This window comes from Podarcis vaucheri, assembly GCF_965113315.1.
Source record: "Podarcis vaucheri genome assembly, chromosome: 6".
NCBI classification, from domain to species: domain Eukaryota; kingdom Metazoa; phylum Chordata; class Lepidosauria; order Squamata; family Lacertidae; genus Podarcis; species Podarcis vaucheri.
In genome coordinates, this window is record NC_138764.1 from 106,988,054 (window position 1) to 107,054,822 (window position 66,769).

The 66,769-nt window shown below is 54.6% G+C and overlaps 4 protein-coding genes and 1 pseudogene across 8 annotated transcripts in view; 2 read left to right on the forward strand and 3 right to left on the reverse strand.

Moving 5' to 3' along the window:
• PLTP (phospholipid transfer protein) overlaps nt 1–1,584 on the reverse strand; it is a 15,146-nt gene extending 13,562 nt beyond the window's left edge. The window contains 3 exon segments of the mRNA XM_082226052.1: nt 146–241; nt 243–296; nt 1,307–1,584. Of these exon segments, the coding sequence (XP_082082178.1) occupies nt 146–241; nt 243–296; nt 1,307–1,569 (413 nt within the window). The 5' untranslated portion in view covers nt 1,570–1,584.
• Nucleotides 1–27,134, forward strand: part of PCIF1 (phosphorylated CTD interacting factor 1) — a 144,664-nt gene extending 117,530 nt beyond the window's left edge. The window contains exons 1-16 of one of the 2 annotated variants that reach the window (XM_082226008.1): nt 15,466–15,484; nt 18,231–18,369; nt 19,620–19,744; nt 19,897–20,082; nt 21,025–21,152; nt 21,286–21,440; nt 21,544–21,691; nt 22,089–22,172; nt 22,551–22,650; nt 22,752–22,914; nt 23,323–23,495; nt 23,614–23,700; nt 23,917–24,101; nt 24,319–24,412; nt 24,543–24,718; nt 26,074–27,134. In XM_082226008.1, coding sequence (XP_082082134.1) covers nt 18,246–18,369; nt 19,620–19,744; nt 19,897–20,082; nt 21,025–21,152; nt 21,286–21,440; nt 21,544–21,691; nt 22,089–22,172; nt 22,551–22,650; nt 22,752–22,914; nt 23,323–23,495; nt 23,614–23,700; nt 23,917–24,101; nt 24,319–24,412; nt 24,543–24,718; nt 26,074–26,317 — 2,172 coding nt within the window. In that variant the 5' untranslated portion in view covers nt 15,466–15,484; nt 18,231–18,245 and the 3' untranslated portion in view covers nt 26,318–27,134. Of the gene's footprint in view, nt 1–15,465; nt 15,485–18,230; nt 18,370–19,619; nt 19,745–19,896; nt 20,083–21,024; nt 21,153–21,285; nt 21,441–21,543; nt 21,692–22,088; nt 22,173–22,550; nt 22,651–22,751; nt 22,915–23,322; nt 23,496–23,613; nt 23,701–23,916; nt 24,102–24,318; nt 24,413–24,542; nt 24,719–26,073 lie in introns of those variants that run through there. The other variant, XM_082226009.1, reaches the window with a different exon arrangement.
• Nucleotides 27,135–32,966: 5,832 nt separating this feature from the next.
• LOC309535472 (E3 ubiquitin-protein ligase RNF182 pseudogene) lies at nt 32,967–38,139 on the forward strand (annotated as a pseudogene). Of its 2 annotated transcripts, none has more exons than XR_014224724.1 (2): nt 32,967–33,086; nt 35,944–38,139. The product of XR_014224724.1 is annotated as an E3 ubiquitin-protein ligase RNF182 pseudogene (transcript). The 2 variants fall into 2 exon arrangements; XR_014224726.1 differs by lacking the exon at nt 32,967–33,086 and adding an exon at nt 33,768–33,884.
• Nucleotides 38,140–48,337: 10,198 nt separating this feature from the next.
• On the reverse strand, nt 48,338–60,655 carry LOC309535040 (ankyrin repeat domain-containing protein SOWAHC-like). 2 transcript variants are annotated; one of them, XM_082227694.1, is made up of 9 exons: nt 59,443–60,655; nt 57,456–57,629; nt 55,507–55,575; nt 55,175–55,276; nt 54,363–54,380; nt 51,134–51,220; nt 50,309–50,381; nt 50,100–50,189; nt 48,338–49,012 (listed from the first exon to the last, which is right to left on the reverse strand). In XM_082227694.1, exons 2-9 carry the CDS (start codon nt 57,501–57,503, stop codon nt 48,810–48,812), a joined length of 690 nt encoding a protein of 229 aa, XP_082083820.1. In that variant the 5' UTR covers nt 57,504–57,629; nt 59,443–60,655; the 3' UTR covers nt 48,338–48,809. The 2 variants fall into 2 exon arrangements, with proteins under 2 accessions (XP_082083820.1, XP_082083819.1); XM_082227693.1 differs by having other exon boundaries at nt 48,338–49,022; nt 50,098–50,189; nt 59,443–60,649.
• Nucleotides 60,656–63,535: 2,880 nt separating this feature from the next.
• ZNF335 (zinc finger protein 335) overlaps nt 63,536–66,769 on the reverse strand; it is a 10,922-nt gene continuing 7,688 nt past the window's right edge. Inside the window, exons 9-14 of the mRNA XM_082227012.1 lie at nt 66,417–66,709; nt 66,221–66,301; nt 64,824–64,907; nt 64,626–64,691; nt 64,393–64,474; nt 63,536–64,029 (exon numbers count right to left, since the gene is read on the reverse strand). Coding sequence (XP_082083138.1) covers nt 63,911–64,029; nt 64,393–64,474; nt 64,626–64,691; nt 64,824–64,907; nt 66,221–66,301; nt 66,417–66,709 — 725 coding nt within the window. The 3' untranslated portion in view covers nt 63,536–63,910. The remainder of the gene's footprint in view (nt 64,030–64,392; nt 64,475–64,625; nt 64,692–64,823; nt 64,908–66,220; nt 66,302–66,416; nt 66,710–66,769) is intronic.

Below are 66,769 nucleotides of genomic sequence, written 5' to 3' on the forward strand. Positions count from 1 at the left end.
CCTCAGCCGGAGCTTCTAAGCGCAGCTTTCTCTTCCGAGGAAAAGGGGGGCTCCTCCTCCAGCAGCTGCCACCCGGAGCGCTCAGCAGAGCCTCCACCTTCAGAGGCAGTTATCCACTAAGTTCCAGAGGACGGCCAATACGCACCAGGGACGCAAACGTCTGGCCAACGGGGCTGTGGAGATCTGGCCGCTGGCCGAGAGGGCTCTGCGAGGGAGGGGGGAGTCCAGCCTGCAGACTCTTTCTTATGCTCGTCCTTTGTGTGTGTGGCGGGGGGGGGGGCGGATCTGGCGAGCTGCTGGAAGATCAGGAGTTTGAGGTCAGGCTGGGGCCAAAGTTTTCCAGCGGCTCCCTTCGGGCTCGCTTCTCCTCCACTTGGGCGCAGCATCGCCCACTGCGCGGGAGCGGGACTGGGGGTGATACAGCCCCCCAAGAAAGAGGAGCTCCACCAGGCAGTCCCGGGGATGAGGGGCAGCTCTCTCCAGCAGCCCCCTGAGCTTCCGCCACCCCACCTCGGGCTGCCTGGTCCCTGAGCCGGAGCACCCCCCCTCTCCAAGCCAGACCCAGACCCGGGGGCGGAGACGAGCCTGGCCCTTGCCCCCTACCCAGCCCCTCGCAACTGCCCCCGTCCCCGAGACCCCGGGGCGCTGCGGGTGGGGTGCCAGGCTCCCGCACCCCTCGACGCCCCCCCTCTCCATGCCCCCTCCTCCTTCCCCCCATCGCGGGCAGGTCTGGGCCGCTCGTGCCCGCTGCAGACGCCCGGAGGCCCCTCGCCAGACGCGCATCACGAGCCCCGGCTCCGCGCTTCCCCTTTTCAGCAGCTTGGCGGGCGACGCCGCGCTTTGTCTCTTCCTCGCGGGGAAGGGAAGGCTCTCCCTCGCACACGCGAGTTGCCCGCGACCGTGTGAAGGCGGCGGCGGGGACCCAACGCTCCTTTCTCCCCCGCCCCCTCCCGCTGCAGAGATCTCGTGACTTGCGGACGAAGCCCGCTAACTCCCCTCCGTCGCCCCGAAGCCCTGGCCAAGCCAGCAGCCTCCCGGCGCATCACCGCGCGCGCGCGATGGAGAGAGGGGAGATGGGGGTGGTCGCTTCCCAGTCGATGCTTCCACCCCCCCCCCCCCGCCACCGGAGCGTGCTTGCAGGGCCAGCTGGAGTTGGGGGGTCCTCGCCTGCCCCCCACCCAAGGAGGGGTTCCCCGGGAGGCTGGTGAAGGAGGGTCCTGCAAGCGGGAGAAGCGGCCCCCCTCTCCAGCTCTTCTCTGCCACCGGGAGAGAGACACCTCCGCCCCGCGCGGCGCCGCGCACTTGCCGGCTGCGCTGGTCCCTCGGCGGCGTCTGCTCCGACCTCTCCTCGCCCGGCGTCCCGGCTTGCCCGCCTGCGCGCCCGCCCGGCGCCTTTATACTCCCTCCTGGCGCTTCCTCGCCCGCCCCAGCGGAGGAGGGGACAGCCCGGGCGGGAGAGGCGAGGCCACTCGGGGCCGGGCGGGCAGGCAGGCAGGCGAGGGAACGGGGCGCAGTTGCTCCGGGGTTGGCGCCCCGGGATGTGCAGAACAGGAGCCTCGCTGCGCGCATCCCTCGCCGCGCCCTGAGAAGCTGGCCTGGAGGCTCTCCGGACCGCGCCTGGCTTGCCCCACCGGCGCCTGCTTCGCCCCGGAATGAGCGCTGGGAGGCCAGCGTTGTCAGCTCTGGCCGGCAGCAGCTCTCAGTCCCAGAAGGGCCTCCTTTCCACCGCCTGGCCCTCCTGCCTGCTGGAGCTGAGCAATCACCTTCTTGCCCCTTCCCTTCCCCAAGCGCCTTGGGGGTCTCTCCCACTGGGTTATCTTCACAACAACCCTGTAGGCTGGGTCAGCCTGAACCAACGTCGTCCACGGAGCAGGGAACAGACCCTTGCTCTGCCCCCCCCCCAGGCTCCATCAGGAAATAAATAAACCAGATTTGCTGTGTGAAAAATGAGTTGCTTCTTGCATTCCTATCCCAACTTTTTCTTCCAGGCAGTCTACATGATTCTTCTTCCCCTCCTCATTCAGTCCTCACAACAGCCCTGTGAGGGAGGCTAGGCTGAGAGGCAGTGGCTGGCCAGTGAGCTTCATGGCCGAGGGAGGATTTGAACCCAGGTCTCTTCCAGGACCTAATCCGGGTCTCACTTTTGATGCCGGGAGAAGCAGAGCCCAAAGAGGCACCAATTTAGAGCACAGGAAGTCACATGGCAGAGAATCAGGCCCCCACCCACAGGGGAATTGAGGCAGGGGTCTTTCTCTTGCTCTCCCAATCTGGAGGTGCTTGAGATTTAATCCGGAGCCTCTTGCGGGGTCAACCAGTGAGCTTCTCCAGTTCAGCTTGCACCATTTGGACACCAATTCCCGCCTTCGTTTTTCCCCTCCCTCCCCTCCAATTGCACCTTCTGAATCGGGTTGCAAGGCTGCCCTGGCTGTTTTTCCTTTTGTGGGCTGGAGTGGCCTAGCTGCTCGGACATTGGGACATCAGTGTGACTCAGCCATCCTGATGGGGTCCATAGCCTTCTCTGGGTTCAGAGAAAGCAGCAGACTCCTCTCCTGGCCCCATCTTCCCAGGGCGCTCAGCTCCCCAGGTGACCTGGCCGACCCACAGAGGAAGGCCTTGAAGGGTCCCTGGAGCCCTGGGGAGTTCCAGACACAAGGTGGGGGAGGGTGTTACTTAGGAGTAGCCGGACTACAGCATGGGAAGGGCATGAGAGAGGACAGTGAAGGGCCGGGGTCCTCGTGGGTTGAGTCCCTGTGCTTCCTGCCCACCCACCCCTTTTCCTGCTTCCAAGCTGGGTCCCACAGGTTTTGCTCCTGGGGGAGGAGGGGGACCTCAGCAGTGCCCCCTCGACCCTGCCGCTAGCTGGGCTTGGCCCTCCTGCGCTTTGATGAAGGCCACATTGAAGGGGGGGGGAGCCCTGTGTGTTTCCACAGCAGGTTGCTTCCCTCCTGCCATTGAAACCACTTATCAAAGCAGCTTCCTGAAGGAGCCCGGCCTTCCTTCCTGCCGCCTCCCAGGCTTCTGATGCGACTGCAAGCACGTCTCCCGGCATGGAAGAAGAAGCCGCAAAGGGCCGGCTCTCTGCCTTCCAGCGGCAAGTCAGCACATAAGGCTGGATCAGGCCAGTGGCCCATCTACTTCTAGAAACCAGCATGGCGTCGTGGTTAGAGTGTCAGGCTAGGGCTCAGGTCAGCAGAGACTAGAGTTCAAATTCCCACTTGGCCACGAAGCTCACTGGGGCCTGTCATTGCCCCTCAGCCTAGCCTCCCTCAGAAGGTTGTTGTGGGGACTAAATGCGGAGAGGAGGAACCACGTACACCATACAAAGTTCCATGGAGATAAAGGTGCAAACAGCCAAGGAGTTGCCATTGACAGACAAATTCATGGAGGCCAAGGCTGTCTCTTTTCCTAGGTGCAAAACTTGTTTCGCTTTTAAAAATAAGTTTCTCTTCCGTGCTGCCAGTGCCCATGATATGTTTGGGCTGGTATTCGTCTCGTGAAGTTAGCCAAAGCAAAGGGAGCAGGAGAGTTTGAACAGAGACTTTGCTGGTTCCATTATGGCAGTGGCGTGTGGTCAGTGGACTGGGGGACTAGGCCAGCCCCCTAAATGTTCCCAGTAAATTAGAGTGCAGTGGTACCTCGGGTTACATGAGCTTCAGGTTACAGACTCCGCTAACCCAGAAATAGTGCTTCAGGTTAAGAACTTTGCTTCAGGATAAGAACAGAAATCGGGCTCCGGCGGTGCAGTGGCAGCAGGAGGCCCCATTAGCTAAAGTGGTGCTTCAGGTTAAGAACAGTTTCAGTTTAAGTACAGACCTCCGGAACGAATTAAGTACTTAACCTGAGGTACCACTGTATCAAAGTATTAAAGCCTGGCGCCGCCTTCCCAATGCCCGGGAAGCTTCTGGCTGGCTTAGAGAGGGAGGAGTGAGGCTCACGCGTGCAACGTCACAGGCACGACATCACCGCCCCCATTGCCCTCGCAAGCTGGCGCCTCTGGCCCTAACTGATCCCGCATACCACTGCATGATAGTCCACCTGAAAGGGAGGGGGGAGATGTCATGGGGGCACCCTGGGCTGGGAAACATGAAGGGCATCTTTCTGGCTCCAGACCATCTCCGAATCACACCCAGCGGGAAACGAAGGAGAGCAAGAAAGCAGGCCAGCTCCCCAGGCACTGGAAAGAGCATTCTCCCTGTTCTGCTTCTTCCTCATTTTGCTGCTAACCTTAAGAGACAACCCATCATCCCTCCCAGACTGGAGGTTGGGGCGAAAGGCGTCACGGTGCGGCTCTGCATTCCAGAGATACCACTTCGGAGTTTTCTGTGCTGAACATACGGTGCCTCTGAAATGCTCCCGGGCTCAGCCTCCGATGCCCGCCTCTCTGCTTGGCACCCAAATGCCAGCGCAGGCCCTTGCAGGAGCGACACACCTTTCCTATGATTCACTGCGGAGGAGGCAGTGGGGTGGGAAATCAGCAGGGCTTATCTTATCCCTCCTTTCTTTCTTTTTTTGCAGCCGGGGACAAAATAAGAAAGAACAGAGCCTCCTTTGAGGGCTCTTGTAGGTCATCATTATTCCCATTTTACACCTGGGGGTAATTAAAATGCCTATCTGCCAGATCCAATCATGGAGTTGGAAGGGAACCCCAAGAGACATCTGTGTCCAGGGCAGCTGTCTCCCAGCTCCATCTGGTACGCAGGCTGAGACCCTCTCTGCCTGCGGACTGCCTCACCAGAGTGGTGCATGCTCTGGTTATCTCCCGCTTGGACTACTGCAATGCGCTCTACGTGGGGCTACCTTTGAAGGTGACCCGGAAACTACAACTAATCCAGAATGCGGCAGCTAGACTGGTGACTGGGAGTGGCCGCTGGGACCACATAACACCGGTCCTGAAAGATCTGCATTGGCTCCCTGTACGTTTCTGGGCACAATTCAGATTGTTGGTGCTGACCTTGAAAGCCCTAAATGGCCTCGGTCCAGTATCCCTGAAGGAGCGTCTCCACCCCCATTGTTCAGCCGGAACACTGAGGTCCAGCGCCGAGGGCCTTCTGGCATTTCCCTCATTGTGAGAAGCAAAGCTACAGGGAACCAGGCAGAGGGCCTTCTCAGTGGTGGCACCTGCCCTGTGGAACACCGTCCCTTCAGATGTCAAAGAGATAAACAACCACCTGACATTTAGAAGACATCTGAAGGCAGCCCTGTTCAGGGAAGTTTTTAATGTGAGACATTTTGATGTACTTTTAATCTTTGTTGGAAGCCGCCCAGAGTGGCTGGGGAAACCCAGCTAGATGGGCGGGGTACAAATAATAATAAATATTAATAATATTAATAATTATTATCTAGCCCACCCCCTGCAATGCAGGGATCACCATTCCTGGTCCCAGATTCATCCTGCCCTCATGGCCTTATGGCTCTGCCTTTGTCCCCTGCCCCATCCCTCAGTGACTCTTCCAATTAGCCTGGGGGGGGGGGAGAACGTGAAGAAGGTTTAATGCTGGGAATCCCTTTCTTAGCATGTTTGGGACTGTGGCTCCGTGGCAGCAGGAAAGCAGCTTGGCCTGGCCGGGCAATTGCCCCTTCTTCCTCTCTGTGCCTCTGACCACCAGCAGCAGCTCCCTCCGCAACTAATCAGCTAATCTCTGCTAGTACTTTAAGCAACCCTGGAATTTGTTCTTGCAAGGGCTGTTATGCAATGCTTCAGCCGCAAAGTGTGTGGGGTTTGCAGGCAGGTGGTCCAGGCATCTCCAGTGGGGGCCTGAAACTTGGGAGAGGAGCAGGCAATACTGAAATAGCTGGACCACTGCTCCCACTCAGCCAGCGCAAGGCAGTTTCCTGGGCCTCCCGTGCTCTTGAACGGTGTCTTGTTCTGAAGGGAGAGAAATGGGTTTGGCGGTTTATAAGGTCCCCCTCTCTGCCACTTTACTTCTCCAGCTCCTTTCACTACGTTTTGAAGAGAAATGGGAGGCAGGGATGCCTGCTAACTTGGATGACTTTAAAAGAGGGTTGGACAAAACAATGGAGTAGGAGAGGGGGCCCATGCTCCTGTCTCCACAGTCAGAGGCAGCGATGTGTCTGAATCCCAGTTGCGGGAAACCGCAGGAGGGGAGAGTTGCTCTGGTGCTCAGGTCTTGTGTGCTTTTCCCATGTGGGAATCTGCCGGCCCCTGTGAGATTCAGCCATCACCTTCTGTGGCAACTTTTAAATGCTTGCTGAAAACTCCTATTAAGGGCAATATGTATTAAAATGTAAAACACAACCAAGGTAACTAATTGTATCTGTAAATGAATATAGACAAACAAGAAGATGTGTATATACAAAAAGATTTATTTGTATATAGACACTGTACGGATAAAGTTGAAAGAAGAACAACAATATACAAAATTGATAAAGACAATGCAAAAAACTTAGAGACGACATAAAAAAGCCAGAAGGAAGGAGGGAAGTCAACTCTTAGGAGTAAATGTAAATGTAATGTGTATATGTATAGTATGTAATCATAAGATCAATAAAGATTATCTTCAAAAAAAGGAAAGAAAACTCCTATTTCTCCAGGTCTGTGTAGGTGACTAAGAGCACATCTCCCACAATTGGTTTATTGATGCTTTTAACCACTTTGCTTCCTAAAATTCTTTTTAATACTTTTATTGTATGGTTTTTCCATCTTTAATGTTGTAAACCACTTTGATACGTTTTGTGATTGAGCGGTATATACTTTTATAAAAGAATAATAGGTAACAGACTGGTCTCATCCAACAGGTTCTTCTGAAGCAACTCACTAAGCATTAGCAAAAAAAAGGCTAGTGCTATTCTAGGCTGCATCCTTGGCAGTCGTCCCCCCCCCCCGTCCCCCCGCATTGCCGCACTGCTGGTCTCCTCCTTCCTCTAGGGAAGACCCACAGGATTGAATTGATTCCACACCTTGTTCCCAACGTGGATCATCTTCCCTGCTGGGTGTGGGAATGTGCCATTTTGTGGTTAACCTCCAGTGCCAAAATGTCTTGGGGAGGCCCTGCCTCGGATGGGGCTTGTGAGATCAGAGTAAAAATCGGGGTGGGGGGATGGGGTGGGACATGCCTCCCAAACTTTTGACGACAGCCCTACCACAGGTGAGAAGCCAGATGATTCTCCAGCAATTTTATGGGTCTGCCAACGTGTTAAGAATAATGCAGATAAACGAGATGTAGGAGGCTGACAAATGTTTGCTTCCTTTTTGTTTGTTTTTTTATAAGATTTTTATTGGTTTTACAAAGTTTTTTTTAGACAAACACACACATAAAAAGACATACAAACACGTATAGTTTCATAACAATTTTTTCATAAACCTCTCTTCTCAGACTTCCCCATACCTCCCCTTTCTGCATCCCAATGTCCATAGTTTTTTAACAACTTCTAAATATTTCTTTCCAACCTCTGTCATGTTAATCTTTTCTTTAATCTAATCTTATATCACTGTAACCCTTTCTTTCTGAAAACCTCGACATTCTAGCATTCATCAAGTTTATAGTAGTCCTTAAGATAAATTTTAAATTTCTTCCATTCTTCTTCCGCCGTCTCCTTTCCCTGATCACGGATTCTGCCAGTCATCTCAGCCAATGTCATGTAGTCCATCACTTTGATCTGCCATTCTTCCAGGGTGGGTAGATCTTGTGTCTTCCAATACTTTGCGATAAGTATTCTTGCTGCTGTTGTAGCATACATAAAGAAAGTTCTATCTTTCTTTGACACCAATTGGCCGACAATGCCCAAGAGAAAGGCCTCTGGTTTCTTAGGGAAAGTACATTTAAGTACCTTTTTCATTTCATTATATATCATTTCCCAGAAAGCCTTAATCTTCGGGCATGTCCACCAAAGATGATAGAAAGTACCTTCAGTTTCTTTACATTTCCAACACTTATTATCAGGCAAATGGTAAATTTTTGCTAGCTTGACTGGGGTCATGTACCACCTGTAAATCATTTTCATAATATTTTCCTTTAAGGCATTACATGCCGTAAATTTAATGCCGGTGTTCCACAACCATTCCCAGTTAGCAGACATGATGTCATGACCAATATCCTGTGCCCACTTAATCATAGCCGATTTAACTGTTTCATCTTGTGTATTCCATTTCAGCAGCAAATTATACATTCTTGACAAGTTCTTAGTATTGGGTTCTAACAATTCAGTTTCTATTTTTGATTTCTCCACCTGGAAGCCAATTTTCCTGTCTTGTTTGTAAATCTCCATTATTTGATAATAATGGAGCCAATCTCGTACTATCGGTTTCAGTTTCTCATGACTCTGTAATTTCAATTTATCTCCATCTTGTTCCAAAATTTCCCAATACTTTGGCCATCTGGCCTCCATATTGAGCTTTTTCACTGCCTTAGCCTCCAAGGGTGACAGCCATCTAGGGGTTTTGTTTTCCAACAGATCTTTGTATCTTATCCAAACATTATATAAAGCTTTCCTAACAATATGGTTCAAATGTTTGCTTCCTTTTTGTACAAAGCTGAAATGGGACGTTAAAAAATGTCAAAGTGGAAAGTGGCCTCCCCCAGCAGTTTTGGGCTCTGATCAGCCTCAGCCAGCAGAGCTTGCAGGGGCTGCTCAGGTGTTCTTGGCTTTGAGCAAGGCCTGTGTGCTTGCTTCTGTGCATCCAAACTGTCTGCTCAACTCATTCAAGGATTCCCAAACTTTATCTGGCCTCACCCCCTTGGTTAAACTCATCCCTAGTGCCCCCTACCCTATTAAAAACATTATTCAGAATAGTGGTTTGCATGACCCACCAGGGAAGACAATAACATTCAAAACAATAACAAGTAATTGCACGTTAATTCAAAATCCAGTGAAAGGGATTTAATTAATTCAAGAAAATTGATGGGCTTGAGTTTTGCCAAGTCTGATAGGCTTCCCTGCCACTTAGCTCCCCCCCCCGCCCCCCAGGTAATCCCTCCACCAACCAGCGGCACAACTGCCCACCTTGGAAAGCACTGCTGCTAATTCATTACAAGCAAAAATACACCATCACCACCAACGGCTTATTGCAGACAGTAAAAATCCCCAGCACTGTGTTTTCACCGAAGCAAAACTCCTCCTTGTCCCCTCCAACTTTTCAGTGGCCTTTCCGCCTCGGGGCTTTTGCTCAGCCAGTGGCAGATTTAGCCCAGGAGGTCTACGGTTTGGACACGGCTGAGCGTGCCAGAGGCCCCCGCCCTGGAAAGGACTGGCCAAGGCTGGAGCGTTTTCTTGAGGGCCGCCCTTTTCCTGCAAGACGGCCTCCAGCTGGAAGAGATGCAGGAGGCAAAGGCTCAGAGCCCAAGGCAAACCGGCTGCGGGTGCAGGGGGGACCACAGCAGGGCAGAGAGATGAAAGGCTCTGCAAACCAAAATAGCTGTGGACAAAATGACTCACTCTGGGAGGGCCAGTGGGGGAACAGCCCAGTCTCACCAGCCTTGCTCTGACCACGAGAGCCAGATTTGGTGCAGGTGGGTCCCCGTGGGCCTCAATTTCTTCATTTGGATGTAGCAACAGGGAGGGAGGAACCGCTGTGGATGAGGCTGAGCCAAGAGCAAAAGAGTGGGGAATTAATAGAAGCCATTTCCCCCATCAAAATCCCCACCAGCTTATTTCCACCCCATGGAGGTGGTGGAAGAGATACTGGACTCCTATTATTATTATTAATGCTCGGGTTGCGAACGTGATCCATGCGGGATGCACGTTCGCAACCTGCAGCGGCACGTCTGCGCACGGGCAGGTTGCAATTTGGCGCTTCTGCTCAAAGCATGATTTAGCGCTTCTGCGCATGCGTGACCTCTGAAACCCGGAAGTAACCTGTTCCGGTACTTCCGGGTTTGGGAGTGTCCGTAACCTGAAAAAACACAACCTGAAGTGTCTGTAAGCCGAGGTATGACTATTATTACTATAACAATTTGGGGTTGTAGCTTTTAAGCAGAGGGCCAAGCAGATTCTCTGCCTCATGGCTGCCCCAAGCAAATTTCATAATTTCAAATAATAATAATAATAATAATAATAGGGAGACATTTCTAAGTCACATCTAATGTAGTAGTTCCTGTTCTTGGAAACAGCTTTAGCAGATTGCAGAGCAGCGCACACAGTGGGAATGCAGCCCCAAAGTTGGATGCTTTCAAAATGCCCCCTTAAAGAAGGGCCCTCGCAGCTCAGGGGCAAAGCATCCGCTGCCAGCCGAAGGTCCTGGCCCACGGCATCTCCAGACAGGACTGGGCAAGAATTCCTGGAGAGCAACTGCCACTCCATGTAGACAATCCTGAGCTGGATGGGTCAATGGCTTTGACTCAGGCGAAGGCAGCGTCCGGCGTCCCTGAAGAGAAACAGCAGCAGCAGCATATTTTCTCCCTCTTCCTAAAGTAACTTAATTACTACTGGGGGATGACCATTGATTCATTAATCTGCTTCTAAACTCCCATCTCTCAAGGCAGTTTGCATTCATCAAAAACCAGTCAAAACCCCTTTTGCTTTTAAATTGTTTTATTTTTTCATGCTTTTATTTTTTGTAACGGTGTAAACTGCTTTGACATGCTTTGTGATTGAGTGATTGTATATAAACGCCTTTATAAATAAAGTAAGATGCAAACAATAAATAGGCTTCTAACAAGACTAACACCCTGGCCAGAGGACCCACGTATCAGTCAGGGAAACCTTTTGGAACAAAAATGTCTTCAATTGTTTCCCGAAACTGCAGGCTGTGGATGCCGGAGGCTCCACAGAACAGGGGCAGCTACACTACAAGCCCTGCTAAGGACTGGGCTTCTGACATCTTTGGCAGGGAAGCCTCTCCTGCCGACCGACTGCAGTGATTGACTGGGTGTATAAGGGACAAGGCAGTATCTCTCTCTCTCTCTCTCTCTCTCTCTCTCTCTCCCCCCCCCCCCAGCAATCAGGTCCTGAGCTGCATAGGCACTTGACAAGTAGAGTGCATTGACAGCCATTGCAAATCCCGCAAGTAGGGAGTTATATGCCTCAAAAGATTCCATCAACGGTGTCTCCGAAAAATTTTACACATCACTTGGGAAGACAGGTGAACTAATGCCAGTGTACTGGAAGAAGCAAAGATCACCAGTGTGGAAACAATGATTCTTCAACATCAACTTGGTTGGACCGGTCATGTTGTGCAGATGCCTGATGATCGTCTTCCAAAGCAACTGCTCTATTCCAAACTTAAAAATGGAAAGCGTAATGCTGGTGGTCAACAAAGGAGGTTTAAAGACTGTCTCAAGGCAAATCTTTAAAAATGTAGTATAAACACCAACAACTGGAAAACAGTTGCCTGCGAGCGCTCCAGTTGGAGAACAGCCTTGACCAAAGGTGTCACGGGCTTTGAAGACACTCCAACTCAGGACGCAAGGGAGAGACGTGCTAAGAGGAAGGCACGCTTGGCAAATCCACACTGTGATCAACTCCCACCCGGAAACCTATGCCCCCACTGTGGAAGGACGTGTGGATCCAGAATTGGCCTCCTCAGTCACTAACGGACTCACTGTTAAGACCATGTTCATGGAAGACTATCTTACTCGGCTATGAGGGATCGCCAAAGGAGAATATGCTGGCGGTAATCCCCCCCCCCAACATGCTAGCTGTTGCGTTCTGCATCAGCTGCAGCCTCCGAATCGAGCCCAAGGGTAGCCCCACAAGGAGCACAGTGCAGGAATTCAGCCATGAGGTTACCAACGCAGGACAAGGTCAAACTATCGTAAGGCTACCAGATGTCCCCGTTTCCCGGGGACAGTCCCTGGATTTACAAATCAGTCCCCTGGCAAAATCTATCTATTTAGTAGGAAGTTGAAAAGTGTCCCTGGATTCACTGAAAAAAATCTGGTAACCTGAAGCCATGGGTTGACAACCTAAGGCCTGGGGGCCGGATGCTGCTCAATGGCGTTCTCAATCCGGCCCGCAGACAGTCCGGGAATCAGCGTGTTTTTACATGAGTAGAATGTGTCCTTTTATTTAAAATGCATCTCTGGGTTATTTGTGGGGCACAGGAATTCATTCCCCCCCCCACAAAAATATAGTCCGGCTCCCCACAAGGTCTGGGGGACTGTGGACCGGCCCCCTGCTGAAGAAGTTTGCTGACCCCTGCCTTAAGCTATCGTGACAACGGACGGGGTACTGGGAAGGCTTTGTGTGATACCCACGCCCACATCTCGTATCTCGATTTCTTTTCGTCAATAAACGGAAACCAAGAGCTCAGTGACTCCTGGTCTGTTTACTGGCCCAAATATAAACAGACTGTGGAAGCTCCGCTTTTTCTGCCAACTTGCAGTCCGCCTGCAACTGTTCTTTCCTCGAGGACGACCAGGGTTGCAACATTTAAAAGCCACCCAGACTTTTGCTCCGGTTAGCAAGTTCCAAATCCGTTTTTTCTAAGGGACTGCCCTGCCTCTGAGGGAGGAGGAGGAAAAACAGTTCACCCTCCTGGGTATCAGGACCAGCTTCTTCAAAGGGTTCCGTAAAAATGCCCTATTGCCCTCCATTTCCTTTTGCACAGCAAATGTTTATGGCCCCATCTGAACACTGAAGGAGTTGCAGCATATAAAAATAAGGTGTTCTTTTTTAAAATCAACAGGGGCCCCCAATGAAATGAAACTGCCATTTTGAGGCAGGAAAAAGCTCAGCCATCTTCATCTATTTATTATTTCATAAAATGTATACACCTCTTTGATTGTAAAAAAAGCCCCCTCAAAGCAGTTTATTGGGGGGACCCATAAAATGATCCCTGAAAAAAGCAAAACAAAAAAAACCCCACCATTCCATAAATTCCGGTAACACTAGGAAAAAGCTCAGCTATATTCATCTATTTATTATTTCTTCAACTTTATGCACCTCTTGTTTATAAAAGCCCCCCTCAATGCAGTTTATAATAAAAAAAACCCATAAAATGATCCCTGAAAAACCAACAACATTAATGTAAGGCTTAAAGGTAAAGGTAAAGGTACCCCTGCCCGAACGGGCCAGTCTTGACAGACTCTGGGGTTTGTGCGCCCATCTCACATCTATTGGCCGGGGGCCAGCGCTGTCCGAAGACACTTCCGGGTCACGTGGCCAGCGTGACAACGCTGCGGCAAGCCCTAGGCGCTGAGGCTTTAGCCCACAGCGCCACCCGCGTCCCTTAATGTAAGGCTTACTAAAAGTTAAAATAACACTGGACTAAAACAGATTTTCCTGCTTGGCAGGGGGTTGGACTCAATGGCCCTTGTGGTCTCTTCCAACTCTATGATTCTAAGATTAAAACTCACATTAGCTTTGTAAACAAAAATGCTTTTCGCAGACCTCAAAGGGAGTGCGGTTGAGTGTCTTGTGTCATGAGCCAGGGAGTTCCAAAGTGGAGTTGCTTCTGCTCTTTAGGGGTAAATTACAATAAATTACTATTATTATTATTATTATTATTATTAATGAAAGGTTGAGTTCTTGCCCAGGCGTAAGGGGAATTAAGGAGCCCCTTCTGCAGAAGGAGGCACTCAAGGGACCGGCGGTGGGTCAGGCCCCCTTGCGGGTAAACTGCTCTGAGCTTCAGCTACTGGACCAGGTGTGCAGCCTGGGAGTCATTTTGGACTCACAGCTGTCCATGGAGGTACAGGTCAATTCTGTGTCCAGGGCAGCTGTCCACCAGCTCCACCTGGTACGCAGGATGAGACCCTCCCTGCCCGCAGACTGTCTGGCCAGAGTGGTGCATGCTCTGGTTATCTCCCGCTTGGACTACTGCCATGCGCTCTCCGTGGGGCTACCTTTGAAGGTGACCCAGAAACTACAACTAATTCAGAATGCGGCAGCCAGACTGGTGACTGGGAGCGGCCGCCGAGACCATATAACACCGGTCTTGAAAGACCTACACTGGCTCCCAGTACGTTTCCAAGCACAATTCAAAGTGTTGGTGTTGACCTTTAGAGTCCTAAACAGCCTCAGCCCAGTAGACCTGAAGGAGCGTCTCCACCCTCATCGTTCAGCCCGGACGCTGAGGTCCAGCTCCGAGGGCCTTCTGGCAGTTCCCTCGCTGGAAGAAGCCAAGCTACAGGGAACCAGGCAGAGGGCCTTCTCGGTGGTGGCACCCGCCCTGTGGAACGCCTCCCACCAGATGTCAAAGAGGAAAAAAACTACCAGACTTTTAGAAGGCATCTGAAGGCAGCCCTGTATCAGGAGGTTTGAAGTTTTATTCTGTTCTTAATATTCTGTTGGCAGCCACCCAGAGTATCTGGGAAAACCCAGCCAGATGGGCGGGGTATAAATATATCATCATCATCATTGATAGGTTGAGTTCTTGCCCAGGTGTAAGGGGCATTAAGGAGCCCCTTCTGCAGAAGGAGGTGCTCAAGGGCCCCTCGCAGGTAACCCGCTCCGAGCTTCAGCTTCTAGTTGCAACACCTTGAACTTGACCCAGACTTGCATCAGCAGCTGATGCAACCGGCAGTGTTGTGGCCCTGTCAGCACCGCAGCTCCACGGGCGCACTCTTCGCGGGGGAGAGGGATCTCCAACCTCATTCTAGAATCAAATTATTTTCTGAGCTGCGCCACCCCGGCCGGGATTCGAACTCGCTACCCCCGGCGACCCCGAGCGCGTCTAGGGTGGCGCGTCTCTCTCTCTCTCCCCCCCCCCGGCAGCCCGGCAGTGCGCCTGCGCCGCGCCCCCCCCGAGCGGCGCCTGCGCAGTGCTCCCGTCGGGGTGTGTCCGGCGCCTGCGCGCCGCTGGCCGCGGGTCCCGAAGACAAGATGGCGGCTGCGGCTGCCCGGGCGAGGCGGCGGCGGGAGGGCGGCGGAGAGCGGAGAGGCCCCCAGCAGCCCGGCGCCCCGGCCCCAGGTGAGGGCGGCGCGGCGCGGGCCCGGGAGGCGGCGCGCGGGGCGGCGGGGGGCGGGAGCGCGCGCGCGAGGGGGCGGGGGCGCGGCGGCCAGGGAGGAGGGGCCGCCCAGGGCGACGCCGCCGCCATCTTGGAAGGAGGCGCGCGCGCGGCCGAGAGGGGCGGGGGCGCGCCTGTGCCTGTGTGCGGCTCCCCCTCCCTGCTTGGCCGGGGCCAGGAGCGGCAGCGCCCCCTGGCGGAGGCGCCCCGGCCGGAAGAGCGGCGCGGCTGCGGCTCCTCTCGCCTCCCGGGCCGGGAAGGGAGCGCCCAGGGGCCGCCTCGGCCGCCTCTCCGTCCGCGCCCGCCCTCCGTCCTGCCTCCGTCCTGCTCGCCTGCCTCTCTCTGGCTGCTGCGGCGCTGGCCGGGCTGCGCTGGGCGGCCCAGCCCCCGACCCACCCTCCGTGGCCGCCGAGCCAATGGCTTCTCCCCGCCCAGCCCCGCCCCTCCCTCCCTCGCTCACCGCCGCCTCCTTGCCTTGCAGCCCCGCAGCGCCCCGCCGCCGGCCCTCGGCCCCAAGGAGACCTGGCCCCGGCGCCCCGCCGCACCAGCCGCCGCTAGCCCAGCCCGGGACTCTCCGGCAGCAGCCCAGGATCGTCGCCCTCGCCGCAGCTTCTGGTTCCTGGCGGAGGCCGCCCCCCGTGGGTATCTCCTCCTCCTCCTGCTCTGCAGCCCGTGGAGCTTCCCGGTGTCTCCCATTGAATGGGGGCGCTGCTGTGCGCTGCCCCCTCCAGAAGCAACTCCGCTCTTCTGTTTTTCCGCCCTCGGCTGGTGTCGCAAGGAATGGAGGCTTAGATGCCCCCCAAGGGGCGGCTGAGCACCACAAGCAGCTCTCTCCCCACTTTGGGGGTCTCCCCGTAGAGTTCAAAGGCATTTGCTGCCCCCAACTAAAGCCTCTTACAGATTTCCCCCGGTGTACAGAGTCATAGACACACAAGTCAAGGTGCCTTTGCTGCTTCTCCCAAGGAATCCTGGGCGCTCCGGTTTGGGAAGGGTGCTGAGATCTCTGTGTTCAAGGCCCCAGCACCCTTTCCAAACAGCAGTTTTCTCAGATTCCAGGAGGAATCCTTCTGTATCCCAAATAATTCCTTGGACTGGTCGGGCTCCAAGCTGCCCATTTCCACACTCCAAATGGCTTCTCAACAGAGCAGAAAGCAGGAATGTTTCTCTGCCGTTGCTGCTTCTAAGCTGTAAGCTCCTCGGGGGCACAGCCTGGATTTTCAAAACATTTCAGACTCTTACCATACTATGGGCCATGTACAATACCAGGTAGCTGTGCCCTAGTGACAGTTCAGCCTTGTGAATAAGCCTTCAAAAGTTTCTAAATAAAGACATTCTGGCTTGCTGGGATGTAGCGGAGGGACGGAGACCTGCCTTTCTCTGCTGTGTTTCTGTGCAGGGGGCAGAGGGAGGCTTTCATCCATTAGCAGCCCCCGTGGTTCCTTTGCTGGGCACAATGGAGGACTGAGGGCTGGCCTTGCCCCTCTTCAATTGCCCCACACTCCTTTGCCCACATACAGTTCCTTTTCCCCTATGTCTGCCGGGCAAGTTCTTAAATACAGTTATGCTAATCCCTTAGGGGGCTAAAGGAGCAGGGGGTTCTGGGGGTTCATTGGCATAATTCCCTCTGTATCCGGGGGCCCAGGGGTATAACAGACTTGGGCACAAAGAGTCCTGGCTGGCGGAATATGCTTGGCGTTAGATATGTGATCAGACAAAACCTTATTATGTGCTTAGTAACCCAAGGGTGTCCTCTGGCCGCAGCTCCTGTCACTCCTGACCGTTGGCCTTGCTGCCTGAGGCTGCTGGGGGTTGGGGTCTGCAGCAGGTTCGCCACCTGGATTCAGCCCTTCATGCACAATGCTCTGTTCTGACTGTTAAACTTGGAGTGAGTCGATGGGAGGGGGCAAACAAGAGAGGATAAGGTCACCAATGGTGCAGATAGCCTGATGAAGCTGCCCACCCCCTCTCCCCGCCCAACGCGGGCTTGCCTGTGTCTTAAGTTGAATCATCACCTAACTGCCTGAGCAGGTGTCTTGCGCAACCAAGCAGAGCTATTGAGGTGGCCTTGAGATCTGTAGTGGAACTCCTGAGAGCCAGTGTGGTGTAGTGGTTGAGAGCGGTGGACTCGTAATCTGGGGAACCGGGTTCGCGTCTCCGCTCCTCCACCTGCAGCTGCTGGGTGACCTTGGGCCAGTCACACTTCTCTGAAGTCTCTCAGCCCCACTCACCTCACAGAGTGTTTGTTGTGGGGGAGGAAGGGAAAGGAGATGGTTAGCCACTCCTTAAAGGGAGTGGAAGGCGGGATATCAAATCCAAACTCTTCTTCTCTTCTTCCTCCTCTGTTCTGCTACAACCAGGCTTCAAGAGCAGGCAAGTTCAAGGGGAAGCCCAGCTGGCAGCCATGCTGAGTCTTTTGGATGCTGCTTGGACAGCAAAAGCGGCTCCCTGGGATGCCCCCTTGAGGGACTCCTGCTCCCTCTCGGACTGAGCCTAGTGTCACACAGGCAAGGCAGATGCAGACAGCCCACCCGCCTGCCCTCGTGCCCTACAGTGCGCACGCATGCCTTGCAGTGTGCGCACAGTCCGGCTGGTCTTCCTGGAGCGTGGCTTAAAACGATCAAAAGCTCTCCAGGCTTCCAAGAGAACTTTCCCCCTGTGCCTCCAGATTGGGTTGGCCCCAGCCCAGGACTCAGCAGAAAGGATTCTGTGGAGAAGATGGTATCTTGGTGATGCCTTAACAATAGGGAAAGGAGTCAGGGTTGGCGTGGCACGCAAGGCTCTGCATCTCCTGCTCCAGCAGAATTCGGCAGCAGAGAGCGAATGGGCAGGAGGCGCCTCCCCAAGGGAGATGGCCTGGGGAGGGCTGGTTGGCACCTCTCTTGATCTCCACCACTTCATTGCGTGGGGCTCTGTGCCCAACAGGCACCCTCTTGGTTGCTCATTCTGGCTTGGGCGCAAATAGCCAGCCTACAGGCAGGGGGGGTTTGCGGCCCAGAAGCTATAACTAGGGTGTCCCCTCCCCTTAGTGCTAGTTGCCCTATTGGCCATGAATGACTCTGCCGCCCTCCAGGTGTGCTTCCCATCATCTCTGGCCCACAGCCATCTTGGCTGGGGCTGATGGGAGCTGAAGTCCAGTGTCATCCAAAGGACCAGAGTTTAGCTAACTCAGCCTGCAGGGTCTGGGCAAATAAATGCTCTTGTGGGTTTTTTTTTGGTGTTCCCTGTCTTTGAGGCGCATGTGAGGTTTGCCTTTGGACCCCCCAAACTCAGGTGTGCCTGCCTGTTTTGCCCAAGAGGGCTGTGCATGCAAGAGCTCTTCCGGTCTGGACTAGTGGGTGTGCGAAGAGAGCATTTTGTGACAGCGCTTCCTTCTGTCTCCTCCAGTGCAAATGCTGAGAAATGGCCCATGAGAACCACGGCAGCTCTGGGGAAGAAGCTGCTCTGATGAGCCACTCTCCCAGCACCTCACACCAGAACCAGCCCAGCTCCCCCAAACCTGTCCGGCAGGTCCAGGATTTGCCAGGTACTTGTTTTGGTTTTGAATTTCCATTCGCTTTTTACAATACAACATTATAAAAAAAACACCAATTACATATCCATATAAAGAGATTCCTTCAAATCTTGGGACTTCCACCCTCCCCTTCCCTGGATTCTCATTCTGATCATATAACGCTGCATCTTCTCCAAACTCTCTTATATCAATCCATATTTTCCATGATGATTGCTACACTACAAGTGAAATCAGAATCCTGCCCATGTTTCCATCTGTTAACAGTGGTCTCTGATTTGCCAGGTTCTTGTTGGCTGTTAGGAGAGCCCCGCATGGCACAGGGTTGGGGGGGGGGCAGAAAGCAGGAAGGAAGCTGCATGTGGGCACCCACCCCCCGCTCCCCCAGCCAAGCCTTCCTGACCCATAGCTCTCGGGAGGCAGCCTGTGCTGGATGGGGTCGCACTCCCCATTGCGAGGACACAAGTTTGCCGCTTGGGCCGGCTCCAGGATTGAGCGCTCAGGTTTGTGTTGAGGCCAGGAGTGCATGTGCACAGGGGAAGCCAGGCTCCCTTGAGGGGCCTGAAATGGCCACCGTGAGACACGCCTTTGTGGCGTCCCTTTTGGATTGCTATAACGTGCTCCGTGTGGGGTTGCCTTTGAAAAGGGCTCAGAAACTTCCAGCTGGCTCCAAGAGCTGCAACCAGATTGCTGACCAGGGCTGGTTATAGGGAGCAGACGCCTCCCTTGCTAGAGCAGAACCACCGGCCTGTTTCCAGGCACAATTCAAAGTGCTCGTTATGACCTATCAAGCCCTGCATGGCTTTGGTCCAGGCCAGCTGAGAGACTTTATTCTCCCATATGAACCTGCCTGGGACCCAGGATCTTCAGGAGAGGCCACTTCTCTCCGTCCCCCCTGGGTGGGGACACGGGAGGGGGCCTTCTCCGTGGCGACTGAGCCAAGATTCTGGGACTCCCGGGAGAAGCTAGACCAGCTCCCTCTTTGCTGTCCCTCTGCTGGAAGGTGAAGACCTCCTTGTTCCAAAAGCCTTTGGGGGACTGCCTTCTTTTTAATGAAAGGCCTGGTGCCATGCTGTTTTTATCGCAATTATTTGTACGTTTTAAACAGATTTCATGCATGTATATAGTTCTATTAACGTTTAATTATTTTTTATTTATTGCTTTTTCGCGATTCTTGTTTTTTTATCTGTAAGCAGCCTTGAGTCCCGGGGTATAAATGAATATATAAGAATAGTGACAACAGCTCTTCTTCTGCTGTCCCTCAGATGAGCTGGTGCAGGCCGGCTGGGAGAAGTGCTGGAGCAAGCGGGAGAGCCGCCCCTACTACTTCAACCGCTTCACCAACCAGTCGCTCTGGGAGATGCCGCTTTTGGGGCAGCACGATGTCATTGTGAGTTGTCTGTCCAGCGGGCGGAGAGGGGAGTCCGCAGCCAGTGGGAGGCCTGGCGCCTGGAGGCTTTCGAAAAAGGAGAGCTGCCTGCATGGGGCCTGGGGGGTGGAGGGCTCCTGGTGGCCTAACTCTTCTCTTTATGGGCTTTCTAGTCGGACCCTCTGGGCCTGAACGCCACCCCGATGCCTGCAGAAGGGGCAGTTGGCGATGCGGCTGCTGCAGCTACTGCTGCTGCTGCTGCTGCTGCCGCCGCTGCCGCCACTTCTGAAAGCAAGATGCGAAAGCGGAGACTCTCTGAGGAGGTTCAGCCCAGCGGCAACAGCGTGAAGAAGCCCAAGGTAGGCCTGGGGGGCACCGAAGGCTCCCCAGGTGTGGGGGGAGTTTGCCTTTGGGGAGTCAGTACAGAGGCTTAAAGCAGATTTCCGCTTGGCCAGACTTCTCTTCAGAAATGCATCACCGGGCAGAGTCCACAAGGGCCTCCATTAACACACAGCCCGTAAAGGAAAAGGGCATCATCCTGGCTGTTGATACTCCCGGCAGCCCCCTCCTGACACCCCAGGACCTCCTCCCCCCCCCCATGCAACCTTCCAAGTCCATGGAAACACTTACTCAACCCAAGCCTTTTTGCTGTACACGCAGAGCCCTCCCTGCATCTTATCTGGAGCTGCTTTTCATGCTTCTAACACTCTGCCTTAGGCTCCTCCTAAACCGGTTCCTGCCAGTTTTGTGGCCAGGCCGCACTTCTGCCTTCCTGATAATGGGTTTGGCAGAATTTCCACACCAGTCAAACTGAAGCTTGCTTGGCGTTTCTCCCCTAGGTGGCAGGCAGGGCTGCTTCTGTTTCTTGCAAAAACTTTTGGAGAAACTTTCTTGCAGAAACTTGCAGAGCCTTTCAGAGCAGAGGGAACCAGGCCAAATGGGTGTGGCATGTTCCCCGGAAACTGGGGCTGGCTGGCTGGCTGTTCAACTTCTTGGCAGGAAGCAGCTGCCTGCAGACACGTCTCCCTGTGGGTTGAAGTCGTCAGGGGCAACTGGGCATCCCTGGCGTGAGCACCTCCTCTTCTTAATATTTATTGGTATCCAAATTGACCGGGTGCCTTTCTGCTCCCTTATTGTCCTGTCCTTATCTTATTCCTTGTGGGAGGAACCAAGAGATCTCTGGTAGCAATTTTGATTCAGTTCCGTCCCTTGCAACGAGAGGAGAGATGGGTGTTGCCCTGGCCAGCCTGGCCTTGGCGCTGCCCCCTCTCCCAACGTGACCTGGCGTTTCTCACTTTCAGGTGGATGTCCCGGCAAACGCCCCTACTCAGCCAACACCCAACTCCTCCAACGCCCCTGGGGCGGCTCTGCTGAAGATGTTTGGTGTCTCTCCTGAAGACAAGCAGGCGGCTCTTTTGCGACCCACCGAGTGAGTCGTGTCCGCCTGCTCTGCCCCCGGAGGGCACTGGCGTGGAGGTGGGCTCTGGGCAAGGGACTTGGGTGCTGCTGAGCCCCACCCACAGCGACCAGGCAGTTCACAGCCTGCTGTTCTCCCCCCGCAGAGTGTACTGGGACTTGGACATCCAGACCAACGCCGTGATCAAGCAGAGGGCGCCCTCGGAGGTGCTGAGCCCCCACCCGGAAGTGGAGCTCCTCCGGTCCCAGCTGATGCTGAAGCTGCGCCAGCATTACCGGGAGCTCTGCCAGCAGCGAGAGGGTGAGTTCTGCCTGCAAGCTTCCCACCCCCTTTCCCCTAGACGCCTGCCCCGTGCTGGGCACTTCTTCCCAGAGCCCACAGCCTGCCTCCCTCCCCTCCCCAGGGATCGAACCTCCGCGGGAATCCTTCAACCGCTGGATGCTGGAGCGGAAGGTGGTGGACAGAGGGACGGATCCTTTGCTGCCAAGCAACTGTGAACCGGTCGTGTCTCCTTCCATGTTCAGAGAAATCATGAATGACATTCCCATCAGGTACTGCTGGCAGGTGGTGCTCCTAAGGTGGTCCCTGGGAGTCTCCCCCAAATTCCTCGTTAGGCAAAGGCCAGTTGCTGAAAATCGAAGGAGGGGAGAGTTGCTGTTTTGCTCAGCTCCTGCATCTAGGCCAGGCGGGCCGTTGGCCTGATCCAGTCGGCTCTACTTGGGGCGTTTGTGCTCAGGGCTTCCCTGCCCCTGTCTTTGCAGCAGTGGCTCTCTGGGGTTGGACTCCGATGGACTCTCCTTCCTCGGAGGTCTTCACGCAGAGGTGGGGTGGCCCCCTGCCTGGGATTCCTTAGCTGTTGTTCCTGTGTTGCAGGGGTGGGCTAGATGACCCTTGGGGTCCCTTCCAGCTCTCCAGTTCTGTGATTCCACCTTCTTACCTGTCCTGCAGATTGTCCCGCATCAAGTTCCGGGAGGAAGCCAAGCGGCTGCTCTTCAAATACGCTGAGGCTGCCAAGAGGCTCATTGAGTCCAGGTGGGAACTTTGGCATTTCTGTCCTTGTTGTCGCTCGGGGAGTAGGAAGCTCAAGAGGGCAAGAGGGGGCGGGGGCCAGGGTCTGGCGGGCTGGCAAAAATCAGTGCAAAATGGGCGAGGCTCTGTGTGTGTGTGTGTGTGAAGGAAAGCAAGCAGCGTGATTAAAAGGAAGGAGAGTCAGGCCACTCACCAGAAACTGTGCGGTGGAGGAAGGTTGCGAGGAAAAGGGAAGTGGCCAAAAGGCGGAGCACTGAGAGGGAGAGAGCAGGATGTGTTTAAAGCTGTTGCTGAGTCCTTGTTCAGTTTTAAAGGCGGGGAGAAGAGTTAGGTGCTCTGTTGGCCACGGGGTTCAGCCATGTTGCCCTCTGTGTGCTGCAGGAGCGCCTCCCCAGACAGCAGGAAGGTGGTGAAGTGGAACGTGGAGGACACCTTCAGCTGGCTGCGACGGGACCACTCCGCCTCAAAGGAAGACTACATGGTCAGTTGCCTTTTGCAGGGGCAGAGCCCCCTCTGGGTATGTGTGTCCCCCTGTCTGCACCTGGGGGCACTCCAGCGTGTGTAACAGCCCTCCCCCCCCAGGACCGCCTGGAGCACCTGCGCAAGCAGTGTGGGCCCCACGTGTCGGCGGCAGCCAAGGACTCGGTGGAGGGCATTTGCAGTAAGATCTACCACATCTCTCTGGAGTACGTCAAGCGCATACGTGAGAAGCACCTGGCCATCCTCAAGGAGCACAACATCTCTGGTAGGCGCAAGCAAGAGGAAACGTGAGCCCGGGTGGTGTCGTTGTCGAGAGCGTTGGATTCAAATCCCGTACTTGGCCCTGAAACTCACCGGGTCACCTTGAGCCAGTCGCAGTCCCTTAGCCTGTCCTCCCTTGCAGGGCTGGTGCTGCTGTGAGGATTAAGTAAGGAGAGGGAGAGCCATGTGTGCCCCCTTGCGCTCCTTGGTGGGATAAACAATAACAGCAAATCCGTCCTAGATCCATGGGCCGCTTACCCTGGCTGAGGCTGCAGACTCCCGGCCGCTTTTTGTGTTGGGGGGAACTGGGTCTGGGGCGCTTGGACTGGGGTGGGGGCTGCCCCTCGCCCTGCTTCCGCCAGCCGGCGTGGGCGTGGCCTGGGTGGCCCTAACTCCTCCCCTCCACCTGCAGCGGAGGCAGAGACTCCAGAGGTGCAGGACCGGCTCGTCTACTGCTACCCGGTGAGGCTGGCCGCCCCTTCCCCCCCGCTGCCAAACGTGGAGATCCACGTGGAGAACAACGTGGTGTGCGTCCGCTACAAGGGAGAGATGGTGAAAGTCAGCCGCAGCTACTTCAGCAAGCTGGTAGGTGGCAGCAGGGAGAGGAGAGTGAGATGGGCTGGGGGGGCAGGGTCAGGGTCAGGCCACCCACCCACACCCCTTTCATCCCGGCATCACCTTCTCCCCCTCTGCTCTTCCTCAGTGGCTGCTTTATCGGTACAGCTGCATCGACGACTCGGCCTTTGAGCGCTTTCTGCCGAGAGTGTGGTGCCTCCTCCGCAGATACCAGGTGTGCCCTGCCCTGCTGAGCTTGGGCTGGCGGGGGCAGGCGGGGGGCTGGCTGTCCCTCCAGGCTGGTGAGCCAGGTGTCCCCTCAGTCGGCTGAGGAGCTTCCCTGGGCAGATGCCTGTGACCCCGGGCTCTTGCGGGGCTTGGGGGCTCGGGGTTTCACTTTGAGGGCGACCCAGTAATGAAGACACTCTCCTTTGCTCTCCCCCCCCCCCAGATGATGTTTGGCACGGGGCTCTACGAGGGGACCGGCCTGCAGGGGGCGCTCCCGGTCCACATCTTCGAAGCCCTGCACAAGCTCTTTGGCGTGAGCTTTGAGTGCTTTGCCTCCCCCTTGAACTGCTACTTCAAGCAGTATTGCTCGGCCTTTCTGGACACAGACGGCTACTTCGGCTCGAGGGGGTGAGTGCCAGAAGGGGGCTGGCGGGAGCCCAGAGAGGCTGGGGGTGCCCTAAGGGGGAGAGGAGGAAGGACAGAGACGGGGGGTCCCTGCCTGCTGTGCTAGACTGGGGCGTGGGTCGGGGGGTGAGGTCCAGCTCCCCCCACGCTCTTCCTGCCTGCCCCTCCCTCACGGGCCCCGCGGCCCCTCTCTCTCTCTCTCTCTCTCTCCCCCCCCCAGTCCCTGCCTGGAGTTCTTCCCCACCAGCGGCTCGTTTGAGGCAAACCCCCCCTTCTGCGAGGAGCTGATGGATGCCATGGTGTCCCACTTTGAGGTATGCTCCCCCCTCCCCCCTCGGGGCAAGGGCCCATTGCCTCCCCTGTCGGGTGGGGCCTTCCTTTCTCCCCCTCGCACCTTGCCCACGAGGCGAGGCTGAGGGCGCTTGTTCTTCCCCGCTGCCTTAGAAGCTGCTGGAGGCCTCCAACGAGCCCCTCTCCTTCATCGTCTTCATCCCAGAGTGGCGGGACCCTCCCACGCCAGCCCTCACGCGCATGGAGCAGAGCCGCTTCAAGCGCCACCAGCTCATTCTGCCCGCCTTCGACCACGAGTATCGCAGCGGCTCCCAGCATGTCTGCAAAAAGTAAGCTGAGAGCCCCAAACCTGCCCCTTCTTTCTCCCCTGCCCCCATCGAACAAAACGGAACGCAACCTCTTTAGCAGAAGAAAGGCAAACCGGCAGTAGAGGATCTGAAAAGAATTCCAGGAGCACATTGCTAAAAACGTAGAAGACCAGCCACAAAACAATCCTTTAAAGACCTTAGTATCAGGAGGCTCGTCAAGGTGGTGGTTTAGACCTTTGGAAGAAAGGGCACCAAAGGGGGCAGAAGTAGGTTGCGGAGAAGCGCTCTTTGCACCTCTCTTCCCTGCCGAATCTGCAGGCCTGACTCCTGCGCCTGAGCCGAACCTTCACAGCAAGGGAGTCGTGAGGTGGCAGAGAGTTCTTAACTCAAGTGTGAAATCGCTGCTCTTCTAACAACTATGTAACTTGTCCCCTAAGATTGGCCTCTGTGGCCGAGGACTAATGAGTTACCAATGCCACACCTTTTTTAAAGGGGTTGCAAAGAGGGGGAATCTGGTAAATTAGGGGCTAGTTAGCTTTACATCTGTTTTGGAGAATCTGGTGGAAAGCGTTAAAGGTGGAATTGCCAAGCATACGGAAGAACAAGCCTGGCTGAAGAAGAATGGGCATGGCTTCTCCAAGGGCAAGGCTTCTCTCCCTTACCTATTGGAATCGTTCAAAACTGTCAGCAGGCCTGTAGATAGAGGAGATCCAGTTGGCATAGTGTACTTGCACTTTGAGGAAGCTTTTGACAAAGTGCCTCTTTGCTAATAGTTGTTGTTGTTGTTTTACTTATACCCTGCCTATTTTGCTGGGTTTCCCCAGCCACTCTGGGCGGCTCTCAACAGAATTAAAAGCACAGTAAAACATCATGCATTAGAAACTTCCCTAAACAGGGCTTAGAAGTCATAGAATACCAGGCAAAGTCAGCTTGTGGATCAGGAACTTGTTAACCCACAGAGAGCAGAGAGCGCAGGGGATTTTGAGCACTTCCAAGCTGCAGGCTACTATAGCAAATGTGGGCTCTTTTCAGGGGTGCTTCACCCAGCACCTCTTCTCTTCCCTGAGGTGAAGGGGCTGGCTGCCCCCGCCAGTTGGCCACCGACAGAAGGAGGAGCCCCTGTCTAGTCTGGCCACCTCTCCTCCAGCCTTGTCACCTGAGATCCCTTTCACAGCAGGTTTGAGGGACTGAACTGGACGCTCTCCATGCAAAATGGGGAGTAGCGAATCTGTGAGGCCAATCTGCATCTCCCTGGCTGTTGGCCGGGGCTGATGGGAGCTGGAGTCCAGCTCTCTGTCCCTGTTCTGCGCATTAGGACCTGGGCTGGGCCTCGTCTCCTCCGAGGGGCAGCTCTGACCGCCTGTCTTCTCTTCCAGGGAGGAGATGTACTACAAAGCTGTGCACAACACCGCTGTCCTCTTCCTGCAAAACAACTCCGGCTTCGCCAAGTGGGAGCCCAACGCAGAGCGACTGCAGGAGCTCGTCACGGCCTATAAGCACTCGGGACGGACCCTGGCTTCGTCTGCCTCCTCCTCCTCCTCGTCTTCCTCTTCAGCTTCAGAGAAGGAGCGAGAGACAGTTCAGGACCAGAGCACCAGCCGGGAGACAACCCCGAACTAGCACACTCCTGGCTGGGCTGATGGGCAGCGGCGGTGGGAGAGGACTCTGCTCCCAAGGGAGGGCGAGGGGGCTGGCCCCACAGTGCTGGAGGCGGGGATCAGCTCCTCCGCAACGTCTGCCTTCCTCTCCAGCCCCGCAGGCCCTTCCTCCTCCCTCCCTGGGGGGCGTTCCCCCGCCCCCATATGCTCCACGCAGCGGCAGGACCGGCTCCTGGCCTCCTTGAGGTGTGCTGGGCGAGGAGGTGCCTGCCGCCCACGTCGTAGCTCCCCCACGGATCCCAGGTGGGACGGACAGCGGGGTGAGGGTCTGGCTGTTGGAGGCCAAGGGGTGGCCCAGTGCTGCAGCCGGAGGTGGGCAGTCTTCCGCGAGGGGAAAGGAGCACGAACAGAGGGAAGATGGTGGCACGCGCCCTGCGGTGTCCTTTGCGCTGCTCCAGCCGTGTGTCTATACTGTAAATACCTGTCCGTGTGGCGACTCCGAAAGGCCATGCCACCGCCTCCCCCCCCCCCCTTCCTCCCCAGCTGTACCAGTTGTGTGTTTTCACCGAAGCTCTTTACTGTAACCTGTGGGGCAAGGCCGCCCCCCTTTGTGTGTGTACAGAGGTCTTGGCTGCCATTTTTGTAGTCGTCGCAGTTTTTATCCGAGGCTCCGGGCTTCCTTGGAGACCAGCAGAGGGGTTTTGTGTTTTTTAAAGGATTTTAATTTAACAGTGCTAACCATTTTATTACTTTTATCAAAAGAGCAAAGGAAAAGTCTATTTTTGATTTTGTTTCCCAGTTCTTAGGAACATTAAAACCAGCATTACGGTGCCCCCCCAGGCCTTGGCTGCTTTTCCTGTGTTAGGTTGAGTTCGGGAAAGGTAGCTCACAAGGTGCTGATCCTGTAGGGTTGAAACCATGGGAAGCTTGGAAGAGGTAAAGGTGTGTCTTGTGCCTGCTAGATGAGAGGACAGGCTGTGTGTGTGTGTGTAAAAGGGGGGCTCTTGTTCTTCCTGCTCCTCCTGCTCAGCTGATGTGCAGGACTTGCTTTGATGCTGCAGAAAAGATAAGGGTGTGTGGATGTTGGTGTAACTGACACTAACACCCTAAGTGGCTCAATACACCACATCCCTTTTGGTCCAGAGACCGGGATCTCTTTCACATGCGAAGGTTGTTCATGTCTCCTCCTCTGCTCAGCTTCTGCACCAGCAGCTGCATCCAGCAGCAATAAGTTTGGGAAGGTTTAGTTCTGTTTAGTTCTGTTTTTTTGTTTGAACCAGTGAAACCTGTTAGTGGGCAGCCACTCAAGCCCTGCTTGGCGCTTGCTAGACGGAAGACTTGTTGACTGCTAACATAATCTAGGCCTGCAATGATTTTAAGAGCAAATGTCAAGCTCTGGGCTTTGTGACAGTCTTGAGCAGTTGGGTGCTTCCCTCTGAAGGCATGCCCTGACTCTTGGCCTGCTTTTGCAAGGCGGCAAATTCTTCTTTTCAGCCAGCTGCTCCCCGGATATGAAAGAACCCTGCCTCTCCCCCCACCCGCAAGTGCTGGAAATAGCATCCTGGCTGCCCCAGAAGTGCTTCAGGGCGCGGGGGGGGGGGGTTAAAGCCTCCCTTCCCACCCCTGTCACTTTGGTGTACTCTAGTATCATAGAATCGTGGAGTTGGGCCTCTGAGGGTCATCTAGTCCAACCCCCTGCAATGCAGGGATCTCAGCTCAAGCATCAAGACAGATGGCCATCCAACTTCTGCTTTATTTTTATTTTTCTTAATAGTTTTTATTAAACTTTACATTTTTATATTCAACACAATCATCATTATTACAAAAAACCACATGCAAATCCCAGTCTCCCCCCAACCACTGTCTTCCCTCAACTTCTGGTTCTCTAAATATTTGTTTCTTCTGCTTATTTTGTTCTACTTTAATTTGTAATCTTTTAGCTAAATATTGCATTCACATCATTTTTATACCGTATTTCCCAAATTACATCTTGCGCTTTATTATTTTCCCAATTATTGCCTCTTAACTTTTATGCTTGTTTTCTTTGTTGTGAGGGCTTAGTCAAACGCTGCTAGTGAGTCTACTTCTTTACAATGTTTTTGTAGGTACATCATAAATTGTTCCTAGTCTTTTTCAAAATCTCTATTGTCTTTGTCTATTGTTTTCCAGTAAGCTTCGCCATTTCAGCATAATCCATCAGTTTTACTTGCCATTCTTCTTTTGTTGGTATCTTGTCATCCTTCCATTTTTGGGCTAGTAATATCCTAGCCGTTGTTGTAGCATACGTGAATGGTTTCTTCCACTCTTTTGGCAAGTATTGACCTGTAATGCCTAGCGAGAAAGCTTCTGGTCTTTTAACAAAAGTTTTCTTAAACATTTTTTCATTTCATTGTAAATTGTTTCCCAATAGCTTTTGATTACAAGTCCACCACTTGTGATAAAACGCGCCTTCCTTCTCTTTACACTTCCAACACTTATTGGAGCTTGTTCTATACATTTTTGCCATTTTTACAGGAGTAATATACCATCTATACATCATTTTCATGTAATTCTCTTTAAGAGCTATACAATCAGTGAATTTTAACTTCAGTTTCCATACTTTCCCCCAATCTTCCATTTGTAAGTTATGTTCTAAATCTTGAGCCCATTTAATCATTACACAGTTAACCTCTTCCTCTTTGGTTTCCCACTCTAACACTGGACGATACATCTTCAGTGTTTTTGTGTTATAATTTCTCTTTGAAATCTGGATAAAGTATAGCTAAACCCTTTCTTACTATCTTCTTTAAATATCTAATTTAATTGATAATACTGCAGACAATCATTTACATATTCTTGAATATCCTCAAGCGCTTCCAATTTTAATTTCCCTTCTGTTTCTATTAAAATATCTCTATATGTAGGCCATTTTTCTTTCCTGTTTACTTTCCTTATTGATGTTGCTTCCATTGGTCACCGCCACCACGGGGTCTTCTGTTCCAATAGATCTTTACATCTTTCCCAAACCTTTAAAAGTGATCTCCTAACTATATGGTTATAAAATCCTTTATGTACTTCCCCTTTGTCATACCACAAATACGCATGCCATCCAACTTCAGCTTTGAAACCTCCAAGGAAGGAGAGTCCACCTTCTGAGGGAGTCCGTTCCACTGTCCAGCAGCTCTTACTGTCGGAAAGGTCTTCCTGATGTTGAGTCGTAATCTCCTTTCTTGTAAGTTGAAGCCATGGGTTCATGTCCTCCCCTCCGGAGCAGAAGAGAAGAAGCTTGCTCCACATGTGGGATGGTGGGGAGGCTGTGAAAAGGAGCCACGAAGTCTTCTGAAGATGCGGGAAGTAATTTCCTGTTGAGTTGATGGCGGTGGGGCTTCCTCTGTGTGGCAGCCCTTGAGATACTTGAAGGTGAACTTCATGCCTCTCAGTGTCTTCCAGGCTAAACATGCCCACCTCCCTCAACTGCTCCTTATCAAGCATACTTTCCAGACCCCTTTACCATCTTGCTTGCCCTCCTCTGCATACATTCCAGCTTGTCAATATCCTTGTTAGATTGTGATGCCCTGAAGTGCGTCCCTTCCAGCTCTTAACCATTCTATGATCCTAAGTGGGCACAAAACTCTGAGGGGGCCTGACCAAGGCAAAATGGTTAAGTCCAGTCCAAGGCAACTACGGGGTTGCGGCGCTCATCTCACTTTCAGGCCGAGGGAGCCAGCGTTTGTCCACAGACAGCTTTCCGGGTCATGTGGCCAGCAGGACTATACTGCTTCTGGCGCAACAGGACACCGTGACGGAAACCAGAGTGCACAGAAATGCCGTTTAGCTTCCCGCTGCATCAGTACCTATTTATCTATTTGTGCTGGTATGATTTCAAACAGAGCAGTCCAGACCACAGCATAGCTGTCAACGTTTCCATTTTTTAAAGGGAAATTCCCTTATTCCGAATAAGATTCCTCGCAAGAAAAGGGAAAAGTTGACAGCTATGGACCACAATTGCTGCAGTTCTAGCGCAACCTTGGTCTGCCCAGCTGTGCCTTCGTGTGGAGTCTCACTGAATTGCTTATCGCATCCTTTCTCCAGAGACATCACAACAGTCTGAGCTTATTCTGACTTCATGAAAACCTAGAGGGGGAGAGACTGGCCAAAGGCCGTGTCTGATGGGCCTGAGCCCAGCTTCCGCATCCCCTGTGCCACCCTTGCCCCTTCCCCTAGGATTGATTGAGGCCACCCAAGGGTCATCTAGCCCAACCCCTTGCAATGCAGGCGTCACAGCTGAAGAATCCCCATCAAGTGGCCCCCCAACCTCTGCTGAGAAACCTCCAAGAAATGGGGAATCTACCGGCTTCTGAGGGAGTCGGTTTCACTATGGGGAGGAGCACGGAGTGTGCCTGAAGTGTAATTCGGTATAAATCAAGTAAATAAAAAGCAAGGGCCGCCATCCAGTTTTGTTTGGTGTGGAGGTTGCAGGCCACATAGGAAAAAATAATTTTGTTTTCTTATATCACCTATATTTAAGAATTCTAGGGTGTAAACGGAATGCAACCATGATTGTGCATATGTGTGGCCTAATTCCACAGGCTGCAGAAATGTAAGTTCATGTGCATCTCTGCTTCCATTTTATTTTTAAAGCAGGTTACTAGTCCTTAGTGTGCCTGCAGAAACATGTCAGATGGGTGGTGAAACCTGCGGGAGCTTCAGAAGCCAGAGACGTGCCTGAATAATAAATCCTGGGGGTGGTGGAGTGAGCAGTGCAGCATCCTTCCTCCATGACTAACCAAAGTATACCAAATGCCAGAAACTGGAATAAATTATGGAAAATAAGAAATGACGCAAGCGGGAAATGACGCAAGTGCAGAATTATTTTGTTTTGCGAAGGGTCCTCGCATCCCTCCATGAAACATCAATGGGTTTGCTGCTGCACATGGAGGATGGAGAGGTAGCCAGTGTTTGCCTTCGTAGGGTTGCTCCCTTGCTCCCTGGTCAGTTGGCAAGTGACCTCAAGACCTGCCTCTGGCCCATTTTCACTGAGAAAGCTAATGGTGGTTGGCTGACAGTTGTGCCATCCTTCTCTGGAGGCCCAGAAGCACCTCGTCATCTTTGCTACGTCTCTCTGGCGAATTCCTTGGGTATGTGAAGGACTCCCTCTTGTCTAGCCTGAGTTGCCATCTTCCCAGTTTCATTTGAGCAAAACTAACTGAACCCACCCTTCCTTAATTTTATATCTCTTGGGCACTTCTGGACAGATTTGCTCCCACAAGTCTGTAGTGGAGAAGTTCCTGGCTTGTTGGTTTGGTTATTCTCCATTTACCGTATTTTTCGCTCCATAAGACGCACTCCCCCCCCCTTAAAAAGTAAGGGGAAATTTCTGTGCATCTTATGGAGCAAATGCGTGGTCCCTGGTGCCGAATTGCCCAGAGGCAAAAAGCAGATCGTGCTTTTTTTTTTTTTAAGAAAGCGGGAAGGGGGTGTTGAAAGGAAGCAGCTGATCGGCAAGTGATCAGGAGGGAGATAAGGGACACTAGCGATAAAGGAGGCTGCCTGAGAGGGAGGAGGTAAATGCCAATGGATCAGGATTTCAGCATTGGGTCACCCCAAATTCACCATCAGATCACATAGCATGTCCATTGCTACAGCCTACACCACAAAAATCACACATCCACTGTTTCGTGGGCCCCAATGGCCCAAAAATGTGGTTACAAAGCACGGATCCACATGGATCCTCAGGATTTTTGCATTGGGTTACCCCAAACTCACAGTCAAATCACATGTCAGTGGCCACAGCTTGAACCACAAAAATCATACACCCACTGCTGTTTCGTTCAGAATCATTTTTTTTCTTGTTTTCCTCTTCTAAAAACTAGGTGCGTCTTATGGTCAGGTGCTTCTTATGGAGCGAAAAATACGGTATTTTCTGCTTCCCTTCCAAGGTTCCTTGCATGCTTCCTCACTCCAGTTTCCTTTCCTCATGGCAGCCCTGCGAGGAGGGGTGGCCTGTCCTGTTGGCTACTGGAGGTGAAACAAATGTGCTGCCCCTTGCCCCCCTTCCGCCACTGGTGGAATGCCCCCTTGCATTCGGCAAGAGCTGGGGTGCCGTCTCTTCTGCCGCATGAGACCGGTGCTTCACCCTGCCTAATCAGTGGGCCAGCTCTGCTGTGAGACTGGGGGGGGGGGGGACAGGGCCAAGGTCACCCAAGTGAGGACTTCTCTGGTCTTCCTGGGTGCCGCCTCTTTCACTTCTGCCGCATGAGACCGGTGCTTCACCCTGCCTAATCAGTGGGCCAGCTCTGCTGTGAGACTGGGGGGGACAGGGCCAAGGTCACCCAAGTGAGGACTTTAACCTGACCCAGCACATCCTGACTGCTACTTCCCACTAACTCTCAAGACCAAATCGCCCACATATCTCTATTTTGATTTACTCTGTGTGTGCTTGTAGGTACAGACAAATAGATTGTGGCACCTATTGTACAGTGGTACCTCGGGTTACATATGCTTCAGGATACAGACTCCGCTAACCCAGAAATAGTACCTCGGGTTAAGAACTTTGCTTCAGGATTAGAACAGAAATCGCGCAGCGGCAGCAGGAGACCCCATTAGCTAAAGCGGTGCTTCAGGTTAAGAACAGTTTCAGGTTAAGAACGGACCTCTGGAACGAATTAAGTATGTAACCAGAGGTACCGCTGTACCTCGAAAGCAATGGATGTAAATTGCCATGACTATTGGCTTCAATAGATTGACGGAGCAATCCGAAAGAGGTCTGATAGGAAGCAAGTCCTGTTGAATTCAATGGGGCCTAATCCCAGGTAAGTAGCATGTGGCTTGCAACCTTAGACGTTCCCTTTAATTGGCAAGGCCAAGACTGAGATTAGAGGGGGGGGGGTGCAATCTTGAATAATAATGAGAGAAGGTGCTGGGGTTTTTTTTTGGGGGGGGTATTTTCTCTGGCGTCTTCAGGCGTCCTCTTTCACCAACCAACCCCTTTCAGTGGGTCTCCCACCTTTCCTCCGAGGCGCGCAGGAGGGCGCCCGTGGCTCGCTCCCCCACCTGCAATATTTTCTGCACCAGCCAACCAGGTACGACAGGCAGGCAGTGAGTGGCCCAAGGCCCCCCAGGAGCCCAACGGCGGGCAGCGCCCCCATGGCACCCTTGTCACCACGGCGAAGCGGGGCAGCGCCCTGCGAAGGATGCGCAAGGCCGCGGCCGCATCTTCTGCGTCGCCTCTCCCCTCCCCAAGCAACTTGGGGGCCTCGGGGGGAAAGGATGGGGTGCTCTGGGTCGGCGGGACCCCCAGCTGTGCTGCTGAGTGGGGGGGGGGCTTGATCCCCGCATATCCGCGGAGCTGGGGGTGGAATCAGGCCGTACATCCGGGGTGGGGGGAGCGGGGAGGGCGCCTGAGCCTGCCCAGCCATCAACATCCTCTCCATCTCCATCTCCTCCTCCTCCTGCATCCCGGCTCTGTTGCCATGCCAACGGCCAGGCGGTGGCTGCCGGCGGCCCGCGCGAGCGTCTGCCCGGGGCTGCAGCAGGAGCCGGAGCCGGAGCGGGCAGCGCCTCTCTGGGAGGCCGGCGGGACGACCCCCGCCCGCCCCTCCGCGCACCAGGTAGGGAGAGGGATGGGTTCCCTTGAGCTCCGGGGGAGGAGGGGGGCGAGGAAGGACTCCACCCGGGGCTGCCTGGGGCCCGGCCCGGCTCTCCCAGCAGCGGTACCGACGGTGCGGGGGGGGGGGCGCGATCTGGGCGAGGGGGGTTCCCGAGGCCAGCAGCTGGGCAAGGCAGGAGAGAAACCCCCCCCCTCAACCCCGGGAGCAAGGGCAGCAAGCTTCTCACAAGGTTGCATGGATGGTGGGGTTTTTTTGCGGGGGGTCCTCTGTTCTGAACAGCGCTCGGCCCTCCCTGAGCGCGCTGGCTGGGGCTGAGGATGGGAGCTGGAGCCCAGGCACGTCTGGAGGGCCACAGGTGCCCCCCCCGCCCCCGTTCTTGGCAGCAGGTGAGGCGCTCTGCTTCTCAGCCAGCCTGCGCGCAATTGCGCGCGTGTGCCCAGAGGCCAGATGCGTCCCGCTCAGCAGCCCAGCCAAGACGGGGGGAGGGGGGGGCTCAGGCCATTGCTGGACGCCCAGCCGGAGGAGGCCGTGGGGCTCAGCAACCTTTCCAAGGGGGTTAGGCGGATTCAGGGAGAAGGAGGAGGAAGACGAGAGGGCTCTCGATGGCGCCTCGCCAGGATGGCTCTGCCTTGTCTCCCCAGCGGAGGCCAGAATACCAGTTGCTGGAAGCCACAGGAGGGGAGAATGTGGCTCTTGCATTGGCATCCATCTAGTTGGCCCCAGTGAGAAGAGGATTGGGGACTAGATGGGCCCCGCTTTGGCCTGATCCTGCAGGCACTTCTTATGCCCCCCCCCCAGACAGCACCCTGGTGCCCAGGCAGGAGCCTGGATGTGACCAAACTAGCGATGGGAAGGCCCAGCAGTAGAGACAAACCGGGGAAATGAATAATATATTTCCACTTCAGAATATGCATACCTTCCCAGAGTTTCTTCAAGGGGAGAAAAGGGACATTTTCCTTCTTATTTAATTATTGCAGTGTATTGACACCCCACATTTTACTCCAAGGAGGTCAAGGTGACGCACAGCTCCCCCCCCCCCGGCCTCCTAGTCTAATCCCCCCAACAACCCTCTGGGGTAGGTTAGGCTGAGGCAGCGACTGGCCCCCAAGGTCACCCCGTGGGCTTCATTTCCGAATGGGAGATTTGAACCCTGATCTTAGTCTGACACTGTAACTATTATTTTTGTTTTTTTAAAGAATATCTTATGCTGCCATTTCCTCCATTTTTTAAAAAAACAATGTTTTGATATAATAATGCTGCAAAATTCCTAGACCTAAGGGTTAATGGTAACCATCTGAGACCTGCCAAGTCTAACAGGGATGCAGGCAGCAGCTGCTTTATACTGTGCAGTCTAGTGTAGTATTGTAGACACAGGCTGGCAGCAGCGTTCCAGGCAGAGGGCATCCCCACGCCTGCCTGGGGATGCCAGGACCACCAGGGGCTGAGCCTGTGCCCTTCTGCGTGCACAGCAACCAGCAAGCTCGTCGTCTTATGCTTTTATAGAACCTCCAAGCCCAGAGACAGTCTACCTGCATCTCACCAGGGGAAAAGGCAGGGAATCTCATCTAGATTCTTAGGCAGGTAGCCGTGTTGGTCTGAATTCCAACTCATTACCAAACTTAAAACCATGGAGAGACCTGGTCTGAACAGAGACATTGGATTCTTATCTCATTATACATGACTAAGCCATTTCTCACCTTCTCACCCCTTGCCCTTTCCTGTAAGACCTATTGCAGTCGTTAAGAGTCGTCAACAGGCTCATCTCAGCTATCTGCCAATCTCCCATTCCCACCACCCTTCTGAGTAATACCCCTCCCCACCTTCTCACTATATAGAAGGATCTGGCAACTTCTGTTTCAGTGTATCTGAAGAAGTGTGCATGCACACGAAAGCTCATACCAAGAACTAACTTAGTTGGTCTTTAAGGTGCTACTGGAAGGAATTTTTTTATTTAGACTCTTAGGGTGAGAGCAGGTTGCTGGACGAGGCAGGGCACTGGCCTGGCCCACCGGGGTTCTGCTAACCTTCTTGTGTTGTGCTCTCTCTGCCCCCCACGCAGCCAGGCTCCCCTCCTCCAAGGCCGCCATGTCCCCTGGCAAGGCCAAAGCGGGGGCCCCCCAGCCACTGGTCTTCGCAGCCCACGAGATGGAGTGCAAGATCTGCTACGAGCGATTTGACGGCCGCGGCCGCCGCCCCAAACTGCTGAGCTGCCGCCACCGCGTCTGCGCCCGCTGCCTGCGCAAGATGGTGGAGGTGGGCGAGCCGCCCGGGACCCTCAGCTGCCCCTTCTGCCGCCAGGAGATGCCCCTGCCGCCGGACAGGGACGTGGGGCGCTTGCAGGACGACGGGCAGGTCCTGGCTTTGCTCAGCTGCCGCGAGAGGGCCCGGAAGCAAGGAGGGGGCGCCAGGGCCGGGGGGGTGGCCCCCTCCCCGGAGGTGCTGCTGTGCCCCAGCGTCCTGGAGCCCTTTGCAGAGGGCGGGCACAGCTCCTCCTCGGACTGCCTGGTCATCACCCTCCTGGAGGTGCCCGAGGACATGGCGGCCCCCGAGGGGGTGGGGGTCCTGGACGTCATGCGCCTCTACCGCCCGCCCAGCCTGGCCTCGCTGCCCTGCTACGGCCCCCTGGGCAAGTGCCAGCCCTGCGCCACGTGGCGCGCCTTCCCGCGCTTCCTGGTGGGCGTCCTCTGCCTGGTCTACTTCAGCTCTCTGCCCTTTGGCATCTACCTCCTGCTGGTGGAGCGTCTCAACCTGGGCATCGTCCTGGTGAGCCTCGTGCCCTCCACCCTCATCCTCTGCGTCTTCTACAGCCTCTGCCAGTGCTTCTGCCACGAGATCTTCGACTTGCCTTCTTGAGTCGGGCAGTGGGGGAGAGGGGGAGATCCGGGGGGCAGGGGCCAACGCCAGCCCCCCCGGAGCCTCCCGCCAGCACCCAAGAGACAATTCGTCCTCCCTGTCCTCCCCAAATCTCGTGCCATTCCAACCGCCCTTCCTGGAAGCAGATTTCAGCAGCATTGCCCTCCTCTCCCTGCAACGGCCTGGTTGTGGTCCGGTCGCCAACCAACCAAGGGCAGTGCCAGCCTCGGAAGAGAGCCCTCCCGTGTTTCAGAGCTGGAAAGGCGATGATGTGCTTCTTCAGACATGGACGATGGACTCTTAGGATGGCAAAGGATTGGCCAAGCGTTCATGAGAACCATGTAGCAACCTGGCTGTCCGAGAAATTTATTTGTCTCCAAAGATATTTGCAAAGGCAAGAATGCCGTAATTTCACACATAGATGATTGTTTGTCAGAGATCTCGGTCCACAAATCATAAGATCTTCAAATCCGATTCCTTCTGACAAAATTAGGAGTTCTCAAGTACAACCACACTGAGGCAGCCCGATGATTTATAGCTGGCAGGTTGTTCAAATTTATTGCCGGGCGCCCTTCAGGAAGGAGCAGGCAGTTCTGTGGAGGAGGAAGAGGAGGGAGGGGCCTTTCAGGCGCTGTTGGCCACACGGCTAAGCAGACCCTCCATGTGCCAGGGCAGCAGGCGCAAGAAGCCCATTGCCTCCCTGCCTCCCCCTTTCAGCTTCCTGAGCACGCTTCGAGGATGCTGAGCTGGGGGGGGTGCCTTTGTCTCTGCTGCTCTTTGGGAAAACAGATTCTGCCCTGTTTAGAGGCTGCCTCATTGGTGGGGACCGTGGGGGGGGACCCCCTTTGCTGTGTCTCTGGTGGAACTGGGAATGGCAGGGGGACAGGATGCGGCCCCCACCCCACTGAGCCAACCGTCTTCTGCTGGACCCTGAATATTTCTTTTATTTTATTTCTTGCCTTTAGGGGCCACGTTTTTCCTCCAAGGGGGTCAAGGGGGCATACATGCCCCCCCATTGTCACTTAATCCCCACAACCACCCTGCGAGGCAGGCCCGGCTGAGAGGAAGTGCGACTGGCCCCCAAGGTCACCCTGTGGGCTTCAGGGCTGGAGTGGAGATTTGAACTCTGGTCTCTACCGGATTCTCATCCGGCACTCGAACCACTGCACCACGTTGGCTCATCACATGTCCTACTGTGGCAGCCTGCCAGCCCCTTGACGTAGAATCCTAGACTTGTATGGTTGGAAGGCACCTAAAAGGTCCACTAGTCCACCCCTTGCACACGGGCAATTTTCCCGGGGGGAGAGCATCCCGCACCCAGTGGGTCCAGGGAGACTGGTGACCTCTTACAAACAGGGCAGGAGGTCATTTCAAAAGCCAGAGACTCTCCCTGCAAGTTCTGCAGGGCTCAAGGGGCAAGCCTGAAGGGGCAAAAGGGTGTCCCACCTAGGAGAGTCAGACCCCTGGCCTTCATCACATCCTCCTCCTCCTGAGTGCTCAGTGCCAAGTCCTGGTCTGCTCCTTTCGTTACACTCACCAAAGGGTTAAAGGAAAAGCTGCTTATTTTGGTTTGCAAGTCCCGGTGCCTGGTGAAAACTGGCAGAACAGCACCTCCTGTTGTCTGTGTTCTCCATTGGTTCAGAAATAAACGAAATAAAACGAAACTTGCCAGTATTGTCATGCCATTCTGCAAATCTATGGCGCAACTGCATGGGGAATATAAGTGTGCAGTTCCGTTTGCTCATCTCAAAAGGGCTGGGAAAGGTTTGGGAAAAGTCTGCCAAAATGATCAAGGGGGTGGAGAGACTCTCCTATGAGGGACGGTGTTTGGGGCTTTAAAAGGCAAGTGAGAGATACACGTTTCTACCGTGATGCCTTGCATGGAGAAAAGTTTTGGGACATAGAAAAGGAAGCGCTTCTTCCCAGAGTTAAATGGGGATTGCCAGGGTAATGGAGGGTGATTTAGGGAGCTGATATCCTGTTGGAGAGTAGGCTTTCAGGGGCCAGCAAACTTTTTCAGCAGGTGGTCAGTCCACTGTCCCTCAGACCATGTGGGGGGTCAGACTATATTTTGGAGAAGAAAAAAATGAACGAATTCCTATGCCCCACAAATAACCCAGAGATGCATTTTAAATAAAAGCACACATTCTACTCATGTAAAAACACACTGATTCCTGGACTGTCCGTGGGCTGGATTTAGAAGACGATTGGGCCGGATCCAGCCCCCGGGCCTTAGTTTGCCTACCCGTGGCTTAGAGGAACCTGGAGCTGCCACAACCTTTTCATCCAGCAGAGGTCATGCAGAGCTAGTTTTATTTCCCCCCACGGATGTTTGCAAATTTTCACTTCCTCCCTCTTGGTTTATCCCCACAAGCTGCTCTGTGTAGGGCACTTTTTAGCACCGACACAAACTGTCAAAACAGATCCCCTCCATCGTCACACCTCAGGACGAAAAAGTGTGCAACTCGTTCCTCTAAATCTGCACCCCTTTCAGAATCTAACCCCACCCCCTTGCCGGAAACCAAGCCTGATGAGGAAAGGTTGAGGGAGCTGGGTGCGTTTAGCCTGTGGGAGACAGAGAAGAGATCTGAGAGGCACCTTCAAATATCTCAAGGTCTGTCCCATGGAAGATGGAGCAGGCTTCGTCCCAAACTAATGGAATCCAAATTGCAACAAAAGAGATTGCAACTGAACATGAGGAATAACTTTCTGACGGTACAAGTTGTTCAGCAGTGAAATGGACTCTCTTGGAAGGTGGTGGCTTCTCCTTTGTTGCAGCTTTGTAAGTAGAGTTTGGCCAGTCATCTCTCAAGGTTTCATTCCTGCATTGCAGGGGTTGGACTAGTTGACCCTTGGGTTCCCCTCTATTTCTATAATTCTAGGATTGTAGACTTCGTTGTAAACAAAATCTGCCCTTATTCCCTTATGGGGGACACAAGAGCTCATATAGAGTCCTTTGTAGGTTCTCCATCGGTAGGAGAAAATAACAGAGGTCAACCAGAGAATATTGAGAAGCAAAGCAGCTAGTAAGCCTGATCTTTATTGATCTGTTGCAACAGGGTGCTCCCCTCAAACGCAGGAAAGGAGGAAGAACCCAGAACAATGGCGCGAAAGGCCTTATATAGACATTTTAAATTGCCTTCCCTAGAGCTCAAGACCACCCCTCCATACATCATACCTACATCACAGAAAAGGTGGTCTACAACAGAAATTTGAATGTTGTTGTTTTTCCTGTCTGCCAGGTTATCTGGTAATGTCTCATCTGATTGCCTTTCCTGGCAGTCTGCCCATTCCTTTGAGATGGTGATTACCCAATTCCTGAGACAATGGGAAGGTTCCCTCACCCCCTCCCTCCTTGCAGAGAAAACATTGGGTCAGTTTGGGAGTCAAAATGGTTTCAGGGTGGTCTTCCTGGGCTGCTCCAGAAATGTGGTCCCCATATCTATGTACGTGCTTGCTTGGTACATTTATGAACATTTATTATATATATATATATATATATATATATATATATATATATGACGACCTTAATTTTTTTCTGTCAACTTGGAAGGCATCCCAGGGGTCATCCAGTTCAATCCCGTGCAATGCAGGACTCACAGCTAAAAAATCCCTGGCATGTGAACACCCAAACTCTGCTTGAAAAACAAAGGAGAGTCGACTATCCCAGCTACTTTCAACTGTATTCGCACGATGTTTTAATTCTTGCAAGCCCCTCTGGGACCTGAGGCTGAAGGACAGGCGAAGAACAAGAACAACAGCAGCTCGTCTCTTCCGCTTCCCCACCAGCCAGACAAGCCTTTTCAGGGCTGGACAAAGGGGTCTCCTCTCACCCCATTTCGATGCCCTGCAGCTCCTCAAAGAGCCCCCCTGCCGGGCTGGGAGCTGGTGGCCAGTTCAGCCACACGCCAGATCTTGGGCTTGGCGGGCAGCTCCTGCGCCTCAGCAGTGGCTGGCAGAGGAGACGCAGGCAAGCCTTGCCACCGCCCGGCCTTCAGCCAAGGGGCCGCTGTTTCTGCCAGAGAGCCACTCTGGGGGAGCTTTGTCCTCGGCAGAGGGGTGCTGGGGGCTGCTCTTTCTGCGCCGGCCTCTCCCTCGCTGTCCTCCTCTTCCTCCTCCGCCTCTCCCTCGGCCTTCGGGGCCCGGGGCGCCCAGCAAGCCCGGTTCTCCTTCTTGAGCCGCCGGCGGGCGTTGGCGAACCAGGTGGAGACCTGCGTCAGGCTCATCCGGCTGACGATGGCCAGCAGCACCTTCTCCCCCTTGCTGGGGTAGGGGTTCTTGGGGTGCTGGCCCAGCCAGGCCTTGAGGGCCGCCGTGCTCTCCCGGGAGGCGGACGCCTTGCCCCGCGAAGGGTCCTCGGGGGTGCCTGGCCGCAGGAGGGGCGAGTAGAGCAAGGGCGCCGGCCACAGCAGGGGGGGTCCGCCAGGCAGCTCGCAGGGGGCAGAGACCTGGAGCACACAAAGGCAAGAGCAGCTGTGAGAAGCAGGACCCCCAAACAACTCGGGGGGTTCCAGGAATTTATGTATAGGTTGGGGGGGGTTGCCCCTCCAGCAGATATCATGCACATGCAGCCCACTACCAAAACCAGCACCATTGCTTTTGTGATTTGTCCCCACAAAACACTTCATCACAGTTTCTTCCTATTTATTCAAAAGGCCTCTGCTGCAAGATACCAAATGTAAGAATTCACTCATCAATGTACCTATGTACTGGGTCACTGGGAAAACTTCAGAAATTCCTATAGACAGGTGAGCTCAGCTACTCAGCAGCCCCTCTGCCTGAGTGATAATCCCTGTCATCCTGATACCTGAGTGCCAGACAGGTAGCCATTCCAGAAATAACAAACCCAGATGAAGACAAAAGGGTGGGATGAACTTGGCTGGGAAACAAGGAAATGTAAATGTCTCTTTTGTCACACTTGATGGGTGTTTGGTGGAGGGCAAGGGGAACCATGGGGCAGGGTCCAGGATGCTCAGATTACTGCCACCAGACCTCCCCTTTTATGATGTAACCGTGATGTATTAGTGATGTAGTTTGGGGGGGGTGTAACATGGGGATTGTAGGGACGAGGGTGGCGCTGTGGGTTAAAGCCTCAGCGCCTAGGGCTTGCCGATCGAAAGGTCGGCAGTTCGAATCCCCGCGGCGGGGTGCGCTCCCGCTGTTCGGTCCCAGCGCCTGCCTACCTAGCAGTTCGAAAGCACCCCCGGGGGCAAGTAGATAAATAGGTACCGCTTACCAGCGGGAAGGTAAACGGCGTTCCGTGTGCGGCTCTGGCTCGCCAGAGCAGCGATGTCACGCTGGCCACGTGACCCGGAAGTGTCCCCGGACAGCGCTGGCCCCCGGCCAATAAATGTGAGATGGGCGCACAAACCCCACAGTCTGTCAAGACTGGCCCGTTCGGGCAGGGGTACCTTTACCTTTACCTAACATGGGGATTAAAAAGGTAAAGGGACCCCTGACCATTAGGTCCAGTCGTGGCCGACTGGGGTTGCGGCGCTTATCTCGCTTTACTGGCCGAGGGAGCCGGTGTACAGCTTCCGGGTCATGTGGCCAGCAGGACTAAGCCGCTTCTGGTGAACCAGAGCAGCGCACGGAAACGCTGTTTACCTTCCCGCCGGAGCGGTACCTATTTATCTACTTGCACTTTGACGTGCTTTCGGACTGCTAGGTTGGCAGGAGCAGGGACTGAGCAACGGGAGCTCACCCCATCGAGGGGTTTCAAACTGCCAACCTTCTGATCAGCAAGCCCAAGGCTCTGTGGTTTAACCCACAGCGCCACCCGCGTCCCACAACATGGGGATTAGCAGCTAATAAAAGTTTGGGGGCTCTCTTGTTCGGGGCTTCCATCTTGTTCCACCTGGTGGCAGGTGGGAGTCCTGTGGCAACAGTCTTCAATAAAGACCAAGCCTCCTGGCTGCTGTTTCGCTCTGGTATTCCTGGCTGCTGTCCTTGTTTTTTGTCCAAGGGAGCCCTCAGATTTCTCTGTTAACAGGGAAATGTTGGCTCCTCCGGTCTGCTCTGGCTCCCTGCATACTCCCCCACATTTCAGGAGGGCAAATTGAGGCACACCTGCACCATCCTGCCACCCCTGTCACTTGCCTGCTCAGCCCCAAGACCACTGCCCACCCAGCCCCTCCCTTACCTGCCTGCCCCCTTCACCTGCTGCCTCCTCTGCCCCCATCTCCGCTGCCTCCTGCCACTGCCACTGCAGCCTCCCAGAGGTGTTTTGGCCCCACCCTTTGATGATTCCCAAAGCGATCCCGGAAGGCTCTCTGGCGCTCGCCAGCACAACCCTGCTGACTCGCGCCAGGGTGCCCGTCTTAAACAGGACATTCTGGGATCCAAGGCGAAGCCAGAATTGGCTTTTGTGATCCGGGATGCCTCGCTTAAAGCAGGACACTTGTCCCTGCTAGAGGAAAGAAGCATGCCTGGATGCAGGCTGAGTCAACGACAGAAGCGTCAAGCCAGAAGCCTGCACGGAAGAAAGAGGCAGAAATTGAAGCGTGCTTGAAATGTGGCCCATGCAATGGAAACCTGCTCCACCCTGAAAGCAAAGGCAGGCAGAGAAAGGTTGCGGCATTTGGGACATTTTAGAGAAAAGGCATGATGGAAATGAATGGACGCTTTCTCTGCCCTCCTGAGTGGGGGTCCATCTGTCCCGGAGGGCATCCCTCTCCCCCTAAAGGATGTGGGGTGCTCTTGGGTCCAGCCTTGCCACTGGGGCTGCAGCTTCCCTCAAGGACCTCGGGGTCCTTTCATCAACTTTGACCACTGCACCAACCCTGGTTCTACCTGCACACAGTTATTTCCGGTTAGTCACACTCTGGCCCCCTCCTGATTGAGTGGGGCGGGCAGAGCTTTGTGGATGGTGCTGCCTCCTTTGCTGAGGTCGAGAGGCGGGCACCGTGCCCCCGAGGGGCTTTGCTTCTTCAGCTCTGCTGCCTCCTCTTGTTTTCTGCTGCTATTTTTAGTCCCATCCCAACGTTTCTCCTGCCTCCCAGAAAAGGCCCCTTCCCTGCCTGGTTGAGAAGCCACCACAAAGACTCCTGCTCTGCAGATATTTTTAAACATCTCCAGACCAGAGAGAGGAGCGTCTGTCATGCAGCCCAGGGCTGGGAGGAGGGGGCTTGAGCTGCCTCGATGCCAGCCTGCCCATTGCACCAGCCTGAGAACGCTTGCCAGCCTGTCTTTCTTGTTGCCACGAGGGTGGCTTGCCTCCTCCTACAGCCCCTCAAATCATAGCTGTCTACTTTTCCCTTTTCTTGCAAGGAATTCTATTCGGAATAAGGGAATTTCCCTTAAAAAAAGGGAAACGTTGACAGCTATGCCTCAAATGGGGGGGGGGGACTTGGCGCAAAGAGAATTAGGACAGAGAACATGAATCCCAGGCAGAGGCAGGACTCAGGAATGGGACACCTGTGCTGCATGCAGAAGGCCTCTCTCCCCATCCCTAAGAGCTCATGAGGAAGATCTCTGGAGGAGCCTGGGGTGGGGAGGAGGTTTGGGACAGACCTCTTGGTCTCTGGAGGGGGTGATGGCACAAGTGTGGGAGGGTCAGTCTGGATGATGCCCTGACTCCCTTCCAGCTCTCGGGACCCTGTGTGTGTGTGGGGGGGGGGTAAAGGGCATGAGAGCAAGCTTCCCCAACTGCTGCCTTTGCCTAGGTAGTGGATTTGGCTGACCAGTTAGGCATTGCAATGAGTATAAGCAAAGAAGCTGCTCTGTGCCATCGGGCAAACGGCCATTGGGCCTCCCTCCCCCCCCCCCGGCTGCTAGGAAGAAGCCGGCTGGCAGCTGGAGACACAGAGACATCTCCAAATATCTGAAGTGCTGCTGTTCCATGGAAGACAGAGAACGCTTGATTTTTTTTCTGCTGAGGACCAGGAACAACAGATTCAAATGACATGAAAGAGCCATTAGACAGAGGAGCGGTCTCCCTTGGAAGGTGGTGGACCAGGGGTCAGGGGGCTGGACTATATTTTTGGGGGGGATGAAGGAATTCTTATACACCCAAAATAACCCAGAGATGCATTTTAAATAGAAGGACACATTCTACTCATGTGAAAACACGCTGATTCCCAGAACATCTGCAGGCCAGATTGAGAAGGTGATTGGGCTGGATCTGGCCCCCGGGCCTTAGTTTGCCTTCCCATGTGGTGAACTCTTTCTTTGGAGGCTTCTAAGAAGAGGTCAGATGTCCATCCGTCTTGGATGCTTCAGTTGTGATTCCTGCATTTCAGGGGGTTGGACTAGATGACCCTGGGTGTCCCTTCCAACTCTACCGTTCTATGATTCTATGAAGGGAACTCGCGAGGGTGTCTCCAGCAAGCCAGTCTGACCCCACCCTTGCCCCCAACCCACCTGGGATCTGGTGCCAGTGGCTGCCTGGCCTTTGTTTGACACCCTGCCCCCCAACGGCTGGCCCCATTGCTCACCCCCCGGCCTGCTCTGCCCGCCTGCTACCTTCTCCCCTGAGTAATATTCTCCCCAGAAGTTCCTTCTCCTCACGCTTGGCATCCCCCAGCCTCAGGTCAGCAGCTCCAATGAGCTCCCACCTCAGAACTGACGGAGAAACTGAACGCAGAGATTTGCCAGGTAGGAACACAGAGACACGGGATGCTGGCTTACATGGGTGTAGCCGGGAGTTTTGTCAGGGGTTGCAGAACCTCAGTTAGCTATGCATTTTTATTGATTTAGGGAGGGCAGCTGTCCCTCCCTGCCCCCCCCGGCTACGCCCATGCTGCTTTACACTGAGACATTGGTCCAGCTTTCCCAGTATTGTCGGCACTGGCTGGCAGCAGCTGTTTAGTTTTTCAGGCAGAGGGGCCTCCCAGCCCTGCTAGGAGATGCTGTTGGGATTCGAACGCAGGACTCTTTGCCTGCAAGGCAGATGCTCCACCTTCAGAAGCTGCAGCCCTCGCCCAAACTTCTATTCTGAGGCCATCGATGCCTGAAAACCTTCATGAGCCTTGCATCTATTTCAGAAGGGCCCAAAGAAAGGAGTCCAGAATGGACACACGGAAACCAAAAAAGTCAGACTGACACATTCTGAAAGAACAAAAGAAGTCTGGTGGGCAGTTAATCTGCGGGACTCCCTGCTGTTTGGTTGCTGGCGCTGTTAAAGGAGGAGGAGAAAGGCAAGTGAATTCTTTTATGATTCCAGCAAGGGTGTCACTAGCCTGAGGGCTGCTGGAAGCAGCAAAGCGCAGAGGACCTGAGTGGTCCTGGAAGCTTTTCAGCACCAGAAGTTCCACCTTCTCCCATGTGACTGAGAGAGGGAGAGGGAGAGAAGAATCTCGCCTGCAGAAGGTGTTTGGCCCAGCCAGTCCCACCCATCTTTCAAGCCCCCAGGGGCTCACCTGGGCCCACCCCCTTGCTCACCCCAATGCAACACAGAACGCCCCCCCCTCCATGCCACTCCTAGTGCCTGGAGTCACTTACCGGCTGGGCGAAGAGCCCCAGGGGCGGTGGCTGCAGCAGGCTGTAGCAAGGGAGAGCAGGGTAGGCGCAGGGCAGAGGGGGCAGCAGAGGGGGCAGGGGGGCAGGCGGGGCCCCTAGGGGACACCAAAAGCCCTCCGCATCCCCACTGCCCGCAGGCGTCTCTTGGGAGGGTGCTGAGGCCATGCTGTGCAAGAGTGGCTCTGGGGCGGGAGAGGCTGCGCTTGGGGGATTTATAGGGGCAGAGGGGTGAAGGGCAGTTGATTAGGGGCATTAGCCGACAGCGGGCACAGCTTACTTTAAAGGGGCAGCGCCAGGATGCTGCAGTTGGAGGAGCCCAGCCTTGTGCCAGAAGCTGGATTCTCACTCGCCGGAGCGGCTGCCTTTGGCACACGTCCTGGAGGGGTTTGAGGACCCCCATCGCAGCCCCCTCCCTGAGCTCATGCCTGGTTACAGCAGAGTAGGACTGGGGTGGGGGCTGCTCTCTTTCCCCACAACAAAGCACTAGGAAATGATTAGATGGGCACAGGATATTGGCTGCCCAATAATGATGACCAAATGGGAAAATCTTTGGAGAACAAATATGAAATGTATGGCGTGTCAAGGAAAATATGTTAAAGATCAGCACGGATGGTACCTCACCCCTTCAAGACTATCTAAGATGTACAAAAAATTAGGTACTAGGAAACCTCTGGGTGCTCCAGGCCTGGAGAGGTGGACAAAGAACCTCGTTTGGACTGTGGTTCCCCTTCTAAGTCTTGGCTAAAGAGCATGCGCAGAGTGCTACTCCCTCGTTGGTGGAACAGCTGCATTGGGGCCCCAGCTGAGTCGCATGGTGGTCATGGGGGCGATTCACTTCCAGGCCAATGAGATGTAGTTTCGAAGGAGGTTTGGGCAGGTCAGTCTGCATGATGCCCCGAGTCCCTTCCAGTCCTTGGGGTCCTGGACGCAGGGAGGGTTAGAATCTAATGGAGGATTCTATCGTTAAGCTCGTCAGACAATTTTATTTTGGTAAGACAATGTCCTTGGCTGGCCACTTAAGTGTCCTCATCCGCATCCCAAAAGAATGAGCCAGGTTGCAGGAGCCGCAACTAAGGGATGGGACCCTCCAGGCTAACAGGGGGGCCTTTCCTCCACCACGCCTCCCACCTAGCTGCCAGGTAGGAGAACAAGACTCTGAGAGTTGTGCAAGAGCTGAGCTGGAGACCCAGAGACCTGCTTGCTCTGTGCTGGATCCAAAGCTGAGACTACGCAGGATGAGACCCTCCCTGCCCGCAGACTGTCTGGCCAGAGTGGTGCATGCTCTACGTGGGGCTACCTTTGAAGGTGACTCGGAAACTACAACTAATCCAGAATCCGGCAGCCAGACTGGTGACTGGGAGTGGCCGCTGGGACCATATAACACCGGTCTTGAAAGACCTGCATTGGCTCCCAGTACGTTTCCGAGCACAATTCAAAGTGTTGGTGCTGACCTTTAAAGCCCTAAACGGCCTCAAAGGTCCAGTATACCTGAAGGAGCGTCTCCAGCCCCATCGTTCAGCCCGGACACTGAGGTCCAGCTCCGAGGGCCTTCTGGCTGTTCCCTCACTGCGAGAAGCCAAGTTACAGGGAACCAGGCAGAGGGCCTTCTCGGTAGTGGCGCCTGCCCTGTGGTACTCCCTCCCATCAGATGTCAAAGCGATAAACAACTACCTGAACATTTAGAAGACATCTTAAGGCAGCCCTGTTCAGGGAAGTTTTAAATGTGTGACATCTTAGTGTATTTTTGGTCTTTGTGGAAGCCGCCTAGAGTGGCTGGGGAGACCCAGCCAGATGGGCAGGGCACAAATAGTAAAGAATAATAATAATAATTGAAAAGCAAGATCTCCTAGAAGGATGTTGATGCTGTGACCCCTCCATCCTACGCTCAGTCTGTATCTATGTGTAAGTAAAACCATCTGTAAGTATATCCCAAAGACACCAGTCTCTGCTGACGTTCATTTTGAGGAAACCAAATCCTGGATGTGTTGCATCAAGGCCTGGAGTCCCTCATGGACTGGAGAGGCCTGGAAGAAGACACAGGGAGGGAGCTGGGGGGGGGCAAAGTCTAAGGCTTCCCCGGCTCAGGAGGGGGGGGCGGGGGCTGGTTTCATTTATTTATCTGTTGCATTCATACTCCACCCTTTTCTCTTTCCCCCCAATATATTTTATTAAAGCTTGAAAGGAGATATACAAAGATGAATACCAACTATAAAATATCTTTTTAGAATACAAAAGGTAAAAAAACCGATTAAATAAAAACAAATACAAAGGAAGAAGAAGAAGAGAGAGAGAGAGATAGAGAGAGATAGAGAGAGAACGAGTGCTTCTGATTCTTCACCTGTCGGCTGGAATGTATATAAAAGGTTATTCAAAACATTTGCTCTATTTATAGCCCAACATTTTCTGCACGGCCCTCAAGGTGGCCAGCATCATTCCCCCCCATCCCCCCCCCCACAACAGCCCTGAGAGGTAGGCAGGGCTGAGAGGCAGCGACTGGCCCCCAGTGCCACTCGTGGAAAGACTGGAGCCCTGGTCTCTCCCAGGTCCTGCTCCAGTGCTCTAACCACTGCGCCACCACTGCCTCTCCCGGAGAGTCCAGGGGCCTCTGTCCGCCTAGCGAGAGAACTTGCGCACGGCCCGGTAGCTGCCTGGGGGCGCCAGGTGCTGGGGGGTCTCCTGGGGCTCCTCTTCCTCCTCCTCTTCCGCCAAGTCGTTGGCTGAGCCCCATCTGCGCTGCGCTGGGTGGAGGGTCCTGGGCAGGAGGAGGCAGGCCAACTTCCGGTTCCTGCTGCGCTCCCCCCGGGTCGGGCTCAGCTCTGGGGAGACACCAGCAGACCCCCAGGGGGGGCATGCTCACACAGAGGGCAGAGTTGGAAGGGACCACCAAGGGTCATCTAGTCCAACCCCACGTCCCTCCCCTCTCCCCTCTTCTGCCAGACAACCTAGAAGCCCTGGGAAGGGGGCTGCAAGCAAATCCCCTTTAGGGTCCCTTGCCCTCTTCCACATGCAAACAGGGAGCAGAAAGGGACCCCCTCCCCACATATCTAGATTCTACGGGACCACCTCTCCTGTTCTGCCCCACGGAGGACCTTAAGGTCCATGAACAACCATAGAGGTCCCGGGCCCTAAGGAAGTCAGACTCTCCTCCCCCAGGGCCAGGGCCTTCTCAGTGATGGCTCCGACCTGGTGGAATGCTCTGTCTCATGAGACCAGGGCCCTGCAGGATTTAACCTCCTTCCGTTGGGCCTGTAAGACAGAGCTATTCCGCCTGGCCTTTAATCTGAATTCAGCCTGATCTTTTCTTCCCCTTCCCTCCCTTTTTATGAACATCACCCGCTCTGAGACCCCACAGCTAATTCTCCGCTGGTCTCCTCGCTGGCCCAAGTAGGACCAATCCAGCCAGCTAGTCCTGGGGATCATCTCATGCTTATTTCCCCTAAATTGATTTTTGAATTTTATTGTTATTCATGTTTTTATACTGTATTTTATGCTGCTTTTATAATTGTTTTAAAGTGTTTTAAATTTGTTGCTAACTACCCTGAGCCCGGTTTTTGAACCGGGAAGGGTGGGGTATATATATAAAAAAATATTATTATTATTATTAAGAATATTCGCAGAGCCTGGCTGTCAGATGCTCCCAACAATCAGGATTCAAAGAGGCACATTCTCCCCTCCTGCAGTTTCTTTCAACGGGGAACCAGGAGCATCGCTGCCTTCTCCTCCTCTGTGAATTTGTCCCATCCTCTTTCAAGGCCATCCCTGCTTCCTGTGGCAGGGAGTTCCGCAGTCTAACCCAGCGCTCCACAGCGAAGGACTTCCTTTGGCCCCTCCTGAACCTGCCCTCCCAGGCCGCCCTCCCTGTGGAGGCGCACGCAAAGGCAAGAGGGGGGGCGCTGTTCTTACGGGGTGGGGTGGGGGCTCCCTCCGGGGGCTCCACGCAGAGGTAGTCCTTGGCCAGGCGGCCGCTGTAATCCCGGACGTCCTGGTTGGCACCTGTGGGGCGACAAAGAGCTGAGGTGCCATTGGGGAGGAAGAAGCCACCCCGAAGGAGGGCTGACCCCTTTGGCAGGGAGGGAGGGGCGTGGATGATGGGGGGGGCATGTCTTCCTCACCGTGGGTCCAGATGAGCAACTCCATCAGCCGCCGGTGGCCGTGTAGGGCAGCAATGTGCAGGGGGGTGTAGCCCTGGTTGGGGGGCGGAAGGAGGGAGAACAGGCCCTGAAGCACCTGACTCTGGAACTATCAGACCCCCCCACCCCCCCAAAACACGCTTTGCCCAGTGCCCCCTCGCCCTCTGGCACCAAGATGCCTGCACACAGCATGGAGACCTGCTACTTTATGGGGAGTGGGGGGCGCCCCACCTGCCACCCAAACCCTCCCACCCCTGGGGTCCCCAGCAACCCTCCAGCACTCTCTGCTCTCGGGGGCCTTGCCCACCCCCAAAGCGATGCACCCACAGGTCTAGCGCATCTGAATACTCACCCCCTGTGTGTGTTCCAGGAGAAAAGGGGCAGGAGGGTGGAGAAGGAAGGAAGGATGGATAGATAGATAGATAGATAGATAGATATAGATAAATAAATAAATAAAATAATTAATAAAATAATATTATACCCTGCCCATCTGGCTGGGTTTGTGCAAGTGGTTGTGCAACTGTGGTGCCCCCCACCCTGCTCCCACTTGGGCCCCCATGTTAAGGGGAGCAGCTCCACTCTGAAGCTGCAATTCCTGCCCTGGATGGTGCGGGACGCCCCCTGCGGTGGTGCCCTTGTCTACTTGAAGGGTCTACTCACATGCTTCGTGCAGAGGGGTCAGCATGGGAGGAGGAAAAGGGGCCATTTAGGGGAACCCCCACCTCCTCCTCTCTCCCCAGGATTCAGGGGGGGGGCAAGCCCGCCTTGCTGCGCAGACCCCTTCTCCCAGCCCTGCAAGGGACTCACCGCTCGCATGTTGACGTCGGCCCCGGCCCCCAGGAGGAGGGTCACCAGCTCCTCCTTGCCGTGCTTTGCTGCCCAGTGGAGGGCTGTCTGGGGGGAGAGCGCAGGGGGGTCACCGGGGGGGGAGCCTTCCTCTTTTCCTCCCCCCATCCCGCAAGAAAAAGGGAGCCCCCCTTCTGTGCACCCCTGAACTTCCCAGGAGCAGGAAAGGCGGAGGCTTGCTTCACACACATCAGCAGAGCCTCCGGATCGGGCCCCGGGACCCTCTTCTCACAGGAGCCAACCAGGGCTCAGGCAGGATTGCTATGAAGAATCATGAAAAATGCAGCAAGCCATGGTGTCCGCGATGAAAGCATTGCTTGACTGGGCTTGAGTCATTGACAATAATTTCTGATCAAATCCCACAAGCCTCACCATCTCTGCCCATTTTCTCTACTGCCCATTTTCTCTACGCCTGACAGGCACGTATAAGCATTCTAAAACACAGACCGGTTGCTTCACCAGTTGCATCCTGGGCCATAAAGAGAGTAGATAGCTTTGATGCACCTTTCCTTGGTTTTGTTAATCTTAGGGCCAAGAAATAGAGTTTCACATAGGAGGTGATAAAGATCCCGATCTTTCTTTGCCATCCTTCCCCTCATGTTTACTGCTTGTTTATGACCTCCGGGGTTGCTGAATGCATTCCTCCTTTTTAGTCCTGTTTTATTTACCCCAGAATGTATGCATGCTCAGATTAGCTCTTTGTAGTTTTAACTTTGTCCCCACATGGGTTTTTTTTTTTAAATGCTCAGAGGAAATCTGATTGGTTCTTACAAGTGCTGTGTAAGAGTTCTTTTAAGAGTTAATAAAACGGTTTGGACGAAGGAGTGGCTATTGGCACTTCCTCCCAGAGTCTTGCTGGCCAAGCTTGGTGTGTATTTTATTAATCAGGGTCCAATCCTTCCTTTGCCTTCGGAACGCAACACAGGGGCCCGTCAGGGGAACCCCACAAGCAGTGCCCTCTCCTGCAGAGCTCTCCTCACTAGGAGCCATTGAAAGTCCTCTGGTCCTCCCTGCCTTGCAGGCCTTTTCAGGGGCCTGGACTGACTCCAACTGCAAAAGCTGGGCTGGGCTGGGCTTGGGGGTTTTCTGCTGGGGGACAGTTGCTGTTTTGTATCTTTATTTTAGATATTACGATTTATGTGAAGATTGCTTAGTTTGGTTGTGCACTTTTTTATATTTTATTTTTTGTTCATGACTACTACTGCCATGTTTGTATTTCCGTCCCCCGTCCCTGTCCCCTGCCATCTTGACCACGGTTCTAACTATGGAAAGGTGGCATGCAAGTAAAAGGATGCATGCATGTCACTTTGTGCCATATCGGTGGGCGGCCTACACGTAATCCAGTGGGAGGAAGTTCCATAGTTTAACTCCGCAATGTGAGATGAAGGATTCTGGGGAGGAGAAGGGGGCATTTAGGGGTAAGGGGAGGAAATTAGTAGTTGGGACCAAATACTTACGAACTGGGTCAGGTCAGGTCAGGCAGCAGTAGCAGCAACAACAACCGTGGAAGAGAAGCAGAGACATTAAAATCCCCACCCAGGAGAGACCCCAGTTCCCATGGAGAATCTCCCCCCCCAAACACAGATGGTGGGAGGATGTGGGGTGGGGGGGTCACAAGCACAGAGCACCCCAAACAGAAAGAGGGGCGGTGTGCCAGGCAGGCGGGTGGCATTGGCGCTGGGTCTCAGAGACAGTGCCCATCAAGAGGACAGACAGCCTGAGGCAGAAGGGACCCCCCAGGAAACCCCCCCCCAGAGCTACGCCAAGGCGACCTGACCCACTTGGGTCTAGACTTACCCCCTGAGCAGTGCGGGAGGAGAAGGGCCAGGCAGCAGATTTGGCAATGGGGGAGGGAAACAGAGAGAAGGGAGCGTTAGAGCCACGCGGTGCATCCTGAAGCCCTCTGAACATGTGCAGAGTGTCACACCCACAGCTGGCACTCACACACCCGGGGCTGCAGTAGGGATCCCTCCCCCGATGGCTGGGAGGGTGGGGGGCAGAAACATTGCAAGGGGACCCCAAGAGGAGGAAGATGTGGAGGCCCAACATGACTCTGCCGGGAGTCACACGGCTTAGAATTAAAGCACATAGTGCCCCCCCCATCTGCAATGGAGACCCCATTCCAGGTGGGAGCACCTGCCTGAACGGGGCCCCGTCTGCCAGGCTCAACCCCCCCCATGGGTCTTTCTAGCAGCCAATCTGGTGCTGAACCCTTTGCAGAGCAGAAGGCCCACGGCCCCAGCCCCCTTCCTGACCAGGTGAGACATGGTGGCTGGAGGGCAACTGACCCCCCATTTCTGCCTCTCCAGGCGAAGGAGGGCTGGCTGGCGGATCCAGGACTGTCAGCAACGTCTGGGCAACACGATGACCATGTACATATGCAATAAACAATCTTTTATAGAATTCCTTCAAACCATAACATTGCTGACGTTCTCTTTGCAACACAAGGGTTGGTTTGATCCAGGACCGCGGCTGCTTCTTTCCAAAGCTCTGTTTGTGTGGGCTCAGCCCCCCGAGAAGTCTTGGGCTCCCAAAGAACAACATGAGTAGAGGCTGCAGGATCAGACCAGTGGCCCACCTGCTCCAGCTTCCTCTTCCCACAGGGCAATCTACCCGGAAGATCATTGTCTTTGGAGGAGAGAGCGCTCTAAGGTGTTCCCTTCCTGCCTCTCTTTGCTTCCCCTCTCGATCTCTTGTTCAGCTCTTGGGTGGCTGAAGAACAGCCTTTTAGCGCCCTAATCGGTAAGAAGGGAAGGAAGTGATATTGCTGGGTACCTGCTTCTGATGTTAGACATTGTTTGAAGAAAGTAAGGCACTGAGAGAGGTGGCTAATGAAGAATCTGTACATAGCTAGTAGCATGTAGGCAGGTTAGCTATCTATAAATCGGAAGGTTTGGGTAGAGTTATTTGAAGCTCCTGCACGGACTGATCGATCGCAGGGCCCTGCAAACTGAGGCTCCCTGGGGGAGTCCCTTCGCCACTTCTTGAGGGCTTCCCAGTGGCAGATCGAAGTGCTTGCTTGGTAATGTATGTAATGCCTGCTGTTTAGAAGAAAATCTTTAATCTTCTCACTCACTTGTGTTTGTCTGAATCTCATTTTAAAAGAGCCGCCTGGCATTGGGCAAGACAGCCAGCCAGGCGCCCCTTGTGGGTCTCAGCCCCAGAGTACAAGATCAAGGACAGCAGTCACACTCACCGAGGTGAAATCCTGGAAGCAGCAGCCGGAGCGTCACGGGAGGGAGAGAAAAGAGGGGCTCAAGTCAGCGCCGGGAGGGTGGTGGCAAGCGCAAGGGAGCCCCTTCAGATGCAGGGCGGTCCTAGAGGCAGACTGGGGCCTTTCCAATTTCAGCAGTGCCCTGTGCAAGGCCAGAACCCATTGACCCCGACCCCTGTCTCTTCCCTTCTGCTCAATTCATTACAGCAGAGTTGCAATGCCCTGCAGTGCCCCCCAGACTCAGCACCCAGAGCAGGGACGCTGGCGGAGGAAGAGGTGTGGGGGGGGGGAGCGCACCGCCCCCGGCAGCACGATCCCGGCGGTGTGCCATTGCTGCTGCTTCCCTGCCCACGCTGGGTGCCATGCCCCTATGGGGGGAACCACACCCCCAAGACGCATGCCACACCCTTATGGGCCATGCCCCCAGGACACACGCCATGCCCCCAGGATGCGCACTGGCCCTGCCCCACCAGCTCTCCGCCCCCTGGTGCCAGAGCATGAAACTCTGCCACTGCGCAGGGGAACCGGTTGCGCTGCCCTAAATCCGCCTCTGGCACCCCCATTCCCCCCTCCAATCTCGCAACAGGCCCTCCTTGGCAGAGGGAGGGAATGCTGGATGCCCAGGGAAGTTCTGCCTCTTCCTTGCAGGCCTCTGGACTCTCCCAGGCAGCGAGAACCAGCCGGCCTCAAGTCTTGCTCTCTTGCTGGGCTCTCCCTCCCTTGGAACCAGCCTGGGCTGGCCAAGTCGGGCACTGGCTCCGAGGGGCCCAGCCGCTGGACGATCTTACCTTCTTGGAGGCGAGGGTGGGGTCCTGTTGGAGCAGGTGGCTGAGGGTGGCCACGTGGCCCCCAGCCGCCGCCTGCAGCCACTCCTTCTCCAGGGGCTCCAGCTGCAAGGAGAAAGACCCTCTCTCAGTCTCCCCAGTGAGGCTCATTTCTCACGTTTTCTGTATGTTTTGACTGTGTTGTCTTTATGGATTTGTGTTGTGAGCCATTGTCTTAATCCAATAGTCCCCCTTCTTGCAGGATCTCCACCAGCCCCACGCAGAGTCCCCTGTCTTCTCCCCAGAAGCACCTGACCCCTTTCTGGCTCCATCTCTCACCAGCCCCCATGACTTACCGCCACTGGGCTGGAGACCCCCGGGCCACTGCCACCCCCGTCGTCTGCGGCGTCTCGGTCCGACTGGGGCTGCAATGGGGAAAGAGAGGAGGGAATGGGGCACAGATGCTGAGTTGCCACCCCAAAGAGAGCTCCCCTGCCCAGAGGTGCTGCCCCAGACATGGGTGCCCTGTGCCCGCTCCCTGCGTGGAGGCAGACTCCCTGATCCGCCATGATCCTATTAACACGAGAAAGTGATTGCCGCCCGTGGCTAAGGAGCTTATGAGAGGGGCTGAGCTGGAAAGAGGCAGGCTGAAGGCCAGGGGGTGCTCAGCCGTGGTCCTGAGCACCATCCTGCCTGCCTGCAAGGTGCTTTCCCTCTCTCCGGGCTGGGACCCCGGGCAGGGGGGCAGCCCAGCACCCGCTCTCAGGACCTTGGCCCTTCTGTTCTCCTACAGTGGCCAACCCAAAGGGTCACCTGCCAAAGAGCAGCCCTCTCCCCTCCTGGAGTTCCCATGAGAATTTGTCCCATGGAAGATGGAGCCGGCTTGTTTTCTCCTGCTCCCGAGGGCAGGACTCGAACCCACCAATTCCCATTGCATGAAAGGAGATTCAGGTTAAACGTTAGGAAGATGGCAAGAGCTGTTTGACAGTGGAATGGACTCCTTTGGAAGGTGGCAGCCTCTCCTTCCTTGGAGAAGGTGGAGGGCCATCTTGCATTGTTGTAAACAAACACCATATTTTTCGCTCTATATAGTTTTAGAGGAGGAGAACAAGAAAAAAAATGTTCTCTCCCTGTCTGCTCAGTGCCTCTCCAGCAAAATGGGAGGAGAAATGGAAGGGGCTCCATTTCTCCTCCCGCTTCGCTGAAGGGGCGCTGGGCAGCTCTCCTGGCTTCTGGGACAGCTGCACAGCCTGCATTCGCTCCATAAGACGCACACACATTTCCCCTTGCTTTTTAGGAGGGGAAAAGTGTATCTTATAGAGTGAAAAATACGGTAATCTGCCCTTTTTCCCTTATAGGGGACACAAAAGCCCATATAGAGTTCTTACATAGGTTCCCTATTGGTAGGAGAAAATAACAGAGGCCAACCAGAGAATATTGAGAAGCAAAGCAGCTAGTAAGCCCGATCTTTATTGATCTGTTGCAACAGGGTGCTCCCCTCACACACAGGAGAGGAGGAGGACCCCAGAACCCAGGTGTGTCCGCCCTTATATAGATATTTTAAATTCTCCGCCATGGAGCTCAAGACCATCCCTCCATACATCATACATACATCACAGAAGGGGTGTAACCCAAAACCACCCCCCAGATACATCGTACCTACATCACAGAAAGGGTGGTCTATAGCAGAAATCTGAGTGCGTTATCTCCTGTTGTTGTTTATCTCCTGTCTGGCAGTTACCTATTAATGCTCACTTGACTGGATACCCTGGGGAGCCTGGCCAGTCCTTTGTAATGACAAATACTTAGTTCCTGAAAGCCAGGTCACAGGCTCACCCTATTCATACACAGACATACCCTTAAGACGGGATTTGTGAAGGAAAAGACAATGGGGAGGCTTTTCCATTTTCCTTTGACCTTGCAGAGAAAACATTTGGTCATTTCGGGAATCAAAATTGGTTTCAGGTCAGTCTTCCTGTGCCGATCTATGTACATGCTTGGTTGGTCCATTTATGAACATTTATTACATATCTAAGACCTTAAACTTCTTATCACAACATGGATGCTTTAGTTGAGATGCCAGCATTGCAGGGGGTTGGACTAGATGACCCTTGGGGTCCTTTCCAACTCTACCATTCTATAATTTGGGGCCTTTGGCAACATGCAACCTCTGATTTAGTGTATTGGCAGAGCAAGCGGCCATCCCCACCCCACAGTTATGAGGCAAGCCCACCGCAGCTCCTTCCCCAGATACCCGCTTTCAGTTCCTGAGCACTAGCAGCCCCAGAGGCCCCAGGAAACCTACCGGTGCCCCATCATCGCAGACAGTGACCAGGATCTGAGGGGCTGACATGTCTCGCCGGCACGGAGACTCTCAGGAGTCCCACAGCGACTGGACGGCTGGACAGATGTCCTGCTGGGGGCTGGTCTTCTGTGCCCCCTCCCGCTTTGGAGCAGTCGCCACAGGAAGACGCTTCTCCTGCAAAACAAAACAGCTTTTCTAGCAAGACCCTCTTAGCTGTCCCCTGGCACAAATTTGCTATGCAGTTAAGACCCCCAGCTCTCTTCCCTGCATTGACAAACCTTTATTTCAATACTTCATTTGTGGATTATGGGGATTTCTACCTAATCAGGGTGTTATACAAAACAAAACAAAACAAACGAATTGTGTGAGAATGTGGCATCTGGGAACTCAAGGTCCTTAGAGCGCTGATGCAGGTATTCATCTGTTTTTAGTCTATGGCTGCTTTAACTTTCTAAAAGTTTTAAATTATTTTGTCCCCCCCCCAATTGATAATTTTATCATTTTCTTGTGAACTGCTTTGAGCTTTTCTTTTCCAAATGAGCATTGTACAGACTTTACAGGCTAAATAAAATATAGAAAGAAGGCTGAGAGGGTTCACAAGTGCACGTGTGAATCAGGCGCCATGGATAAAGCACCAGTGGATGGGATAATCAGAAGGGGGGGAGAGAGAAGGAAGTCGCCTCCCTCAGTGCAGCATCCTGTTTTTGTCAGCAGCGGATGAGGAGGAGGGCAGGGGCCACTGGCCACCGCAGCTCAGTTGCAAAGCATCCGTCTCTGCTTGCAGGAGGCCTGGGACTCAACCCCCCAATGGCAGCATCTCCGGGGGGGGGGGGGAGACCCCTGCCTGCCACCCCCCACTGCCAGCCATTAGACAAAGGACTGACTTTCTACAAGGCAGCGTTTTATGTTCTCATTGCTTCGCCCCTTTACTCAGAATAATGAGGACTAGAATCTTTGCTACTTTGGGGGGAATGAGTCATAGAATCATAGAATCATAGAATCATAGAATCCTAGAGTTGGAAGAGACCACAAGGGCCATCGAGTCCAACCCCCTGCCAAGCAGGAAACACCATCAGAGCACTCCTGACATATGGTTATCAAGCCTCTGCTTAAAGACCTCCAAAGTAGGAGACTCCACCACACTCCTTGGCAGCAAATTCCACTGTCGAACAGCTCTTACTGTCAGGAAGTTCTTCCTAATGTTTAGGTGGAATCTTCTTTCTTGTAGTTTGGATCCATTGCTCCGTGTCCGCTTCTCTGGAGCAGCAGAAAACAACCTTTCTCCCTCCTCTATGTGACATCCTTTTGTATATTTGAACATGGCTATCATATCACCCCTTAACCTCCTCTTCTCCAGGCTAAACATGCCCAGCTCCCTTAGCCGTTCCTCATAAGGCATCGTTTCCAGGCCTTTGACCATTTTGGTTGCCCTCCTCTGGACACGTTCCAGTTTGTCAGTGTCCTTCTTGAATTGTGGTGCCCAGAACTGGACACAGTACTCCAGGTGTGGTCATAGTTCAGGGGTAGACCGAACGCTTTGCACGCAGGACGTTCAGTCATTTCCAGGCAGGGCTGGGGAAGAGGCCCCTCTGGAGAAGTGGGGGCTGCCCTCTGACTTGGCACCAGGCAGCCAGTTTCCTTTCCCTGCACCGGGGGGGGGTGAGGGAGCGAGCCCCTTCCCCACCCCACGTGCTCCAGCCCAGGCCGGCAGCTCCCGGACCCGTTCAGCGCCCCTAATGCCGCTCTGGGGCGGAGCGCAGCAAGAGGCGCATCGCCGGAGCGCCCAAGACGCAGCCAGGCAGGCCGGCAGGGCGCTCGCCCCGTCCGTCTCCGCGTGCCAAGCCCCCCTGGCCGCGCTGCTCTCCCGCCGGAGTCTCCGCAGGCAGCTGTTCGCCGCCGGAGGAGGAGGAGCGGGTCCGGGGCGCGCCGCCTGGCTCCCTGTCGGACCCATTTGCCTTCTCTCCGGATATGAAGAAGAGTAACGCACCCGCTGAAGGCGGCTCCCGGGAAGGTCCCTCCGTCGAGGGGCACGAGGAGGATGGCGGGGCGGCGGCGGCGGCGGCGGCGACTTCCCGGCCCTTTTCCCCGCCCGTCGGGGCGCTTCCCGGAGGAGCGTCACTCCGGAGCGGCGCATCCGCCCCAGGACCCAGCAGGCGGCGCTTCCAAACTCCCGGGAGCCTCCTCCTCCTCCTCCTCCCGGTGCCGCCGGTTCCGAAATCCCGAATCCACCCCCGACGGCCTCCAGGGCGGGACGAGGGAGCGCGAGAGGCCTTTCCGTTCCCGGTCTCCTTTCCGTCCGCTCGGACGGGCGCAAAGGCTTCCCGGCCCGGAGAGGTTGGGACGGGGCTGGAGGGGACACCCCGGCACACCCCACCCGCGAAGGGCGGGACGAGGAGAAAGTGACCGCACCGTCCGGCTACGAAAGTGCCGGTGTCGCTGCCCCGAGGAGATCCCAGTAGAAGGACGGCGCAGGAGAGCCAATGCGCCTGAAGGGCTTCTAAAGCGCACGCAGGGGGGGGGGACCCTGAGCCGGAAGAAAAGCTCCCACCCCAGTTGCATGTGCCTTGGGTGGACTAGTCACTAGGACATGCAAGCAGAGCCCTCCACGCCCTGGGGTTACACAGAGGAGGGCAATGCGGGCATCACTGGGCGAGGGGAGGGATGCCTCAAGTCAAGGGAAAAGGAAGCTGTCCAGATACCCAGTTTAGAGCGCTGGCCTATTTAGTGCCGTTTAGTCTAGGGAGGAGGGGGGGGGCATGAGCCAGGAATGATGGGAGCTGTGGTCCAGCAAGATCTGCAGGCTCCTAAGTTTGTAAAATTATGCAAGGCAGGATCGAGAAGTTTTCTTGCCTCTCTCTTAACACTAGAACTCCGGAGTGTCCAGTGAAGCTGAAGGGTGGAAGATTCAGGGCGGATGAAAAGAAGTCCTTCCTGCAGTGCATAAACCGAGGAACTCCCTGCTGCAGGAGGCAGAGGGCTTTCAAAGAGGACGAGAGCAAGATGGCTCTGCTCTGCCTGCACAGTCAAGGGCACAAGCGAGGGGAGGGGCTTGGGCTCGTGATCCTGCTGGCATCTGGTTGGCCATTGTGACAACAGCCGGCTGGGCTACATGAGCCACTTAAGGTAAAGGTAAAGGACCCCCAGGCAGTTAAGTCCAGTCAAAGGCGACTCTGGGGTTGCGGCACTCCTCTCGCTTTCAGGCCAAGGGAGCCAGCTGGCGTCCACAAACGGCTTTTCGGGTCATGTGGCCAGCAGGACTAAACTGCTTCTGGTGCAACAGCGTGTGCTGTTTACTTTCCCACTGGAGCGGTACCTATTTATCTACTTGCCCTTTGACGGGCTTTTGAACTGCTAGGTTGGCAGGAGCTGGGACAGAGCAGCGGGAGCTCACCCCGTCGCGGGGATTGAAACTGCCTACCTTCTGATCAGCAAGTCTGATCAGCAAGTCCCAAGAGGCTCAGTGGTTTAGACCACAGCGCCACCCGCATCCCTTATACATGAGGAGGAGGAGGAGGAGGGCAACCAAAATGGTCAAAGGCCTGGAAACGATGCCTTATGAGGAACGGCTAAGGGAGCTGGGCATGTTTAGCCTGGAGAAGAGGAGGTTAAGGGGTGATATGATAGCCATGTTCAAATATAGAAAAGGATGTCACATAGAGGAGGGAGAAAGGTTGTTTTCTGCTGCTCCAGAGTAGCGGACACGGAGCAATGGATCCAAACTACAAGAAAGAAGATTCCACCTAAACATTAGGAAGAACTTCCTGACAGTAAGAGCTGTTCGACAGTGGAATTTGCTGCCAAGGAGTGTGGTGGAGTCTCCTGCTTTGGAGGTCTTTAAGCAGAGGCTTGACAACCAGATGTCAGGAGTGCTCTGATGGTGTTTCCTGCTTGGCAGGGGGTTGGACTCGATGGCCCTTGTGGTCTCTTCCAACTCTATGATTCTATGAGCCACTGGCCTGATTCAGCCATCTCTACTTAGGGTATGTGTGCTTAGGGGTTCCCTACAGGGATGGGACCCAGGACCACCTTCTGCGTACAAAGCTAACCACCTTTTGCAAGAGCTACGCCAAGGCCCTTCCTCCTGGCCCAAGTTGGCTTTCCCAGACTCCTCCAGCACCCAGCAGATTTGGAGGCCGCCTCTCCACCCAGCACCCATTCACTGCTCCTTCACACCCACAGACATGGCTGCTCCACCCCTGCTCCCTTTTCAACCTTTCTGAATGGGACTGACTCTCCCTTGATCAGGCGGCAGCAGGGACTCAACCCACATCTCTGAACTGGAGCATGCAGCAGGGAGAAAATGTGCATCACCTCCAGGTTTCTAGTCCTTAAGGCACACAAGCTCTGCAGGGGCATAAGAGGTCATAAATAGCTACAAGGGTGCACGTACTTCTTGTAAGAATTATAAGGTGTCATAAATAAAATGCATGCTCATAAGTGAATTTGTGATGTTCTATCAATTGTGACGAGATGGTTGGACAGTGTTCTCAAAGAAACCAGCATGAGGGAGGCAGTGGAAGACAGAAATGCCTGGCGTGCTCTGGTCCAGGGGGTCGCGAAGAGGCAGACACGACTAAACGACTAAACAACAATATCAATTGTTACTGTTTGTAAGCCACTTTGCAATTCATGTGAAATAAAAGCAGCATAAAAATATAAGGAATCATTTCAAATCAGCCCCGTCTGAAACAGTGCGGAGGGCAACACAGCAGCCGTGTTTAGCCCCAGCCAACCTCAGAGACCCCCCTCCTCAAGTCACGCAGCTGGAAATTCCTGATAAATCGCCCTCCCTGAACCAGCTTGACCGATAGCCGTTGAATGGCCTGACCAGTGAAAAGAGCAGGTATCCATGTAGGAATGAAGCAGGTCGTTGACAATGGATTCTGTAGGCAAGGTATTCCCTATTTCAAAAGGATGACAGGCCGGGAAGGGCCATTGTCGGGTATTGCCAGGCATCTTGATTGACAGACTTGTCCAGACCAAGGGAGATCAGCAGCTTGCCTTGCTACCTTGGCATCCTCCATTTATATTTCTAAATCCACAGTGGACCTCGAGGGTACCTGTAAAAGCCAACCCGAGTTTCCTTACAACACGCTCCTCTTTGCCCCTGGCACAAGTGCCCACGTGTACCTGGCACAGGAAAGGGCCGCTGAGCACGGACAGGGCATCCTTCTGCCCTCTACCTACCTGGCAGCAACGTCTCGGAGGGGGCCTGGGAAGGGGCTGCGGCAGCTCCCGGCCCTCGCCTTGCCTGGCGGCTGCATCCTCCACATCTGGTGGCCGTGACCTTGTCCCCAGAGGACTCGGTGCCACCACCCTGATCATGAGCATGCTGTGCGCCAATCCGGCTTTATTAGATAATGGCCTGTAATCTAGGCGCAAGCCCCGCTTCCCCAACACAGCTGGAGCTGGCCCTAATGCCACCGCCCCCAGCACCTGCTATAATGCCAGGGCACAGCTGGAGCCGACTGGCTGGGCAGAAACCACAGCTGGGGTGCCCTACATTTCCAGGATCCTGGGGGCACCAGCACCCTCCCTATGGCGCTCAAGCAGAACACCTGCAACAAGAAGCCCCCTGTCCAGCTTCCTGCCCCCGAAACGGGCCACGCTCCGCCCCCCTTGGTTCCCTGATCTGAAACCCCTTTGCCCATTCAGTCCGCAGTGAGGAGAGGCCAGGCTGTGGGCTTGCAGGAAGACGGGGACCTTTCTCACAGACTGTTACCCTGACTGGCAGCCTGCTCACCCCTCCTGCAAGAGAGAACGAGAAGCTGCCTGTGTCCTGCAGAAGTTGGGTGGGTCACCACCCTGCCCCCCCCAGAAGATAATCAGTATAATGCAAAATGGCCCTCCTTAAAGCCCCAGATTAGCTGTTATAATCCCATGTAAACAACTGCCAAGCGACGGGCTCAGGGAGACAGCGGTTGTACTGGAGGGAGAGTTACACGGGATTTAGCCTGTTCACCAGTTGGTTAATTCCAGGGGTGGGGGAAGGGGGGGCGATGGCTGGCCAGAGTCAAGGTCACCTGAGCAGGTGGCAAAGACAAAGGGAGGAGGAGGAAGAGGCAGCGCCAACACAGATCTCGCTTCCAGGCAGTCCTGCGCCTTTATTGGGAGGCGCCGTCAAGGCCAGCAAAGCAACACCCCACACCATGGGGGAAGGCGCCCCCCCAGGCCTGCAGTTGGGCCTCAAGCACCCACAGCTTCAAGTTCAGCCACTGGCAGCCAGCAGGCAGGCAGGTGGGGGCAGCTGGGCCTGCCAGGCCCCAGGGAGCAGCTCCTTCCGAGAGGCAAGGGCACACTGAGCGTTGCTGGTCGTGGCGCGAAGGCACAATCCAGACAGGGTGCTGATCCTGCTTGCCAACGCAGCCAGGCCCCCTCTCATCCCCCGCAGAGCCAAGAGGAAGCAGAGGTCCATGCTTGGGGGGGGGGGTAGGGGAAGGACGCGGTCCCCCTTGCTAGTCTCCCAGCGTGATGATGTCATAGTGGACCCCCGGCTGGAGCTCGTGGATCTGGTCCGCCGCGCAGTCTGTGCTGAACGGGCCCTGCGCTTGGGACATGGCGGCATCAGCCACCGCTAGAGAGAGAGAGAGAGAGAGAGAGATGGGTGGGAAACAGGTAAGAAGCAGCTGCGCTGGGGGGTCAGTTAAACCAGGGGCAGGAGGGGGCAGCTGAGCAAGAGGCAGAATGTGCCCCCTCCCAGCCCAAATTCTGCAACTTGTGCAAACTAAACAGGCGCCATTTGCATTCTTGCTCCATGAGCTGATTGAACGAAGCTGGCCCCTTCCGGATAATGTGGACCACAACTCCCATCATCTCTGACCCCTGGTCCTGCTAGCTTGGGTTGATGGGAGTTGTAGTCTAACAGCAGCAGGAGACCCACGTTTGAGAGACGCAGGCAGAGGATGTGCAGCCCCCCTTCCCCCCTCCCTGTACCCACCTGTCACTGCAGAATGGGCCGCGGCCTCCAGCTGAGCTTGCGTGAGGAGCTGCTGTCCTGGCGACACGGGGACATACTGGATCTGCGGAGGCAGCAGCGGGCAGGGTGGGCAGCAGCCCTGGGAGGCATTGCCCCAGCCCCAGCCCCATACCCCACCCCATAAGCTTCCAAACCCTCCTGCTACAAACACACGGAGTGGGAAGAGAGCCTGCCAAACGCCCCCTCTCTCCTACCTGGGGCTCCTGCATGAACTGACCGCTTTGCTCGTACTGGATGTGGGTGATCTGGCCGTCCTGCACCTGGAAAAGCGGGGCGGAGAGGCAGGGGGGGGTGGGAGAGAGAAAGGTGGGTTGATCTAGTGAGCAGGGGGCAGGGAGAGGAAGGAAGGCGGCAACTGCTCCCTCGTCTTCCCCTCCAGCCCTGGGTCTCACCTGGATGTGATGCGTCCCGGGCAGAACCACGTACTCCTGGGGCAGGAGGTGCTGAACGCCATCCTGGGTGATGATGTACTGGACCTGGAAGGGAGGGTGTGGGGGTCACATGGGATTGCTATGAGGAATCATGAAAACATGGAGCAAGCCATTGTGTCCGCGATGAAAGCATTGCTTGACTGGGCTTGAGTCACTGACGACAATTTCAGATCAAATCCCACAAGCCTCAGCATCTCTGCCCATTTACTCTGCTGCCCATTTTCTCTGCCTGACAGGCACGTATAAGCATTCTGAAACAGAGACCAGTTGCTTCACCAGTTGCATCCTGGGCCATAAAGAGAGGAGGTAACTTTGATGTAGATTTTGTTCATCTTTAGGTAGATCTTAAGGGCCGGGAAGAGAGCTCATAAGAAGATGGTAAACGTATCTTTCCTTGCCTGTCCTTCCTTTCCTGATTACTGCCTGTTTATGACCCCCGGGGTTTGCTAAATGCCTTCCTCCTTGATTTCTTGATGCATGCTCAAATTAGTTCTTTGTAGTTAAAAGGATTTCTCTGATCTAACTTTGTCCCACGTGGGGTTTTTTTTTTAAATGCTCGGAGGAAATCTGATTGGTTTGTACAAGCGATGTTAAGAGTTCTTTTGTTAATAAAAGGGACCTGGGACAGGGTGTGGCAGATGATTATTGGCACTTCCTCGCAGAGTCTTGCTGGCCAAGCCTGGTGTGTATTTTATTAATCAGGGTCCAATCCTTCCTTTGCCTTCGGAACGCAACAGGAAGGCGCAGAAAGAGGAGTCTGGAGAGTGTGCTGGATCAGGCCAAGAGGGTGACCCAGCACCCTCTCCTCACAGCTGATGCCAACAGGACGCTCCGAAGGGAAACCTGCAAGCAGGATACTGGCAGGGAGCCGTGCCGGTCTGCTGTAGTCAAAACAAAAGAAAGAAATTCCTTCCAGTAGCACCTTAGAGACCAACTACGTTTGTTATTCGTATGAGCTTTCGTGTGCATGTACACTTCTTCAGATACCTGCATGCACATGATAGCTCATACCAATAACAAACTTAGTTGGTCTCTAAGGTGCTACTGGAAGGAATTTTTAAATTTTTATTTCGACTGCAAGCAGGATGTGAGCCCAAGAGCCCTCTCTCCTCCTGGGCTGCCCAGAAACGGGCACTGCTGCCTCTGGCCGTGGAGGCAGAGCAGGGTCATTGAGAGCCCTCTCCTTCGCGAATTTAATCAAAGCCTCTTCCAAAGGCTGGTGGCCATCCCTGCGTCCTGCAGGAATGAGTTCCACAGTTTGACTGTGCGCTGCGTGAAGAAGAATGCCCTGAGGCACTCTGACTGCCTGCCAGGCCAGCTCTGGGCCCCCCCAGCCCCCCGCCTTGCCACTACCCTACCTGGTTCTCTGCCGTCACCAGGTGTTGCACCATCTGCCCGTCTGCCGTGGTCACGATCTCCTGGATGTAGGCAGCATCCTCCTGAGAAGAGACGCAAGGGGGTTCAGCTCTGGGCCCCAAGACCCACCACTGCCACCCCACGCCCAGAAGCCTGGAGGGAGGGGACCCGGGACTCTGGCCTGCTTGCCCCCCTCACCTGGCCGGGGACGCTCTGCTCCTGCGTCATGAGGATGCGCTCCTGCCCCAGGGCCTGCTGGAGCCGCTCTGGAGCCAGGACAGCCTGGCCGGACTGAAGGGTTGCTGTTGGGATGGGAGGAAGAGAGAGAGAGAGAGAGAGAGAGAGAGAGAGAGAGAGAGAGCACGCTCTGGTGAGTGCGGTTGGCAGGCATACAGCTGCCGTCTTCACAGGGGCAGAAATGGCCTCCCACATGCAAGAGGATGCAAGTTCCCCAAATGTTTTGGGGGACACCGTCCCCTTGACTCCACAAACTCACTCCCGGTGCCCCCTGGAAAGCACTATTCAGAAGAGTGGTTTGCATGAGCCACAAA

What these genes read in the sequence shown, in the direction of transcription:
- LOC309535040 (XM_082227693.1), bottom strand. Translation starts at nt 57,503, where the DNA reads ATGTCAGCCCCTCAGATCCTGGTCACTGTCTGCGATGATGGGGCACCG. An exon ending in TCTGCGATGATGGGGCACCG is followed by an intron (nt 55,576 to 57,455) that starts GTAGGTTTCCTG and finishes TCCCCATTGCAG; the next exon opens with CCCCAGTCGGACCGAGACGC. An exon ending in GGGTCTCCAGCCCAGTGGCG is followed by an intron (nt 55,277 to 55,506) that starts GTAAGTCATGGG and finishes TTCTCCTTGCAG; the next exon opens with CTGGAGCCCCTGGAGAAGGA.